The sequence below is a fragment of the Coffea arabica genome, chromosome 11e, assembly GCF_036785885.1.
Source record: "Coffea arabica cultivar ET-39 chromosome 11e, Coffea Arabica ET-39 HiFi, whole genome shotgun sequence".
NCBI lineage: Eukaryota > Viridiplantae > Streptophyta > Magnoliopsida > Gentianales > Rubiaceae > Coffea > Coffea arabica.
The window spans coordinates 56,708,580-56,768,381 of NC_092331.1; the positions used below are offsets into that span (position 1 = coordinate 56,708,580).

At 35.6% G+C, this 59,802-nt stretch overlaps 5 protein-coding genes across 7 annotated transcripts; 4 read left to right on the forward strand and 1 right to left on the reverse strand.

Moving 5' to 3' along the window:
* The first annotated feature begins 13,486 nt into the window (after positions 1 to 13,486).
* Positions 13,487 to 18,925, forward strand: LOC113719129 (ubiquitin receptor RAD23c-like). The gene is made up of 11 exons (XM_027244197.2): positions 13,487 to 13,876; positions 14,505 to 14,666; positions 15,174 to 15,227; positions 15,863 to 15,999; positions 16,392 to 16,569; positions 17,375 to 17,527; positions 17,603 to 17,671; positions 17,746 to 17,793; positions 17,876 to 17,985; positions 18,109 to 18,187; positions 18,533 to 18,925. The coding sequence occupies exons 1-11, from the start codon at positions 13,811 to 13,813 to the stop codon at positions 18,647 to 18,649; spliced, it is 1,173 nt and encodes a 390-aa protein (XP_027099998.2). The 5' UTR covers positions 13,487 to 13,810; the 3' UTR covers positions 18,650 to 18,925.
* A 6,801-nt stretch (positions 18,926 to 25,726) lies between these two features.
* LOC113719281 (protein NRT1/ PTR FAMILY 3.1-like) lies at positions 25,727 to 30,887 on the forward strand. The gene is made up of 5 exons (XM_027244480.2): positions 25,727 to 25,802; positions 26,180 to 26,308; positions 26,429 to 26,646; positions 27,060 to 27,622; positions 29,831 to 30,887. Exons 1-5 carry the CDS (start codon positions 25,742 to 25,744, stop codon positions 30,714 to 30,716), a joined length of 1,857 nt encoding a protein of 618 aa, XP_027100281.2. The 5' UTR covers positions 25,727 to 25,741; the 3' UTR covers positions 30,717 to 30,887.
* Positions 30,888 to 32,251: 1,364 nt separating this feature from the next.
* LOC113718924 (ACD11 homolog protein-like) lies at positions 32,252 to 36,044 on the forward strand. The gene is made up of 5 exons (XM_027243858.2): positions 32,252 to 32,518; positions 32,699 to 32,975; positions 34,164 to 34,336; positions 34,827 to 34,972; positions 35,561 to 36,044. The coding sequence occupies exons 1-5, from the start codon at positions 32,463 to 32,465 to the stop codon at positions 35,665 to 35,667; spliced, it is 759 nt and encodes a 252-aa protein (XP_027099659.1). The 5' UTR covers positions 32,252 to 32,462; the 3' UTR covers positions 35,668 to 36,044.
* Positions 36,045 to 36,692: 648 nt separating this feature from the next.
* Positions 36,693 to 40,529, reverse strand: LOC113717795 (dihydrolipoyllysine-residue acetyltransferase component 4 of pyruvate dehydrogenase complex, chloroplastic-like). Its single transcript, XM_027242607.2, has 6 exons — positions 39,467 to 40,529; positions 39,138 to 39,329; positions 38,926 to 39,013; positions 38,773 to 38,843; positions 38,597 to 38,680; positions 36,693 to 37,015 (listed from the first exon to the last, which is right to left on the reverse strand). Exons 1-6 carry the CDS (start codon positions 40,325 to 40,327, stop codon positions 36,911 to 36,913), a joined length of 1,401 nt encoding a protein of 466 aa, XP_027098408.1. The 5' UTR covers positions 40,328 to 40,529; the 3' UTR covers positions 36,693 to 36,910.
* A 12,980-nt stretch (positions 40,530 to 53,509) lies between these two features.
* LOC113718966 (uncharacterized) lies at positions 53,510 to 59,094 on the forward strand. Of its 3 annotated transcripts, XM_027243912.2 has the most exons (7): positions 53,895 to 53,972; positions 55,973 to 56,036; positions 56,365 to 56,450; positions 56,576 to 56,683; positions 56,813 to 57,610; positions 57,788 to 58,004; positions 58,134 to 59,094. In XM_027243912.2, the coding sequence occupies exons 3-7, from the start codon at positions 56,406 to 56,408 to the stop codon at positions 58,646 to 58,648; spliced, it is 1,683 nt and encodes a 560-aa protein (XP_027099713.2). In that variant the 5' UTR covers positions 53,895 to 53,972; positions 55,973 to 56,036; positions 56,365 to 56,405; the 3' UTR covers positions 58,649 to 59,094. The 3 variants fall into 3 exon arrangements, with proteins under 3 accessions (XP_027099711.2, XP_027099713.2, XP_027099712.2); XM_027243910.2 differs by lacking the exon at positions 55,973 to 56,036 and having other exon boundaries at positions 53,510 to 53,972; XM_027243911.2 differs by lacking the exon at positions 53,895 to 53,972 and having other exon boundaries at positions 55,909 to 56,036.
* The last annotated feature ends 708 nt before the right edge of the window (positions 59,095 to 59,802 follow it).

A 59,802-nucleotide genomic window follows, 5' to 3' on the forward strand; every position in this document is an offset into this window, starting at 1 on the left:
CCCATCCCAGCCCAAGCACGATATGTGCGCGGAGGAATCCAGCAGAGTAGAAACTCGAACTTGGGATCTCTCGGTCACCGGTGGGAGGTGCTACCGCTGGACCATTCAAATCACTGCATGCCATTGAATTTTCTTACTTTATGTCCTTTTGTGTGCATTTGAATTTGTTAATTAGCCAATGGAAGATTAATCAAGTAAGAGATTATTACTAAAATTGAGATTTTAGGATTTAGAAATCTTGAGTTCAAACTTTCGTGTTCCCTCTCTGCTTCGTCAATCCTGTCGCTCCCTATTGAAAAAAAAAATTAAAAGGTAAGAAATTATTTATCAAGTAGTAGATTAGCAATATCTTTTTTTTTTTTTTTATTGAATGTGGTAGGAGCAAATTAACAATCACTAAAGATATTGTATTTTAAAAAAAATTAACTTGGGAACATTTTTATGCTTTAGCTTTGGGAAGATAGGGATAGCATTGGCAACTTTAAAAAACCAACATAATTGCCAGAATAATTATTGTTTTTTGATCTTTCTGAAAAAACCAATAATCTTTTCACCTATTCAGTTGTCGGTGAGTGAAATATGTTCAAAAGTGTGTCTAAAGAGGAATCAATGGTCGCTAGAATATATAAATAACCCTGAAAGTCTTCTTTGTCATTTTTGTACATACTTAGAGTGAGGATATGGGACAGGCTAAAAATTTGTTTTATTCTAGAACTTCTGATCCAAAGCAAATCAGGCAATGTAGACTGCAGATTTACCCATTTTCACCAAGGTTGTTAGAAGATCAAGGATCTCAATAGGAGATATAACCAAAAGATCCTTTTCATCACAATCACCAAAGATGCCAAAACGCCACTATTAATTAGAAAATTTGTTAGTTGAAATCAATTCATTACAGGATAGGCGGGCCATATTATGGTACAAAAATTTTATTAATTTTGCCTGATTTTGGCACTTAAACCGTGAACCTAACTTCAATAAGACACAGGAAAGATTACGAAGGCCAAATTCATTGTAGACTACAAATTTTGCGTAAACAAAGAGATAGAATTACTAGTAAGTAATTACTGTACTAAAGGACAACATATTCACACACGCCCCGATTCTGTTCTGGCCTCCAAGGACGGTCGATGCTCCAAAAATTTTGCCTAATATAGTATAATATTAGTCTCATAGTTTAATCAGATCGCAATATAGATATATATGAACAAACGGTAGAAGTTAGGTTTTGTTTGGATTGCAATTTTCTAGAGTTTTTGTAGAAATATGTTCTGTAATGATTTAATATATGTGAGGTAAAAAGGTGATTGAAAAATGTATCTACGGCAAAGCGTAACCATTTTTTGTTGGAAAATTGCTTTCCAATTCATAAAATATTTTGTTGTAGGCCAAATGCTATCAGTTTACTTCATTATTAACCTCAAAAGTTACACAGAAACAACTAAGAACTTGCATACGTTTGTTTGGATAGTTCATTATTTGTATAAATTTATCTGCTTACATCATAAGCACATTGTTCAATCACTTTTTTATTTCAGATATATCATATCAAGAAAATATTATAATATTTTTTTTTAAAAATCCCAAATAATCTCCTGTCCAAACACAGTTTAAGGACAAAAACAATTGGTCAACTATTAACACTTGTATAAATCGTTAATGATAAAAGAAGATCCCGTGCAGTGGTGTCAACCATGCTGTATGCCGCATGTGTTTTTTGTTCAAGGTTTGTGATTTTTTCTGCCTAAAATAAATCTTATATCTTGACTGGCTTATTAAAATTCCCAACTAATTACAATTGAAGGAAAAAAAAAAAAAGTAGTGAAGCCACAAGATATGTAGAATAAAATATAAAAGTCATGTAGAGCAATTGAAAATTTGTACAATGTTTGCTCTAATTGTGTTATACATGCTAATGTGGAAAAAAGTCATAATAAACAAGGGTTTGTTTGGATTGAGATAATTTCAAATAAAATAATTTGCTTCATAAATTCAAATCACCTTTTTATCTCACATATATCACATCATAAAAAGTGCTACAGTAATTATTTCAAATAAATCACCCAAACAAACCCTTGTTTATAAGAATTTAACTGGCAAAATTGATAGGACATCAAATTAATTCTCTATTTTACACCTAATTAATCTCTCCTCTTGCTTACACTACACTCAACTAAATTTTGAATTCCCCAAACCTATGGCTGCCTTGTTTTTAATTACTCTTCCTAGACTTCTCTCTCTTCACTATTCCCTTGCATCCTGCCCTATCTACATGACCTAATCCAAATTATTCCCCCTCTAAGAAATAAAAGGATTTAATTGATAAGGATTTAAAAATTTGTGGCACAAAGTTTAAAATTCAAGTTTCTATGCACAACCCTTTACTTAAGGCTCTATTTGGATTAGCCTATTTTTCAAATAACTAGTTTTTCAAAAACTAATTTTTCAAATACAATACTATAATAATACACAAATAAAAGCAATTTAAAAAACACTTCATCCATATAAAATATTAAAAACAACTCACAAATATACAAAAATTTAAAAAAATAAATTCTACAACAACTTCTACCCAGCACTGCCACCACCCCCTTCTTCCTTCCCTTCTCCTTCTGCCCCCTCTTTCTCCTCCCTCTCCTTCCCTTTTCCGCCTCTCTCTCCTTCCCCCTCCCCTCTCCTCCTTCCCTTCCTAAATATATTCTAAAGGTCCCTCTCTGAACACCACCAAAAAAAAAAACTACAGTAAAAGTTTTATATACACATTTATAGTATACTATTTCATAAACACCCAAAACAGTTGATCATAATCTAGTCATGCTCTTATGAAGTACCACCTGGCCCCAGTCAAGACGATAATACTAGTCTGCTTCGTATGCGCATTTTTCTCGAGACCTTGCGAATTGTACCCACATAAACGTCGTAATTTATTAATGGCCCACGTGAAATGCACACCGATTGCATAATGCTATTCAGTGGAGTAGAACATGTCGACAAAAACGACCTCCCCTCAATCACATACCAAGACTCGGTAACAACCTTATTTTAATGTTGTTGGACGCTTGCCGCATACGGCTGAGGAAATCTAGTAGTAGTACCGTTCGGACCCATCAAACAAGCCGGTCCACGTTCCACCTTCGTGTTTTCTTCGCAACAAACAGTAAAATAGTAGTCCAGCAAATTTTTATTACTAGAAGCCAACCGTATTAGACCAGTCGATGCTTTCGTTCCACAAGGAAAATTCACGACTTCCATATGTCATTTCCCTTCTGCCACTGGCAATTTGATCCAGTGGTCATCCCTTTCTTTGGGATGCTGGAGGTCAAGGGTTCAACCCCTGTCTCCCACAACTTGTCACCTTACGTGGCTGGTCTTTACCCCTACGGGGTAGTTCGAACGGTCCGCTCCCCCTACTCAGGGTATGGCGATCTTCCTGACTTGTTCAGAGTTCGAGTCCCGCTGTTAACGTGTTCGGTGTGGAGTGGGGCCTCCTCTCCCAGACCGCAGGGGATTAGTCGGGCCCCGTAAGGATTGACCCGGACACCCCTGTGTCGACAAAAAATCTCCCATTTCCTTTCTGTGTTTTTCTTTTCTCCCACGCCAACTGGTTTTCCATATGTCACAAATGAACCTAACATGTCTAGACGTCTGTTCTTTTAAAGATAGTAAGGGAAAAGGATCATAAGGAGGAAAAATCATATTCAAGAACTCCTATTTACAAAAAAAAAAAATTTACATCTTTCGTGAATATATTTTTATTTCATATACATTAAATTGGTAATTTTATTTTTCTACAAAAATTTCACAAAATAACAATCCAAATGAGCTAGGCAAATAATGCATTAAGAAACCTCGAAAACCCAGATTTTTTCTTGAAGGTTTGGTGTTACATTTTTTTTTGCAAAAGTGTAAGCAATTTAAGGGATGGTTGATAAATTTGTATTTTTTTAAAAATGTGGATCCACTCCCTTTTCTTTCTTCTTTTTTTTTTGGGAGGGGGGTGTGCTTGTCTTATTCCTTCAAGGTGTAGAATATAGAAAAATTTAAAATTTGTTAGCAAATTTAAAATATGTAATTGTGAATGATTTATTACAAGTGAAAGTACGGAAATTGAAATGAGCTAGATGTAAATATTCCGTTTTGGTGCTATTACGAACGTTCAAACTTGAGAAAATTTTTAAATTAAATTTTTATAGAATTTTGATTTTCATTTCGTCCTAACTTCAAAAGAAGAAAAGCAGCCCAAACGTCAGCCTCTTGATCATTTCAATGAATTTCTGCTTATGGATACATTCCATGAAGAAGATGTTGGTCTTTCTTTAGATTCAAAAGTTGCTTAATTAATCCAACTCCAACCCCCTACGCAACCAAAACTGGCTTCAATTGATCCATTCTTCCTTCCTTAATGGCCTAGTCTTGGTTTCCCTCTCACATCTCAACCGTAAACGCAAATCAGCCAACAACGAATCACATAGAATCCACGTCATGGCAAAAGACTACATTTTCCATCATTGCCCGCACCGACGCCCGCCACTAGACCTCCTGCCTCCTCATGCCATCGTATGGACGACTAAAGTAAAATCCACTCAGTGCACGATTCCTTTTCAATCTTTCTAAAAACGATCCACTAGCAAAGCAAGTTCTGATAACATTTAAGTTGAAACATCTAAGCGAGTAGTGTTTACACTGGCAAAGCAAGTTGAAACATCCAAGTAACGTTTACAGTACACTTGAAGCAAGTAGTTTTTACAGTACACTTTAAAATTTCTTCCTCTCTATTATTGGAAAGAAACAAGAGTCATGGAGAGTGGTAATAGCTAGCGTCAATCTGAGAGTTTCCCTCTCCCCTTTCTTCCACATCGGTCCAGTGAGGGTTGAGTGATGAGAGTTTAAGTCCCTTAGTCTAACTTGAAAGTCAGCAATTGTCATTTGAATTGGATTGAAGATTAAGTTTAAAATTTCTTCCTCTCTATTGTTGGAAAAAAAAAAAAAGTTTTTTCAGTACACTCGGCAGGCCAACTAGAAGAATACAAGGAGGTTAACAAAAATGGCAACTGAAAAGCCAAATTTAGATATTGAAAGAACTCGTCTAATCAACTCTTATATATTACATACTTCAGATTTCATGAAGCACTAGCCACTGTCATTAGGAGTGACGTTTCATGATTCTTTGCCGAATATATTGATGACCATTCTTCTGTAGAACCAAGTTCTTTCACTATTTTGGTTTGGTTTGGTTTAGGCCCGCAAACGAATTGAGTCCGAGTTAAATTTTGAGTCGAGTTTTGATTTAAATTTACCAAATTTGAGATTGAACTCGAACTCGAACTCGAGTTCAATGATCTTTCAATGTAAAGTTTGAAATCGAGTTCGAGCTTAAATAATAAAAAAATGATTATTTTATTTTTTAAAAAATAAATAAAATAATAATTTTTCTTAACAAATAATAAAATATTAGGATCATATATGTAATTTTATTTTTAAAATAAAAATAAAAATATATAAATATAATCGACCCGACTCGAGGATTAATGAATTGAATATTTTTGAATTCGAGTTCGATTTCGATTGGGTCAGCTCGAGTTCGATTCAAACTCGATTAATATCGAGATCAAATCTAGTTTTGACTCGACCAACTTGCGAGCGGCTTAACTCGCACGCAACTTATTTTCATCCAATTTTGCACCCAAGAAACAAGAATCTGGAATCTCCGCTGGTCGAGGTGAGAAAATAATAAAGAAGTTGGAAATGGTAGACGTCTATTTCGTGGGCGTCCACCGAACTTTACATCTACTATCCCACCCTTTATTTAATTAGCCTTCGTGTGAATCATGCCGAATAAACAAGAATAGCCCCTTTACGTACAATTTGTAGACCATTTGGGCACTACTTTTTGTCTATGGTAGAACCAACTAGAAGTACGCAAGCTAAACACATATAGTACAAAATTATACACGTTTAAAGAAATGTCAAAAGCCATAAGGCAGGTTTAACAACCAAAATTGATTAGAATTTGAAAGTTGTGTAACAACTAAGAAGTGTAAAGCCGGCAGCTAAGAATCTACTGCCCATTGTGGATGGACATCCCCACATGTAAATTCGGCTAAGAGAGTGAACTTACTTGATGGCCAGTTTTCCTACTTTTGTTCCAAACTTGGACTGCTGGATTTATTCCACGATAAGGCTCTTGTCCCCAAACGTCCCCAAGGCCTAAACTACAAAGAATGGGATGTTCTTAGGATCCCAAGAAGATCACCTTGACTTATACCTCCTTTTTCGGTTCCAAATCGTTCAGTAGAGGAATTTGTCTTATGCTATGATCCTGTCATAAAATTACGAACTACATAAGAATGTACGTATTTGTACTTGGAAAAATATCAAGCATATTTTGCCTCGCTTAATTAGAGCATATGGAGTCGTTAATATTTCAGAGCAGGGCTAAGAATAAGAAAAATTCTTATTGTATACGTGTTTACGAAGCAATTGGCAAGAGGTAAACATCATGATGTGGTGTTTTGTTTTCAGATTATTGAAAATTCTTAGATCAAATGTGAACCATTTAGGAGTAGTGAAAGCTAGCTGTCCAAATCCTTATTCGTCTAATTATTTCTATATTGGACAGAAAGTTTTTGATGAGATGAGACGTGCATGGCAGGCCTCGAGGACCACTCACGTTATCCTTCCTTTATCCTCTTTGTTTGTATTCCCAATTCATTACTCAAGTCAATAGCTAATATTAGCATCTAATCAATTTGGGTTTTAAGTACTAAGCGCTCAGTTGGGTAGGACAAAAGGCAAATAATCAAGGGAATCTTTATTTAATTGTTTCAAAAAAAAAAGAAAAAAAAATGCTATTACTAAAATATTTACCAATTGTAAGTGCATCATAAATATTTCATTTTGTATATTTATTTCCTTTTCAATTTGTTCTTGATAAACAACGAGATAAAAAGCACCAACTTAAGCGCGTAATGGTCTTGGGATGCAGACCCATTTTCTTTTCAATCTATTCTTGATTTTAAAGTACCCCTTTTAGACCATCAAGTAAGGAACCGTTTTTCCTCCATATACCAACCGACACGTTATGGCAATGACGAAGACGTGGGGATAAAATTCCACTTAAAACTATTGTTCATATATGATGTTGTTCGTGGAAGTATTCCAAATTCCTTATTCCGAGGGAGAAGTAGGGGCTTCTCTCATCTTATGTCCGTCATTTTCTTCTTTACAAAGAATGGTAGGAATTTTGTTTCATTTCCTTTTCCGTAGTCTTAGTTGGGAATTTTGTGGATCAATATGATGGCTTCAACTCTCAAACATTGACTATTCCATGAGAAACAATAATATGTATTCACATATTCATGGGATTCACATCCTATTACTTCTATGTATTCACATTTATCCATCATCACCAGACTATGCTTTCTTATCAAGAAATTCGAATCACAGATCTACGTGTTTGGATATATATATATATACTCCCTCCCTTTTTTTATAACTGACGTTTAAGGTTTTGCACACCAATTAAGAAAAGTTTTTCATTGCTTAAATCTGTACACTACTTTCCTTTTGTACCCTTATTAATTGTCCAATTCACCCATGTTTTCTCTCACTAGAGTACTAAATGGTGCTGTTTTACTAGGCCAGAAGCAATGCAATTACTAGGGTTGTTACAAAGAGAGAAGCAATAATTACTAGGAGTAGTAATTAAGAACCCTGTATTGGAAAAGAGAGATAAAAGGGTAAAATTGTGAAAAAATAATTAATACTATATGGGGATAATAAAACGACAGATAAAAGTACACTAGAGCAAATTTCTTAAACGTCAGTTATAAAAAAAGGGAGGGAGTATATATACAGCACTAGATACTAGTACATTCATTTTTTTTTAGGGCAACAGTTATTTACATTCCTATAACGTTATTTACACTCCCACCACGTCATTTTTATTTGGATGGGACTATATTATCCCTATCTTAATTTTTTCTCCTACACTAATTGGATGACCAAATCTAATATAATTAGCTCATAAGGAAGGATAAGAAATTACGATAGGAATAATATGGTTTCATCGAAATGACACTACCCTTTCTTTAACTGGTGCCTAGAGAAAACCTATAAAGGTATCTTATCAAGAATAAATTATATTTTTCCAAAAAAAGTATTCCGCAATGCCTATTAAGGTATCTTAAATGAGTGCACCCCACGCAGTTGCTTAACAAATCAACATTTTAACTGCAAAAATGACTTTTTGTGGACGTTTTCGAACTTGATGTTACACACAGAAGGATCATAGACTTTGTGTCAGAAAGAAGCGGAGAAATTATAGAGTAGTGGGGTACTGTGTAATGATAATTTGCCTCTCAGACACAAAACTATTTTATAGATGCAATTGAAACATTTTTTAGTCATTGAACATTACAGAGAGAATTTCCCAAAAATATCATCAGAAATCCAGATGCAGCCACGCAAATTGAAAATGACAATTTGGTGGGCCAATTGCTGCCTCCTCACACGTCGCATTCTTCTTTTTTTTTTTTTTTTATATATATAATCACATAATTTGATGGAAAGCATCACAAAATTTCCTACCTCTTGCCTTCTTTTTCCGCATTGTCAATAATACTACTCTTCGATCCCTTTCATGAGCAGTAATCACAAACAAACTTTATCCAAGCAATACTTGACTCTCACGAGCGAAATATTAAACAATATTTATCACTTTGATTGGGAGTCAAAATTTCCTCCCACAAGCACAATACAGCAGACAAGCATCAAAAGCTAAATAATTACCACCACAACTATCAAGTAACTGGATTCCACACGCAAAGGTTAATTTACAGAAAAAGTAAACCTCAGTGCTAATTCAGATTGGCATACTATTTTGGGTAATTATACAAGGAGTCTTATTATTCTATTTGAGAATAGAGTTGAGAGATGAACCAAACTATTTGATATTTAAATCGAGTTTAATCCGATAAAAGTTTGTTCGAACTTGATTCCCCAACTAATCAAGCTAAACTTGAATAGCATTTTATGTTCGATAATATTCAAACTCAATAAAAACTTGTTCAAACTCGATTTAATGAATAATCATGTCAAATTTGAATAAAATTTCAAATTTGTTAAAAAAATTAAACAACTTTGAACATTGTGGTGTTCAGTTTGATAAGAATCGTTTACGCCCCTATTTGATGAAGAGTTTATTTTGATTGTGAACTCTAGATACTCCACTTCTTAAGTGACATACGATTCATCACTCCTTTTCTCTTGAAAAAACTCTGTAACTAAAATTCCCTTCAACTTTCCCATGGTAGAAAAATTAGATTTTTCTGATTTTTTCCCATGAGATGAGCTCTCTCTATAATTTTTTTTCATTTGTGTGAATGAAATCTCTCCTAAAATTTTCTAATGAGAGTTTTTTCTCTCCTTAGGGTTGTCTAGTGAGAGTTTTTTTCTCCTAAATTTTTTTAGCGAGAATTTTATTATCTCTTAGGGATTTCTAGTGAGAGTTTTTGATAATTTTTTCATTTTTCTTTTATTAGATTTGAGTTTTTAAGGTTTTGATTATCAGATTTGGAATTTTTGAATCTATTCGGTAGATCTCACCAAAATATTTGGACTTGAAACAGTTAATCAGCAGATCTGATGACTGTTGAAGAGATGTCCGTGGAGTTACAATTATTTTATCCATTTTTTTAAATTTGGAGTTTTATAATGTAATTTTTATTGTTCTTCAAATCTAGAGTATCCTTTCTTTAGATCTGTTTTTTGATATATGTATATGTTTGATGATGTAATTTCTGCCATTAATACAGATTTTAATGAAATTATGATATTTTATCAAAAAAAAAAAAAAAATTCTCTCTGTGACCATTAGGGATTGTGGCTAAATTGGGCCGGGTGTTGATAGAGCAAACTAGACCCATTTGGAAAAGATCAATGACTGCAGAGTTTGCTTAGCAAATAAGTACAATAATTATGCATACTGTTTCTTGTCAACTATTAGGAGGGGTCTTCTAGAACAGTTGCTTTTGGTGATTATACACCAAATTATATTAGTGGCCTATTTTACCATGCAATTTGTTTAGACTTTCATGGGGGAGTTCTTGACAGTCTCAAAATCTTGCGGGCTTCTCCTTCCTGGGCTCAGTTCCATGCCAATCAGAAATTTATAATGACTGACGAGGGATGTGACCAAAACCATAAAAATGTCAAATTGTCAACCTTAGAATAGCATGTTCTTTTCTCCCACTTACATTTGACTTCTTCTTGTTCTTCTTCTAAATAGAGGAACTCCACTACCGTTTCTATACGTTAGTCATCAATTGTGGTCTAACAAGGAATTCATCTGATTGAATATGAAAATTCTAACAATCAATTCTCATCAAATTGGACTTTAAAGATGCAGTCAGCGTGATATCTCTAGAACAGGCTGACTTGAACGTGACTCCTACCAATTACGGAATCCAAGCGTATGAGTTTTAAGTACAATTATTGATAATAAAGTCATCACTCTTCTGCTATTTAAAAGGGAAAAGAAAAAAATCGTCCCTCTTCTGTACTATATACAACTAACACTAAGTTTTTTTTGGAAAATAAGTGCATATTTTGGTGTTTATTAACCTCTAAAAGAAAAATAGATTCACGTATGATTTTTTAACAGCTTATGAGCTGAGCACGAACATAGAATTATTACCACAACAATGTCCCTCTTTTTTGTGAAGATATTAATATAGCAATTTGTTATAAAAAAAAAAAAAAAAAAGAACATGCTTAAAGTTAAGGATAGCTTGCCACTTAACAATTTTATAACTTGTGCTGAAAGTTATAAATTGGTAGTCTATTAATTTTGAGCTTAAAAATTTTCTCGTTTGTTTCTTTTAGGAGGTTAAACCTACCCATTTGTTGCAATTATCTTATGATTATTATCCCTCTCGCTTTGTTCAGAAAATCGAAAAAGTAAATGAAATAACTGCTAATAACTTTTCAAAGTAATATATATATATATATATATATATATATATACACACTAGCAGGAACTATCACTGTGCAAGCAAGACTGTATGAACCCAATGGAGGATTCGGCCGAAGGCCCAAGGATCATTAGGCACTAAATACTGATGATAACTGGTGGTACTGGCCCAAAGGGATTGAGCATTAGTATCTCGTTGGACCTTGTTAATCCTCTTATAATTGGGTTAAGACGGGGCCCTTCATCTGTTATTGGATAGAACAAGCTAGTGATAACGCCCAATGGGGTCTTAATTAGGCCTTTTAGCAGGCTAAGATTACTTAATACTATGAATCTTTCCATCCGTTGTGAAACGGGGCCCATAACTGAGACCCATACTTTTCGTATTCAGGTTTTTTTTTTTTGGGGTACGAATAGGTGTCCAAGATACCGGCATCATTTGCTTCATGTCGTTTCGGGGATAGATAAAAGAAAATTGAATCAATGCACAATTAAGTTAGGAAAAAAGAATTGTACAAAAATTGCCAAATAATTGCATAATCCATTTTAATGTCTCCATTGTTTAAACTCCTCTTCTTTTTCTTTTCTGGCTCTCTGTCTCTTTGTACCATCCAATTTACTATTTTTCATGCGTATATCATAATATTCGTCTTAATCACCTCCGCATGCTGATATTTGCTGCTATGTACAAATCAGAACTGTATGATTGAGAAATTATTGATACCACATGAGAACATTGAAATGTGAATTAACAGACAAAAAAAAAAATGAAGAGTGTATCGGACCATTGGTTACTTCACAGATTAAGAGTTAGTTTTATGTTTTCCCTTCACCTACCAACAATATGGATTCTGTTGTTTATAAATCCAGCCACCTGACACGTTAAAACCATCAAATTGTCTAAGAGCTTGAAAATTAGCTTTTAGTCTTCATAATTATTTCAAATAAAGTAGTAGTATCAAATAATTGATTCGTTCAATTGGTGCTCCAATGGTATTCATTAATACGAGTTCAAGTGTTTAAATGGTGAAGTAAATCTAATCTACTGGGGTTAGCCCAGTGGTTATAAGAGGATTTTTATAATCTTCTTCACTCTCATATTCGAGATTCGAATTCTGTGCCCAACAGTTGGGGGTGGAAATAATTTGAGGAGGGATGGGATAGTAAGAAAAAAAAGTGAAATAAATCTACAGAGTAACTGAAAATAAAAAGAACAATCGATGCTCTAGGGAAAAAAGATAGATATATGAAACACCAAAAAGAAAAGGTTTATGCGTTATTTACCTAAGTAATCAAATTTTTATTAGATATCATTATTGTAGTCCAAAATTTTTTGTTCTTTTTATAATAGAGATTTTGCTATTTGAAAAGGCGATTTCAAAATTGCTATTTCACATGGCGACTTTAAAGTCGCCATTTGAGAGGACGATTTTAATTTATTTATATTTAGTCACCGCTTGTTTTTAACTCGCTTACCATCAAATCATTTAAAAGTTGTCATCTCAAATGGTCTCTACCTTAGAAAGAATTAAAAATTTTGGACTAATTTTGAAATTCTAATGGTAAAAGCCCTCAAACGATTAATTATAATAGTAATAGACCCCATAACAAATAAGAAAATTATGCACCAAGCCTCTAATGTTTCAAAATATTATTTAAGCATCTGGTAAATGACTAATATTTTGAATGAATTCGTGTAAAATGTTTTTGTACAAGTATACATACTTAGAGAAAATTAGAAAACAAAAAAAAAGAAGAAAAAGAAAAAGAAAAAGCAAGCAAACAATGGCCCCTCGCATATGACTTAAAAATAGCAGCAATAATAATGAAAACCTTAAAGGAAAATGTAGTGTTCAAGGGCTATTTTGTAATTATCTCTTTCACATATTCTTTTACATTTTTTGGTCCTACTTTCGTGTACTCTTAACCATCATGAATTACTTCCTATCTTTTTTGTAGGCTAATTATAAGTTGCCAAAAGAAGATGTTTTTTTTAATGAGTACCAACTCGTTAACACACCTAAATTCTATTCAATTTATAATCTATATACACATATTAATAATTATTATCCTTTTTTATATTTATAAAGTTTATAACATCTAAAATACATCATAAAAAAAGCAAGCAAAATAAAAAAAGTTAAATCTAACCCACCAAAATTTTGGGGAAATAAAAAATGGGGAACCTAGCCTCACAATCCAGTTTGTACTTATTTTTTTCAAACACGATAAATTATATTCTATATTCACTTTTACTCTACAATGAGGAGAAGGACACTTACTCCTACTCTACACTTCATCGGATTAGACAGGTGCAAAGGCACCTACTCTTAGACAAAAATGCAGATCAAGAGATTTTTTTGACCTGCATCTAAGGATAGTTTTTTTTTTAGTGGTCAACTACTCTAGGAGTAGGTTAATCCGGCTTGTACTTTTTTATTTAATTCAGCTTGTACTTACTGGGCAGTAAATCTATATCAGAAGATAAACATGACAATATCAACAGAGCTTGTCAGACACAAAAATCTAGCTCGGCTTTGATCCCCTCTTAACCCAATCCCCACTCGTCTCTCCATTAACTCCCTACCACGCGCCATTCCCTTTTGGGTTCTTTCTTTAGCGCGTCTATTGCAGCATTTAAAGAACGCGTGGTTTCTGTTAACTTAACGTCGGCGCGTGTGTAAATTCTTACTTGAGCCCTGGGACTCCTATTTCTACAATCTTCCTTTCTCCCCTATTCTGTCCCGGTGTGTGTTGTGCGTTTTTTTTTTAAACAAATAAATAAATCGGTGGTGATCGGAATTTTCCCACAAATTTATTTGGAGAAATTAGAGCAGGATGAAGGTTTTCGTGAAGACTCTCAAGGGCACGCACTTCGAAATTGAAGTTAAACCTGAAGACTCGGTAATTTGATCACACACACGCACTAGTGCTAGTTTTAATGTTTTAATTTTTGTTTTGGTAATTGAGCTTATTAATATTAGGGTTTATGGAGTTAATCGAGTTAATTGATTTGTTTTCATGTGGGATTTGAGTGGGAATATTAGTTATTTTTTCAGGTTTAATTACGATGAATTTGTCGATTAGTTTTTGTAGATTGATTTGATTAGTTTTTGTAAATTGATTTTAAACAGAAGTAATTATTCGACTGCAGTGAGTTTATGTCTGGTTTATGCGTGAATTGATTGTTTTTTATTGGAAATTAGGGTTTTCTTGACGCCATTTTTGCGGGGTGAGGAATTTGCTACTTTAATCGTGTAATTATTTTAGTTTCTATTGAATTTTCGAAGCTGAGATAGCTGAGATTGAAGTGTTTAAGTGAAGTTGTTTGGAACTTGTTCTGTGCAAATTTCGTGAGATTAATTAAGCAATGTTGTTTAATTTTCTAATGTCGGTTCGTTTTCTGTGTACTAGTTTCATACGACAACTAAAATGTATCACTCGTCTTTTCTCTTTGCGAGAATATAATTATGTGTTAGAGATAGTTTACTGGTTTAGGATTCACCTGTGTGGAATGGAATTTGTTTTTCAGGTTACTGATGTGAAGAAAAGCATAGAAACTGCTCAGGGGGCAGAAGTTTATCCTGCTTCCCAGCAAATGCTTATCCATCAGGGGAAAGTTCTCAAGGATGGGACCACATTGGAAGAAAACAAAGTTGTTGAAAATAGTTTTATTGTCATCATGTTATCTAAGGTAAACTTTAGCCGTTGGCAATTTGGTGTGATGAAGTGGATTTGTTCTGGTAGTATGTTTAGAGATGTGCTTCAGCTGTAATTGGTGCCATGTGTTCCTTACACCATCACTCCTTCCAGGTTTCCTGCTTGAAATAATTTTACCTTTATAATGAGAAATGCTGGTTCTTGTGTATGTTGTGTGTGTGCCTTTAATGCTCAACTTATCCAGACGAGTAGCTGCTACCTATTGATCCTTTTCTTACTATTTTCTGCTTCATTAATGTTTATCTCAGTTAATTGTGATCTAAGTGTAATCTTAGCTGTGGCCTTGGGCTTCTCTGAACCTATTTTTTGTTTGTTGTTTTTTGACTGAGGGGCAAAGAAGTGAAGATACAGATATTGTTTTGGCATTTGTCTTTCATCTGTTTTGCTACTTGAGATTCTGTTGATCATTGAATGGCTTCTGATTCTTTTATTATTGACTATGTGCTATTGCCTTCTTCCTTTATCTCCATGAAATATCTAGAGTAAGAGCTCACCGGGTGAAGGTTCGACAGCTTCAACTGCGGCCACAGCCAAGGTAGTGTTACATATATTTTGTTTTATTTTGTTGGTATCATACCACCTAGGAAAGCTGGTTTTTAGGAGCTTTTCTTCCTTCTGAATCGGAAATGTATTCATTAGATACCTTATTTTGGAATTCACATGATTAACTTGGTTCCCGACTTGTCCCCACTATGCCATGCCCTTTTATTGATATACAATGATCATTAAAATCTAATGGAACACATTTCTAATTCAATTTGAATGCATTTTTGGACATCTTTTACTTCGTCGGTCAGTTTGGAGATTTCGCTTTCTTTGGATGTAGTCAGAAGCAAAAGTTAATTAACAAAAATATTGTTTTGTGTTGAGAGTTTATAAAAAATGTGAGTTGTAGATGGCATTTATTTGTCTTAACCATCTCTCTTGGTAAGCTTTACTTATGTATTGTGCTTCTTATTGAGCATATATATTTGTTAATGTGCTTTACTGCTCAAGATATGTATGTAAACTTGCAGCTAATTTGTTTATGATTAACGAATCTGATTAGTTTGGAAGCCATGGCATAATTGATTTTATCTTCATGGTTCCCCTCTTCTTTTGTTTGCATATACATAGATGAGTACATCCCTTCTTTGGTTCCAGTGTTGCTATAGTTTATAATTTTGGTAGGTAGCACAATCAAGTGCCCCACCTGTTGCAGCTGAGGCTGCATCAAACCCTCAACCTGCTGTAGCTCAGACAGCATCAAGTCCTCAACCTCCAGCTGTAACTCCAGCACCATCAACAACTCAACCTCCTGCTGCAGTGTAAGTTTTTCTTCTCTTGTTAGTTGATTGAAAATTTTCCTACATTCCTCAAGGGTAGCAGTGGGTGTCTTGGTGTATACCTTTTTTTTTTAAGGGGGAGCAGGTTTGGATTTGGAATTTTTTTTCTCCATGGTCTAAATTTGCAATCCCTCTTCTATAGTTTTTTTTTTTTTTGGTAATTGGACTCGTTGTTTAGTAGAACTCCACAAGGGGCAGAGTTGGGAATGATTGGAAGAGTTATGTTAAACTTGGTTTTGTTTGTGGTCTACTCTGGATTATGAAACCTGGATTTTTGTTTTGCCCCCTATACTATGTGGTTCTGCTTGCTGTTTATTTTCTTCTCTTTAAGAATCTTGCCTCGTTATTTAGCAAAAGTTCATCGGTTTAACCAGATCTGATGCTGATGTCTATGGGCAAGCTGCATCTACTTTAGTTGCTGGTAACAACCTTGAGGGAGCTATTCAGCAGATTCTTGATATGGGTGGAGGAACATGGGATAGGGATACCGTTGTTCGAGCCCTTCGCGCTGCTTATAACAACCCAGAGAGAGCTGTTGAGTATCTATATTCTGTAAGTACACATCCTTTTTGAGATGTTATTTGTATTGCAACTCCTAAGCATTCCCATATGCATGACATGCCTGTATAATGGCACACTTTGTTGCACAAATATCTTTCCAATCCAGTTTGCTATCATTTTCTTTCCTAAATTCTTGTCAATTAGCAATTATCATAGAATAGTTCCCATGATAATTTCGGTGTCTCATCAATTTACTAATAATTCTGTGTTTTGTTGTTATTGCTGTATAAACTTGACATCAAAATTCTTATTGTTTGTGGGACCGGGGATAAATATGAAAAGATATGTTTGACATGATTCGAAAGTGTAGATGTTCTATTCCCTAGAATATGCTTTAAAAGGTTGATCTTTCAATATAAGATGCAATAGGAGTTGGAATTGGTATGATCTATGTAATTGTGGCGACATGTTTCATGTTTCATTTCTATGGTCCTCATGCAAACTTGCTTATAAGGAAGCCAGTGGCCAGGATGTAGTATTGTGACCTCATGTGTCCACTTTGGGCATCCTATTTCTACCTGTGTTACACGTTGAATTGGACCAATTTAAGGACTAACCTCTGTTTTTTCTTTTCCCACTCACTTAACGGTGTTCTCTTTGAATTGTGATATTTCTTGTATCAATAAAATAGTATTTTCTTCTGCTGTGGCATTTCTAGATTAATGAGTAGAGTGCAGGAGCATGTTGAATAGGTTTCTCCTCCTTTCCTTCTTGTTCTTGCTTTTCTGCAGTAACTCGTGTAATGTGGTCATGCGATGTCTCTTATCCTGTTCTTACTATCTCCTTTATGCATCAGGGCATCCCGGAATCGGCTGAGGCTCCACCTGTGAGTGGAACTCCACCGAGTGGGCAGACCACTAGTCCACCAGCTCAGCTTCCCCCATCCACGCAACCTGCTGCTGTTCCATCAAGTGGACCAAATGCTAATCCGTTAGATCTCTTTCCCCAGGTACAGGCAGCGTATATCATCAACTGAGCTGAGGGCGATTTTCAAATTAGTAGACTTGACATTTTCTTGTTGCAGGGTCTTCCAAACTTGGGTTCAAACCCTGCTGGTGCAAACACTTTAGAATTTCTGCGCAACAGTCAGCAGGTATCACCTGTTTCCCATTTGCCCTTCCCTTTGTCCTACTGCCACAAGATTTATTAACATTCAACTTTTTTCAGTTCCAAGCATTGCGAGCAATGGTGCAGGCAAACCCTCAAATTTTGCAGGTATTATATGGCTTTATCTTTAAGGTTTTTATTTTGTCTCTTCAGTTCCGAGACTACCTCACATTCTTGTCTTAATTTTCAGCCAATGCTCCAAGAGCTAGGGAAGCAAAATCCTCATTTGATGCGACTTATTCAGGAGCATCAGGCGGATTTCCTTCGTCTGATTAATGAACCTATTGAAGGAGGAGAAGGGTAACTTTCATGTTTCTTTTTCTTTTTTTTTTTAAATTACTGCAATGCCTTACTGAGCTTTCATGGTGGCTATTAGAAGGTCAATGAATCCATCTTCACGTGCTAATCCTTCCTTACAATCAGGAACATACTTGGTCAGCTTGCTGGAGCAATGCCACAAACTATACAAGTGACAGCTGAAGAGCGCGAAGCTATCAGACGTGTGAGTGTCTTTCATTCCAAGTCTTAAATTAGTTTGAATGTTTTTGACAAAATTAGATTTCTGAATCTGGTCATAGACTTAATTTGCTTACCATCAGCTGAGAGGATCTTGAATCCTATCTCAGCGGTGTGATGGGTTGTGCTATTTTTGGAAATTAAAAAGCCAATCGTTTATGGAATTTGTATACCAGAGTCAAGATCTTGGTTGGTTCTAAACTTTCGATTTGCAGTTGTGCCTTTGATGAATAGTTAATTTGTAATTCCCTCAGCTTTAAAACATATAAAAATGCACCAGTGTTCCATAGTAAGTGGTATTAATGTTGCCTTTAAAATTTTGCTTTTCCAGCTGGAAGAAATGGGGTTTGATCGCGCAACTGTGCTGGAAGTGTTCTTTGCTTGCAACAAGAATGAGGAGCTGGCTGCTAACTATCTCTTAGATCATATGCATGAGTTTGAGGAGTGAAATTAACTCTTAAGGCTGTATTCTCTCTCTCTCTCTCTCTCGACTCTCTTTTCTTTATTTTTTTTTCTTTTTTAATTGATACGCTTTGAATGAGTACATATCGTATTCCTTTGTTCTGGTGTCTTTATGCTTCTTCTCGAGTGCTGGAGAAGGCAGCAAACTTCAAAGTGTAACTATCCTGTCATATGTATGCTCCAGTGTCTTCTCTAGAAAACTTCTTCAGTAGTGTCTCTACAATTGGTTCATAAATACATAGCAGTTCTACTTCCTTGCCAACCTCCGTCATTGCATTGGCCTCAAAATTTGATCTCGTAAAAAACTAACCTGTTTTATGAGGTCAATATTTTGTTTGACAAAATACAATGCTACTGTTTCAAAACATGTGCAGTGGGCATCCTATATCAGCAGAAGTTACTACTATTTGAGTGATTATAGATTTTAGCTTTTTTATCATTAAAAAATTTATAATTAGAATATAAAATCAATCAAAATATCATAAAAATTAATTATTCAAAATTAAAATTTATAATTAGTTAAAATAATCGATCGAGAACAAGTCCAAGATGATTAGCAATGGCTTTGGACTGTTAACCTTGAAAATTCGGCAAAATTATGTGGACGTTCGTACAGGAGCTTCCAATCGATGGTTTAGTTACTGGTTTTAAATGTCTTTGGGGAACCTTCAGGAGCTTTGGCTCCAAATGGCACCTAATATGATACAGACCTATTGAATTTCTGCATGTTTGTTGCCGGAGTACTTTCAATTCCAAGCGATGCAGATATCTTCAAAGAAACCTGAGGTTCTCGACCTCAGAAGGCACAAAAACATGTTACCATCTCTACTTGTATGGAGAACTCAAGATTTTCGCAAAAAACATCAATCCCCAGAGACTTGGATTTTACCAGCAAATGCAACCCAGCTCATGCATGAAGCAGTTCAGTATGCTAACTAATTTAGGTACATTGTCGGCGCACAAATGAGAGGCTTTTCTAAAGTAAATATTGGGGGGCCGGCGGCCTCAACCGATCACCACCTCTGAACGCCAATGTCAGTAAGATAACTCATTTAAAAGGTGCGAAAAATAACGTTGGCCAATATGGTTGGAAATTATGTAGTATGTATTTGTCCATATATTGGTTTTATAAGAGTATTTATTTTAAAAGAAAAGAAAATCAAAGTTCTTTTCTGTCCTTGAGGTCGTCAACAGCTAAAAGGTATTATTATACTTGTCCTAAAAACTTCTGAAAGTTCCAGCAGTAAAATGAAAGATATAAAACTTTGATGAGCAATCAGGCTGGTTACCTAGGATATTGCATTTACCATCTAGTCCTCCTACTCTTTGATCCCAAGCATTTGAACTAATGATCAAGGTGTAAGGTGATTTGAGCGTCATTTTGTCAATGGATTTGGTTCGATTACTATCACATGTCAGAGTACGCTCCCGAAATTATAAGTCACTTATAGGAGTTCTTATAGATCACCCACCAGCACACCTCTTACACCTACAGTGAAATTCGAATACACGACGTTTTATAAGAAAATTATCTGTACTTATCAATTAAACCAACTTATGTTGGTGTCATTTTGTCATCAATGACATACAACATAACTAAAAGCTTGTTCAAAGATTGATTGCAGAATATCCATGTGATGAAGTAGGCACTTCTTGTGTCTCTGTGCATATAGGTAAAAGTAGTCGATCAAAATAAAAGGTGTGGGGACTAACGGACTGAATAGACTAAGTGGTCCAATTGCAAGGACTAGCTTCAGCAAGCGATGTCGAGTGGCATGGTGGCAGCAGAAATTTGAGGTTGGCAAAGTTTGGATGTGATGAACCTTTATTTTCTTTTGAGCGGGATGTGATAGATGAACTTGAAAGAGGACAGTTCTTCTGGGGACCCCAACAAAAGCAGGCCTAAGTGGAATGAGGGCTTAAGGAATTGAAATGTGTCTTAGTACAGACAACATTTTGGTGAGTTGTGTGATTGTATGATAACCCTTTACGTACTAAACTTTTCCCCAGAAAAATCGATGATCAATAGACAAACTTGGGACATGGTCCAGCATTTACTGTGGAGCGTGCAAGAAATATAACTTGCTTGATGTTCTGATGTGCATCGAATCATCTAAAGATAAAGACAGATGCTAGAATATAACAATAGCATTATCATGTAGTGTTCCAAACTTTTTTCTTGCGTATCTTAACTGCTTTCAAATTACTCTTCTTTTTCTTTGTTTTTAGTTTTTTGTTGGCCAATTCATTTTGTGTGTCCAAGATCCCTTTTTTACACTCTCAGCTCTGGAAGGAGAGCTAAAACTCTTCTAGCTTTATTCATTTGCATACCCACAAAATCTTGAACGAAATAAAGGAATAGTGCTTTCAGGAAAAATTCAAGGTGGAAGTCATTATCCTGCTATCTTGCCAACTTATGTAGATCACTTTATTTGTATGTTTGTCAACGCTAAAGTGATATAATTTTCAAAAACAGAAGCGAGATCCCATAGTATTTTTAGTTGTTACAAAATCCTAATAATTTGGATATGGGATACTTCTACACTTGTAATATATATATATATATATATATATATATATATTGCTACACTTGCTATTTTAAATTTTGATACCTGCAACAGTAGGAACGTACCAATAAAACGATAAGATTATCTTTTGCTCACGATTCTACAAATCTAGCTTTTGCTCTCAAAAATAACTAGATAGTTTGATTTTTTTTTTTGGTGTTAGGAGCTGCATTTGCACTTGGATATTAATCCGCAACATTTAGAGGGGTGGATTAACAACCACAAGGGTAATCCCAGAGGCTGTTTGGACACTAGGATCTAGAAGGAAGAGAATGAAAATCCATGAAAAAGTAGTAGCATATTACTTTGCATTGCACACAACTCCACATTCATGCATACATTTGCGACCAATCGTGCTAAAAGACACAAGTCGGTGGCAAAGATGAGGGAACGAAGAATGAGAAACACAAAAGCCGCTGACAGTCAAAAAGATAAGAATTTACATGATTTGTATGTACATATAAGACAATTACAAAAGGAGAAGCTTTCTTCAAAGGATAATAATCAATCCAGCTGAAAGACAATGAGTGTCTGTGTGCACTCATTTTCTGCGAGCAACCTGTCAAGGCAATGGTCAAGGCTATTTAATGACAGTGAAAATGAAAATACTGTTACACTAATCAATGCTTCGACAATGATCTTGATTCAAATCCAACCTTTCTTGTTTCAATATACTAATGACGTGTTATGCTCAATCATGAATTTTCAAAGCCCTTGCGGGACAAAATAAAGAAGCAACTTAAAGTCGTTGATACGAATTGATCTGGTTATAGTAAGCAATAATTGAACGATAAAAAAATCTGCTTAAGGAAGTATTCCACATCAAAACGTTTAAATGAGTTGAGGAATCCCAAAAATTGCGAATCTTCGCTTAATAAGTTACTTTCATTTTTCTTAATCTTCTAGACGTAACACAGCCAAAAAAAAAAAAATTTTTTTTTTGGACGACAAAAAGGTCATCTCTCATGCCACAAAGCCCACATGCATGTACAACAGTTCAGGGAAATCCACGTATCTGTATCATTGATGGAGAAGAAGCCGGCATTGCTGCATGTGTTAGCAGAAAATCCAATGTTATTGACCGGTCATGTAGTGGAAGAACAGATGGTTGATATAGGAAGGGTGATGCTTCAAGGAACCATTTGATTTTTTTGTGCAGTGGAAAAGTTATGTAGGCAGCTGGGATATGCAGACAAACATATTTTGGATGGGCTGTGGTGCTTTGGGTTCAGTTATGTCATCTCTAACGCCATCTCTAACGTCATCTCTAACGTCATATCTAACAGGTTTAGACCACATATTGAGTTTTTGGGTGCAAATTTTTGTACATGACAGGCTTCAAAATCTAGCATGCAAAAGAAAGGCAGCAATGGTGTCACGATCTCATCTGTGGTTCACTTTCTTTTCATCCTTATCTAATCAAGTATAATGCGGGAGTTGTATCGAGAGAGTACTAGGTACTAATTTGTGTGTGTGCTTATCATGACCTGATTGACTAAGTTCTTCAGTGCATCGATTGATTTCTTTCTCTCTTTTTTTTTTTGATGTAAAATTTCGTACATGAGTGAGGAACGTTACTCCTAGATTTTATCAAGAAAAAAATAACATAACATCCAAAAGTACAGAAAAAAATAAAAAACAATTAAAGAAAGAGTATTACTCCCTTGTATCAAGACCTAACTTTTCTAAAGATGGAAACCTATTCTGTCAATGCGCAATTCCCCTTTAGCTCCTGCGTGTCAGTTCAGTAGTTCGACTCCTGGCCTGGCAGGTTTGGTGCAATCTTTGCTCATCACATCCCACATTACTAACTTGTATCAGTTCATCTTGCAAATACTCCTTCCCAACTTACGTATCCAAGTTGATATAACCCAATGCATATGATTGTATTGTTGTCAAATTTGACTTGAAGAATAATTGAAGGGATTTGCTCTTAACTCCTTTTAATAATTGATGACAAGGTAGCCAATTGGGGTTTTGAAAATTTCGTTGGAAAAAGAGTAGGATGTCAAATCATTTCTTGATCATGAAGATCAATTATTAAGCATATAATCCTTACATTGTTGGTCATTCTTATTTATTCATTAATCATCTTTATATTGACCCTAGCAAAATAAGTTAAATCGTCTATAGGGAAAAAAAATTATTGGCCTTTTGGCTTATCTACATAATTAGCACACAGTACACAAAAATAGTCCTCGTTAGTGACTCCAGCTAGGGGGAGCTTAGTTGGGTAGCAAGACATGACACCATCTATAGCAACGAACTAATTCCTACGACTTTAAATAGCAGTTATAATAAAACCTTAACTTTTTTTTATCTTTTTTTCAAAAATAAGCTAGAATGAACCTTACGAGTTTTCCTTCTTTTTGTAGACATCTCAGGTCTATTACCAAAATAAAATGGTAGAAAGAAGCAAAACCAGTCTACGTTTTGGACACTCAATTAACTAATCTGACTCTTTTTTTTTCCAGCAAAAATACATTGTATAACATACTCTATCCTAATCTAGGGGAGGGGGAGCCTAAGGAGGCGTGTGTGTTAAGGGCTAGTAGGTATACAGACCCAATTAAACCAAGAAAGTGCTATGACACTACCCTTAAATTTTTTTTGCTGCAGGTGAGGTTTCAAGGAGGGACTTCAGTCCCTCCTGGTGGTCACTGAGCTAAGCTTAGTGGTTAATTAACTAATCTGACTAAAACTTGTCTTTCTCTAGGTTCAATTAAATTCTGGCTTTTGCTACTTTATTTGCACTGACAGATATGACACTCTTAAGAGGGGCTTAGCCTCTATATATATTTTTTTAATACTAGTCAAGCACAATTTGGCTTCTCTTCCACTAGTCCCACTTCATAATTTCTTTCAACTAAAAGCGGAAAAACAACTTAGCAATGTAATTCCGAATTTAGCTGCCTTAAAAAGTTATTCCAAGGTATAATAATTTCAGTCCACTGAGCCATTTAAAGATTGTGTACTGGTGCTAGTTTAGAAGCAAGATATAAGAACAAGAGAGATTTGTAGAGCCCTAAATATAGTAAAGCTGCAATTCTCGTTCTAATTTAATTTTTACTGGAATGACAAAGGAATGATAAATGTGCAATTAGTTAAAAGTAGCATAATTTGTCTCAAAAAGTTCAAGCAAACTGGTCGCCTTAACATGATAGTATGCTGGTATAAGAAGTTGTAGACCATTGCTTTCTTGGCGCTGCTCTGATTTTGGACCATATTATTGTTCGTTCTTCCAAGCTGTACTAGTACGAACTGCAATGGTTAAAAGTTGTTTTACCCTGATAAATTCAGAGAAACCAGGCCCTTGCCAGATTCAGCATAGGAAAATAACAAAATGAAATGGAAGCCCCACTACCACAAAACTTTAAACAGAAAAGAGAAAGGATGAAGTGGTAGATTGTTTGAACAGCTGAAAGATAGCATGTACAGATTTTTGGTGCGTGAGTTTTGAACCAAATACGCTCTGGTTAATGAAGATGTATCCTATTACTCGAACTTGCCTCTAACTAGTTCAGCTAATACGATGCATATTATGCTAGTAAGTATTGCAATTGATTGCGAGTAGAAATTGGATTAAGGGTCTTTTCGAAAAAAGAAATTGGATTAAAGGTTTTGTTTTGCACTAGTAATTCAACTATAATTGCCTATAATCAGGCCTGGAGACATTTTTAACATATTTGTAAACGTTACCTAGTTCCCATAGCAAGTCTAAGGCCTCTCCAAAGCTCTCCCCTCTATTTTAATTTTCTTTTGTAGCTAAATGACAAGAATTTTAGTAAGCCATTATTGTTTTCAGTAGTAAGTTAAACGGCAATAACATGTAATATGCTTTTTTGGTCAAAACAATAACATGTAATATGCGATTGACAGTCTTTCTTATCCTTATTGTTGCCAATATTTTTTTGTCATTTGAGAATCTTTATTTATCAGCTACATTTAGGAAATTTAGGGCATTTGTCAAAGATCACATTTTCCAGAATTTTAAGACGTTTCAAGAATATGGCATACATGCTGATGCAATCATCTATGGGATTGTCTGTTCATGGACAAAATGCAACCAATGGAGTCATAGGCTGATGAACATAGAATTATTGATGTGGGGAACATAGAGAATATGGCGAATTTAATTGTCAATTTGGCAATAGGTACACTAACCTTCTATGGGACTCAATTTTCATTAATTTGAGAGAGCACCCAAAATAAATAAATAAAAGATGAAGGACAAACAAATTTTTTATTTCTCCTTTCTTTCTTTGAAAAATGCCTAACTAGAATGGAAATTAAAAAGGGAGAAGAGAAGAGCATAATGGACAAGGGGACAAAAGAAGTAAAAGAGATTTTTTTTTGGGTGGGGGGGGGGTGAAGGGGGTTAGCCAAAATTTAGTCCTTCTATATTAGCAATGAGGTGAGTAAACTTTCCCCATGAGCTAAAGCCAGGTAGTAGAAAATAATATGTATGTCGTGGCTTTATTTGTCTCATTAAATGCTGCACGATTCTCCTGATGAAGAGAAGTATCCACGGAATTTTCTTTTTCCTGTGTTTTGTGCTGAAGGATCTGTCAAGTTATGATAATAAAGTCCATCCTTTTTCCCTTGAATATCTCTTAGTTGATCTATTATGATGCAATAATTTAGATAAAATGGATAGTCCAATTTTCTGTGGACTGAGAAAAATGAGGAAATAAAAGATTTCATATAGCTAATATGAATATTGGCACAAACTGACTCGATAAACTGATTTTCCTTAATTTGGTTGGACTCGCATCAATGCTAGCTGGTCCCATCAATCCTCAAGTTCTGCTTCCAGTTTCCAACTTATAAGAACCATGTATTCTAAGTTACTATGCTGTCAAATCCTTGAGGCCATGTATTTGCACAGGAAAAATGTCATAAAAGGCAGATTTTTGTGGTAAAAGTACAACAGTAACATTTTCATGCAGGCTATAAATATTGGAACTTGAAGGTCATGAAGACCACCACAATAATGAACAAGATGGCAACAGTAGAGGAGAAAGGTCGCCCAGTTGAAAAGATCAAGGGAGGAATGGTGACTATGCCTTTCATTTTTGGTAAGCTCTCTTCTTGCTGTTTAAGTTCTTTTCTGATCATTAAACTTTCAAGTCTGAACAATACTAAAGCTTTTGTTACTTTGATTACATTAATGATTTTGTTCTTGCTTTTTCTTGCAGCAAATGAAGTATGTGAGAAGTTGGCTGTGGTTGGAGTTGGAAGTAACATGCAAAGCTACTTAACAAAGCAGCTGCATATGTCTTTAACCAAGGCTGCTAATACTACTACCAACTTCTCTGGAACCGCCAGTCTGACACCATTGATTGGTGCATTCATTGCTGATTCATTTGCGGGAAGGTTTTGGACCATTACTGTTGCTTCAATCTTCTACCAAATAGTAAAGTCTCTCTCCCTCCCTCCCTCCCTCCCTCCCTCCCTCTCTCTCTCTCTCTCTCTCTCTCTCTCTCTCTCTGTCACAAACACACACACACACACACACACAGGTTTTTGAATGCTTTGCTGTGCATGATATAATATGTATTCTTGTATTGTATTATTACTGAAGTTTCATGCAATGATAGGTTTGTCTTATCATATCAACTCAACTTAGTCAAAAGGTTTGTTAATTTGTCAAATGTCACAAGAAGTTTCTTAGCACTCTATGACTTTCCATGTACTCAATTTGAATCTAGGATTGGAGAAATCCTAAAATTCCTGATTTCTGAATTGTTATTTAACAGTCAATTTGTATGTAACTTGTTCTCATGATTTGGTTCATTAACTAAGTTTCAACTTTACACATGGTATCAGGGAATGGTTAGCTTGACAACATCAGCAATATTACCAAAACTGAGGCCTCCCCCATGCAAAGTTAATGAATCAGTGTGCCAAGAAGCCAATTCTGGCCAACTTGCCATACTCTACATATCTCTCTTGCTAGCTGCAATAGGAGCAGGAGGCGTCAGACCTTGTGTGGTATCATTTGGTGCAGATCAATTTGATGAGACTGATCCAGAGCAAAAAACCAAGACATGGAAGTTCTTCAATTGGTACTATTTCTGCATGGGGGCATCTATGCTTGTTGCAGTAACAGTAGTTGTTTACATCCAAGATTATATTAGCTGGGGATGGGGCCTCGGAATACCGACAGTTGCAATGGCCCTCTCAATTATTGCCTTCATATTTGGCTACCCTTTGTACAGAAACTTGGACCCAGCCGGTAGCCCTTTCACAAGACTAGTACAAGTCTGTGTGGCTGCCTACAGGAAAAGAAATCTTTCTATGCCCTCTGATCCCACATTGCTATATGAAAATCAAGATCTTGATGCTGGAATATCTCTTGGTGGAAGGCTTATGCATACTAAACACATGAAGTAAGTCCCCTTAATTTAGTTCCTCTGTCTTTTATGTGATTGAAATTTCGGTTATTTAGCCATAATTTTTAGGGAAAGCATCAATTAATGAAAATACAAGGGGCTAGACAGGTTGTTTGGTGTTTGAACCCTTATTTTTTTTTGGCGATGCCTATCTTCTTCGACAGTAATTGATGGAAGTGCACACTTCAAACAGAAACATGTGGCAATTCAATACTGCAGACACAAACATGTGAATAGTATTTTAATTTGATGCATCATTATTGTACCAACAAACCATTTTTATTTGCACTTCTCTATATTTGTTTTTCATTGATTACACGGATGTTTAACTCTAAGGGAACCCATGAAAGAGAGATACCTAGGAGCGGTATTTTTCTTTTCATTAAAAGCATATTAGGTAGAGACAGTTTGTTCAAGGGTCATTTTCTTGCTTATACTGTATCATCATAAGCATAACTAGACAGAAATTCAATGAGCTAGCAGAGAAGGGTCAAAATAGTATATTCCCATTCCAAATTATGGAATAGCAAATCCTCATGATGGTCCCATAGTTTCATTCCTTCCATAGAGTCTATATATGGTGCTTGCAAGAATTATAGCTAGGACCCTAATGATCATTGGTTCGCTTGCAGGATCTCCTAATGGTAAAAATTAATTAATTTTGCTTACAGTGGAATAATTTCTCCCATGGGCCAAACACTTCCTCTCCAGCTGCACACAAATACGCACAATAGGTCAAAGTTTCGTTGGGACGTTTGAAATATGTTCTTTTGCTTGCTTACACTAGATGAGAACAAAAAGATGATTACAGCAATATGATGCAGACCTCATGTCTTAGTGTTTATTGTCGTTTTTGGTACAAGAAGTTGCGTATAGGCCTACTAATTAAAGATTGTGGTTGCGACTTATCTTTATCGCTATCAACATGACACTATTGGGTTCACATAAATCAATCATTGATTTGTTCCACATGAAAGCTTAATGGCTTTTAAGCAATCTACAGCCAAGATACTCTAGGATGCAAAATAGATGCTTTCTTCAAGAACAGGTTCTAGTTACTACCCACATAACTTTGCCCAACATCAACAAAATTGTTTATCTTTTATGCTATCAAACAAATTGATTGTGACCTCTTCTTCTTCATTAGGATTATGTTAATGCCCATCAAAACCTGCAATAGAAAGCGTGTCATTTGATCAGCCATTTCTGAAAATTTTTGTATGTTATTCGGTGCATTGTTTCGTCAATTTGTTCTTCAGCCTGAATCATCTGTCGGTTGCCGTTTGCCAATGAACTCAGCCGAAGCCAGAAATTTATTAGTAGATAACAACTGTTCCACATGTGCCCTCTTTGTTATTTTATTTTATCTTTTGGTTCAATCCGCAATGTATTATACATCACATAATAGACTAATAGTTATACATGCTCGGCAACTGCCCTCATAACCTTTCGGCCGCGATTTGCTGCCAAAGGGGAAGAACATCTTTCCACCTACTGTCATTTTTTATGGCGAACTTTGCAAATGGCCTTTTCCATCCACATGACGTCCATTTGGTATTGACAGCTCTAAGCTTGATAATCATATAATGGAGGTGATTTCTCTAAAGAATATTTTCATCCCTAACTGGTAAATTATGATACAGTCTATTTTCATCCCCTGTTGTTGTTGATGTGAGGATTGTATTGGTGAGCAATCTGTAAGAATTCCTATGAGTACTTATGGTTTTGAGAGCATGCCCTCACTTGTGATGATGATTAGAGTCGAATCTATCCAAATTTTCTTTTATAAAAAAAAAATGTGTATTTTCAAAGTTAAACAAAAAAGAAAAAGAAAAAGAAATTAAAAGATAAGCTGAAATAGGTTCATCAATTTTAGACTTCCATCTTTTTAAAAAGAATAAAAAAATTATTAAGTAGGGTCATCTTTGAAGATAAACTTTACTAAAGGACATGGTAAAGACAAACCTTTGCTAAGGAAACTAACCACTGCCCCAATAATTCAAGATTTTATAGCGTTACTCATTTAGTGAAGCTATATTCTCAACATGTGTCTATAGAGTGTCTACTAATTCCTATCATGCATGCTTTCAGCTTCTTCTTTTTTTTAATTATTTTTCAGTTTTTTGCAATTGTAGAAAAATGCTAGCATTTCTGAATCTTAAGATGTAGAATTCACAGAAACATTTTCTTTTCTTTGGTGATCAGGTTTTTTAGCAAGGCAGCAATTGTGACAGAAGAAGACGATCCCAAAGCACCAAATTGGTGGAGGCTGAACACAGTTCACCGTGTAGAGGAGCTAAAATCAGTGATCCGAATGGGACCAATATGGGCATCTGGAATCCTTCTCATCACTGCAGCTGCTCAGCAACACACATTTTCATTATCACAAGCAAAAACCATGAATCGTCACCTAACAAAAACCTTCCAAATCCCTGCAGCATCCATGAGTGTCTTCACCTTAGCATGTATGCTCCTCACAATTGGTGTATACGATCGCATTTTTGTCCCAGTAATTCGTCGCTTCACCGGGCTAGAACGTGGCATAACATACCTCACCAGAATGGGAATTGGATTTGCCATTGCAATACTAGCCACATTCGTTGCTGGATTTGTTGAAGTCAAGCGAAGACGGACAGCTTTCGCGTACGGACTAGAAGACAAACCTCAAGAAATGATCCCGATTTCAGTGTTTTGGCTAGTTCCACAGTATTGCCTTCATGGGATGGCTGAAGCATTTATGTCAATCGGTCACCTTGAGTTCTTGTATGATCAAGCTCCAGAGAGCATGAGGAGCACCGCTACTGCATTTTTCTGGTTGGCAATCTCAATGGGGAGTTATACAAGTACCTTTTTGGTGTCAATTATTCACAAGTTCAGTGCAGGCCCTGATGGATCAAATTGGCTTCCGGATAACAATTTGAACAGGGGAAAATTGGAGTACCTTTATTGGCTGATAACATTGCTGCAAGTTGCAAACTTGGTGTACTACTTGGTATGTGCAAAATTCTACACTTTCAAGCCAATTCAGGTGCATGCCCAGGAGGTTGATTGCTCAGAAGAAGATGGGATCGAGCTGAGGAATCGTGTTTAGATACTATAATCTGATTTCAATACAATATTACATGCCTATGTCTTTTTAGTTGTTGTAGGCTTAGTAGTATTTATGGAGGAGTGCTATGAATTCCATATAGTTGTAGCTGACATGAGAACATGCAAGTGTCCTCCTCTGTTCAAGTAAAGTTCTTTCTTTTTCTCCATAGAAGTTTCAATTTTTTATTTTTTATTTTTTTTAAAGAAAGAAAGAAAGAAAAGTTTGCACATGTTTGGGCCTTTGACAATATGCGATAGAGGCTTAAACTTTTAGAAAAAGAAAAGGTCCAAAAAAAAAAAATTTGCCAATGGCAATATGGAGGGCCCAGAAAATAGAAGATCTGCTGGTGGGCTTATTCTATTTTTCAATTTTCTTTCAACAATGTGGGCTTAGATTTTGCAAAATTTAAGCAGAAGGCAAAAGCAATTCAGGGGAAAGCTGGCCTTTCCTTTTTATCTTAAATACCTAAGCGTTATCATTGAATAGCCCTACTTGTCTTCTGAATCAATTGGGAAGTAATTCTTGCACCACGACATCCTCTAGGCCTTCAAGTATCAACAAATATGGCAATCGCATGGAAAAAAAAAATGATATACATGGAATGAGTGGCACTTTGTGTGAGTCACAATGCTTAAATAGGTTTTAGAAGCGATTGGGCTTCACACGTTAGAATTAATGATATGTTGGACCGTGTTTTGATTACGGGTTCCTCATATTTGGATTCATCCTGGCCTGCATGAGATGAACACCTTTCCTTATAGGAGGGTTTAGAGTGTGGATTCCCCACACGTAACGTAAAATTAGCCCCCCCCCCCCCCCCATCATCATATGATGTCACATTTACATTAACTATTTTGGTTTGACTAGACTAACTTAAGGTGGACTTATAAAAGTAATTAATCCAATTTCATTAGTTCTCCTCAAATTACCTCTTCTTTTTAAATCTCAAAGAAAAAATGCAATAGAGAATTAGCAGCATGGGCAATTTAATTTTTGATATAATTTATTTTGTCTTCATCAGGTTTAGAGTTCATTTAGAGTTCAAATTCTATGTCCGATAAAAGATACTCCATATGAGGATGTAGGGAGAAGTGAGAAGATAACACACAAAAAATAAAAGGGTAAAAATTATTTTTTACCTTACGAGTGTTTTGATTGGATTATTTTAACGTCTTGACGAGAAGATAACGCAAAAAAAAAAAAAAGGGTAAAAATTATTTTTCACCTTACCGAGTATTTTGATTGGATTAGTTTAACGTTTTGGCACTTTATTCCAAAAGGAATATATATAGAATATGACAAGGAATGCATACTGTTAAAAAAAGTTTAGCACAATAGGAATAAAAAAAACGTGTACGATTATGGATTTTCAGCTTTGTTCTCCATCTCACGTCAATTAATCCAACACATACTTCCCTAATTATAACTAGTTTTGCCCACAAAAAAAAAGAAAAAAAAAAAGGAGTATACACGCAATCAATCGGAAAGCTCCATTGTCAATCGTCACACTTTAAATTGTGGAGGAAACAGATTCTCTGTTATTTGGTATGTACCTAACAGTCAATACGCGCAACCTTTCTCAAAGGTTCGGTTAAGGTTATAACGACCCATGGCGCGCCAAATTTAGAATAGTGAAAACTCTCTTGGCTTCGTATTAACTACCTTCAAATTTCTGAAGAAACAACTGCATAGATTTGTAGAGTTTCTTGTAAGACAGAGCGCAATCTTAGCAGACTCCAAGAAACGATGGCCCCCCGCTTCCCTTCGTTCCTTAACACAATACAACGAAACTACAGACAAAAGTAAGCCAAACTCTTAATTATGATCACCAGTTTCTTGCTTTATACTCCACCCCACAACTTTTTCTTGATATTGATTTTGTTTAGGTATTTTTAGTTTATAAACAAAGGAAAGTGCTGATGGTTAATTGGATCTTATAATTAAGTTTGAAACATGTGGGATTTTTTTTCTTGTTTTTGAAGGACTAAGGAAAGAACAGGTTCAAGCAGTGCAACAACGAGAAGGAACAGTGTAATGGAAGATGATGATGCTTTTGAGGATGCTGTTTCGGATTCAGAGGGAACTCCTTTATCTGCCATTGCAGATGCTTTTGAGGAACTTTCTCGTTTATTGAAGTCAAGGGGTCCTAATTTTGATCTTGATTTGAAGCCCTTTTGTGATGCATGTTCTCTTGTTTCCGTCCTCTTTGGTTCTTTGGGAATTGCCTTCAAATTTGCGGAGATGGAGTACGTGTCCAAGGTTAGCACTGTTTATTTGTTTTTATTTCTTTTTTATTTTTAGAATGGGAAGAGTAGGAAATACGAAGTAGGGAATAGAGACGGTAAGAATTGAACACTCATTCTAAAACCAGGGACAAAGACCCTTTACCATTGGGCCTGATTCTCTAAAATTATATACTTTTTGAGCATCTTTTATGCATGGATTTTTGGCTTGGAGGGATAACATTTGTATGTCTGAAATCTTTAATGCCTTATATATGTATGTCATCCAAGCACAGGTATGTCTCTTGCCAGTATGATTTCTTACATAGGCAGAGATTTAGGATTAAGAGGGGCAAATTAGTTTAATTTGGTCAACAGAAGGAACAGAAAAAAATTGCTGGATCAGTTTCGTGTATGTAACAAATGAACAAGGTCTTGTTTTGACGCTTCCATCCCAGAATAAAATTGTATAAGCAATTACTGCAGAATGGTATTTGCTCTATTTTCTTCTTTTCTCCTCGAAAAAGTATACATTTAGGACTAAGAAATGAAAGAGCCACCTGCTATAGTTTTCAATGGGGTGAACTTGCGTTCGGGCTTCATGATCAATGCCAAAGATTTGAATAGGAGAATTTACAGATAATATGCTTTAAGCGCGGAATCTCATGGTTGCTTGGGTTGTCACCTATTTGAGAGTAACTCTTCTTATACCAAGGGAAGCTTCCCTCATAGGAGGTACGACTGATTCTAGAAGATGGCAGGGCTTATGGTTTTTGGATGATTGCCAAGCACAAAAATCACAGCTTTTTTCTGAACTTTTAATAGCAAAGACTCCTTTTAGCCCCTAATTGCAGTGACTTCTATTCTTCTATGGTGGGTGGAAACTAGTAAACAGTAATAATAACGAAATCAAATTGATCAAGTTGTTGATGTGCAAAAGATGGAGGGCAACGTGTAGCCTCTTCACTAATACTGCTAGGGAAGAACTTTTGTGCATCTTTTTTTACCTCACCTAGCTCCATTCAGTTTCTTTATCATTAGCTCTGTACCTCAGAACTTTAACGCCTGAAATCTCCCCTCCTTTACCTGTTGCCTCATCCGCCAGGAGATGAAATGTTCTTTCAGAAAAGCACGTATCATGTATAGTCCTAATGATGACACCTTCATTCTGTTTTCAGTAGTTCTTTTTCACCTCTCAGTGGATGTATTGCTGTCATTGCTCCAGGTACAGGATCTAGAGGATGCATCAGAGGACTATGGCACATTGAATAACATACTTGATTATGACGTTGAAATGGACACTGTAAAATCAGCTGGGAGCCTCTCACGTAACTTACGCAGGGTTAGGCAGGGCCTGGATCTCATTAGAGCTTTATTTCAAAACTTTTTGTCGGCCGAGTATGTTTCTTTCCTCCTTGTACATATTCATAAGCAAGAAGTTGACCCTATAACTAAATGGTGTTCATAGCCAATTCAGATGTAGTGTTGATGTTGATGTTCCTCATCATTGTACTGTTTCATTCATCTGTGTTTCAAAGTTACAGCAAAGAATAGGATATGGTATTGCATGTTACTATAAAGCATCTATTTCTTGGCTGTGTTTATTTGCTTAGTGGCGGGCAAAAGAGATATAACTGTTCCTTAATTCATAAGTTACTATACATTCCGTTGTTTGTTATGAACACCAACAAGGCTCATTGGAAAATCTGGTTGATTTTCTTTGAAGTTCAGCATTGCGTTCATATTCTGATTAGCAGTAGGATTTTCCTGCCCCTATCTTTCTCAGCCACCATTTTGATGCTTCTAGTCATAACTGCTGCAACTAACCTGGCATTTGTGTTCCTCGTTGCCTCCTAAATTGATGGCCAACTTTACTTTTTAACTCCAGTGAACGTTCTCTGAAAGAAGCTGCTCAAACAGCTTATACAAAAGTTTGTGCACCATACCACACATGGGCAATCAGGACTGCTGTTTCAGCTGGTATGTGTGCCCTGCCGACGAGGGAGCAACTTCTGGAGAGGCTAAATGAAACTGGTGAGACATTTTGTGGCTTTTCTAGTACATTTCTAACACCTTTCTGGCATCCAAAAAAGCAGACATTAACTGTATTTATCAAGTTGGATCAGAGGCATTATGAATTTGCATTACATACAATCTATTCAAGTATAGGAGTCAAAACCAACGAATACAGCGAGTCAATGTAAACACTCGTAGCCATTTCTTACCTACATGGTTTTACCCATCTACTTATAATGGTTAAGATGTCCTTGGTTCTGTCAATAGTTGATATGGCTCGACTCGGCTGAATTACACAAAGTGCAGAAGGGATATAGTTGTAGAAAGAAATCATATCCCCATTGTGAGGAAATTAATCCATGATTAGTTCTTCTCGACAGCTTGCATAAGAAGTATGCAAGGAGTAGTCTTTGATAGTGGCTTGGTCAGGCATCTGAACTCCTGCTTTTTCTCTTTTTCACTATGCACCGTCCAAAGACATCAACTTGTCCAAGTAAAACGATTTTTAAGTCCACTCTGCGCCAGATTCAAAAACTGCTACTATAAGCTTTAGTAAGTAGAAATCAAATTTTAATGAACAATGTTTTCTTAATGTTGAATTTGCAGAAGAATCAGCGGAGAGGGAAATGAGGAGATACATCAATGGCTCACATCCAGTTATAGAATACATTGACAAGTTGTACATCTCGAGAAACATCAGCTTGGATTGGTAAGCTTTGATTCTTTTCCCGGGGAACCAGACCACTCATTTGAGGAGCAGCAAGAAGATTAACATATAGTTATGCAGTGTCAAGCAAGAGAACTTGATTCTTACAGTGAAGTTTCGAGTATTAAAGATCTATATACTTCCCCACCTTCTTCAAAAGCTGAAAGGAATCAGTTCCTACCGTCTGTAAAGCCGAAAGAATCCAAACAGTGAATAGCAGGAGCAGAAATATCTTGCATGTTCAAACTTTAAATTTTGAGACCGACATTTTTTTTTCTAATTTTGACATATATTGTTACTGTTATTGTAACAACATTGATTTTGTAGATATCTAGGCAAATGTACATGGTAATTATGACTTTAACAAAGAAGAAATTAGCCAAATCATTGAATCCTACTTTTCAAGGGGTCAAGCCCAGTTGTCTCAGCACAGGATGATCCCAGTGATGACAGTTCATGTGGTATCTCTAATGATAAGGGCAAGGTTGAAGGACCATTTTGCAGAGCTGATGAACTTCATCTGAGGTCCCATTATTTTTTTTTCCTGCCGCCTTTTTGAGGTCTTGGTGAATGCCCTCACAAATGCCAATTTCTGATACTACTCCTCCCTGACTGGTAAATTCATTAAGCTCGGCGCACTACAGAAACTAAAGCAAGACTGCAGGAATGCAAAAATGTCTTTGCGAGAAGCTGCAAGGAAATCCACAGAACGAAAACATGCTTCTACAGTCCATAATGCCCCAATTCCATACGCACGGTTCACTGGCCTGGGTTGGTAAAGATGTGTAGTAACATTAATGCAATAAAGTTAAATATCACTAATTTAAAGCGCCAGCAACCGCGCACCCAAATCTCTGCACAAACCACCACTCCTCACAGGAGGGATTTCTTGTAAACTTATCATCGTGCATCCGACTAAACGTTTAATACCATAATTAAGCAGTAATTCAACTGATCGTCATCATACATGCAAATTTTCTTGCATTAGGGTTGCCATATGATCCTCCATAATAGATGCGAAGAGTCAAGAAGGACAGGGGGAAAAAATAGTAACACTAAATGTTATTATACCAACGAGTCTCAACAAATTGTAACATAATTGCTTGTTTTCAAAAAATTGTCCTATTGGATTCACCGGTCTCTCTTGCCAAAATAGAAACAAATGAACAACAACATGCAAAAATGTCGCCAGAAACTATCGAGACTCCAAAGCAGCATCCTTCAGCTACCCTCATAAACATGTCGTTAATCTACAGTGTCAAGCTATCAGGGTTCTCAATAATCTTTGAGAAGGTCTGAAGAAAAGCAGCCAAATCAGCACCATAGATGATTCGATGATCAGCTGTAACATTGACCTGGAAAATGTTTGGAAACCATTCCAGTCAACAGGCACTCACGGAAATTCTTTCAGAAAGTGAGATGCTATTTATTCAGCTAGGTTCCATCGTTGTAACAGGAAGAGAAAAAGAATTTTAAAATAATTGAGTATAACTAGCAAATTAGGTCCATAGCTAAGGACCGTAGAAGATCACTCTGCAGCTTTCCAACCCAAGATGGTCAACCAAATTTTAAAAGCATAAAGATTCGACACAAACCAAATGATGAATGTGCAAAGCAGTTAAAGAAATGTATCAGGTAATGATCTTTGTAAAGTCTCCCAGCAGCTGTGTTCTCAGTCAACTCTCCCTAGACTTTTCACTTATTTGAGCAGCTAGCTGCTCCTATACATCAGCGGAGCTTTACAAGCTCAGTTCAAGGCTTGAGCACATGAAGAAAGAAAATAGACATTTAGCCCAAAAGACAAGTTTTAGGTCATGCAGTCAGTATGGCAGCTGTTCTGATACCCACTAATTTGTCGTCACCCAACTCAACAATGCACAATAGAAGCATAATACTATTTCTAATCTCCATGAAAATTTTTTTTTTCTGGCCGAACCATAAGATTTACCTTATCTTGCCAAAGCCTATCAATGTATTACACTACAAGAGATAATTGAATTGCACTAGAAGTGTTGCTATTGAAAAAGTGATGCCTCCCTTTAGAATCCTGCTATAAGGATTTCAAATTTCCTAGCACCTTGACAAAGCTAGTTACTACCAACCTTAGGGAACACAAAATGTCAAGACATTTAGCTGGTCTGATTTACTGCTAAGTTGGGAAGCTGCTAAATTTTGCTGGTTTAATATTTGCATCATCAACAAAGAATGACCTGCACCTCTAATGGGTGTGAAACTTGCTTTATCTCTACAAAGTCAATATACTGAGAGAACTGGACTGCAAAGAGAATTGACTGAAGACCATTGAACGTGAAACTCCAAAATAATGGTTATCTCTATCTAGGTAGGCAATGAATATTCTGCAAATGATACCATAACCAGAGGTGCACTTTCTTTGACATATAATAGATATCACAGTATCTACGAGAAGAGGAAATGGTAATTGGCAATTTCATCTGGATTCCAAATTTTGGTTGTCTGCTTGATATTATACAAAGTTTGCAAAAAGTTGGAAATGAATCCCATATGAGATTTAATAGAAAACTGAAGGCTGAATAAACATGGACTTGAAAGGCATCAAACAAGTCTCATTTAGCCAGACCAATATCCTTATTGTTAGCTTCTTGTCTAAAGCTTGTTAAACACACAAACAGCATTTAAAGTTTCATCTCAAGTAAAACAGATCCCTACTGCAACATAGCAACTATATGTAACACAGAAATCCGTGAATCCTAAAGGACCACGTGAACCTAATAGAAATGGACATATTGCCAACTCTGGGAGAAACTTCAACGAACAAAAGCAATAGTGTCACAAGGACTCAAATTAGTAGACCCTCTGTCAAAAGATATCAAATCTATAGCAGCACATATACATGCTAGCAACTCCATAAATAAAGAACAAAATAGAAGTAACAAAGAACAATCAATCAAACTCACTTGCATCTTATTTTTGACACTGAAGAATCCATCTGCATCAGCTACAACAGTAGGCTTTGATGCACCAACAGCCATAATAGCACCCTAAACATTTACAAACAAGGGTAATGGTAATAGGTTTTGCATTATACAAATAACGTTAGACGAGAACAAAACGGCTAGATTTGATAGCTAACCTGTCCTGGAGGAAGAATAGCATCAAATCGATCCACTCCAAACATGCCCAAATTCGACAGTGTGAAAGTCCCTATACTCAAAAGCAATCAACCCAATTTATCAGAATCCCCAATAGAGCATTTGAAAAACCACAACACTGAAGTTAAAAATACCTGAATTATATTCTTGTGGCTGAAGCTGCTTAGCTCTAGCCTTCTCTACCAATTCCTTCCACTTTTGTGATAACAAGTAAAGATCCAACTACATCATCACAGCTAAATCATTTTAACTAGCAGCTTCATGAATTATTCAACATTTCTTCCAGCTGAATGCTTATAACTAATCAGAACAACGATAGCATTGGTAACCGTCTTATTATCAGTACCTTGTCAGCATCTTGCAGAACAGGGGTGATCAATCCACCATTAATTGCAACAGCAACTGCGATGTTTATATTACTATTGTATGTAAAACTCTTCCCGTCTTTACAAGTAGAATTCACAACCGGATGCTGGACCAATGCCATTGCCGCAGCTTTAGCCAGCAATGCAGTCATAGTAACGCCCTTTTTCTTAACCTGATATTAATAAAATTTAAATCTTTCTCAAATCCCAGAATTCTAATTACCACAAACCCAACAAGCTCTTGAGTTTCACCACAATTTACTGAAAAATAACAAAAACCAATTCAAAATAAGAAAATCCCGTAATGTACCTTCTCATATAGGGCATCAAGAGCATCCGTATTGATAGGATATCCAACCCGGAAAGTTGGCACCGTGAGACTCTCCACCATATTCTTTGAGACGGCAGCCTGCATTGTCGTAAACGGCACCACCGTTGCCCCAGGAATCTCTGACAAGGTCGCTGGAGACGCAGAAGGTGCTTTCACTGGAGCTGCTGCCGCAGCAGCAGCCACTGGAGCCGCAACTGGTGTGGGACTCTTGGCCGGTGCAATTCCAGCAGCTTTCTCCACATCCTCTGGCGTAATCCGCCCATACGGTCCCGTCCCAATTACCTTTTCAATATCCACCTTATGCTGCTTCGCCAACTTCTTCGCAAAAGGCGTCGCCACAGTCTTCCTCGGCCCATCCGCCGGAGGAGGAGGAGGAGGAGGAGCTGGAGTTTCAGCTTTTGATGCTGACGAAGCAGGAGGGGCAGCTGAGGATGGAGATTTTGACTGGGCTTTAGCTTTAGCTTCAGCAATCTCTTCCTCCGTCTCGGCCAAGAGACCAATCGGGGCACCCACGGGAGCCGTTTCGCCTTCATTAACAACAATGGCGGCCAAGATCCCATCATAAAAAGTTTCGACGTCCATGTCGGCTTTATCAGATTCGACTACCACGACGGACTCGCCTTTGGACAAGACATCTCCCTCGGATTTAACCCAGGAAACAATTTTTCCCTCAGTCATGGTGGAGCTGAGAGCCGGCATGAAGATCTCCCGGATCTTGGATTGAATGGCCGGGACTACTGACTTTTGAAGCTTGCCCTGCTGCGGCTTTAATGGCAGAGACGAGAGACGTTGGATTTGGGAAGTTGTGGACAGTGATGAGGAGAATGAGAGGGATGCCATTTTCTCGATGAATTCTCAGAAATGGGACGTTCGATTTTGTGATTCAGGGAATGAAGGCGATGTATTTGTGAAAATGTCTGAGTAGATTTAGCAAAAAGAAAATGAGTGAAATTGGTGATGGGAAAGAAGGAGGACGCGACGGAGAAGACGAGGAAGAGTTAGTTGATGTTAGCTTCGGATAGTCCGACGGGGAGTTTGAGTGTAAAACATGGGGCCCCGCCAAAAATGCTGCGGATGTCACTATGCTCACTAACTACCAAGTCCGGCTCGTTGGGCTGATTTGGCAAAAGAATTCTCCAGTTCAAGCGCAGTTTAGTTTAGGACAGCAGTCGATCAAATTCAAATATCCAGTAATCGATTTCCTGGATTGAATTTTGCACCGAAGTCATTGAATGAAACGGCTTGGTTTTAATTTTTAGGGTAAAGAAACTTCGGAAGCTCTAAACTATTGTTGTTGGCTATTTTTGGCCCATCATCTAAATTTTATTTTCGATTGACCCTTAAACAATTAAAACAGCATACTTTAAGGACTTTCGATAATTTTACACATAAATTTGGTCAGATTTAAAGGACATTTTTGTCCATTAACAACTGAAGCATCGAGGTTGACATCGAAAATCCTAAAAAAAGTCAATCCTTTAATTTCTTAATCACATCATTAGATTTTCTTTACAAATACTTTGAAAATTGAGTTTTACCCACGAGAAAAAAGCTTTGCACCATGCCTCGAATATGGTGTTTTTTCCGATCATTTAAAAACTTCACTGTCAAAATCTTTTGGGTAAAACTCAATTTTGAAAGGATTTGTAAAGAAAAATCTAATAGTGTGCTTACGAAGTCGAAGGGTTATCCCTTTTTAGGATTTTTTATGTTGGTCCCGAGACTTCAATTACGAATTGATAAAAATGCCCTTTAAATCCAGCCAAATTTATGCCTAACGTCACTGGAAGTCCTTAAAGTATGCAATTTTAATTGTTCAAGGGTCAATCGGAAACAAAATTTGGATTAGGGACCAAAAATAAACAACGGCAATAATATAAAGGCTCCCTAGGTTTTTTATTCTAATTTTTATAGTAGACCAACTCCTGTTTGCATTTCTAAACTTCTATCACTTTTTCACTGTGCATCCCAAATTTTAATTTTAGACGCTTGATACTTCAAATTCTCAATTTTAGACATTTTGTACCCTAAATCCTCAAGCTAGTCCTATTAAATCCAATAAGTGACAAGGTTAGCATAATCAACGAAATAAAAGACGGTGCATATTAATAAAAATGTACCATTTTATTCTAACTGCAATCCCTTCACTCATTCTAACAATTTTCAGCACGTTGACTTCCATTGATTTGTGCAGCACAAATTAATGACAATGCATTGCATTGTTTTATTCTAACTGCGATCTCTTGGCTTCTTTTGACCACTTTTAACGCATTGTCATTGATTTGTAGGATCTTGTATATGGTTGATTTTGCTACGTTACCATTGATTGGAGTTAAATGGGACAATTTTGAGAGCTGAGAACACAAACTATCTAAAATTGAGAATTTATGGTGCATTAAAAAAATAGAATTTAAGGTGCAAAATGAGAAACTGATACAAGTTCGAGGGTATAAAATGGAGTTAATCATTTTATAATTTGAAAAAATTAAGAATTTTTTTTTTTTTTTAGAATTGCTTGCTAGAGCTAAAATATGAATCGAGGTGCTTGATATTCCGATTAACTTGATTTACCAAAAGTTTGTTGAAAAAGTGCCAAATTGGTTTGGTTTATTTCTCATACGTATTTCAGATGTGGAGTTGGATAAAACTTCATACGATTCGATAAATAGAATCCAAATAGATACGATTCGATAAAATTTTTAAAAAAAAAAAAAATGCTCGGGACATGAAAATGAGGGAATAGCTACAAAACCTAAAAATTTACTCATCGACCTGAAGGCTTTGTTGGTTTACTCATCAGGCTTGACGGAAGTCAAGTCAATAAGTAAATGAATAAGCTAGTAAATATGTTAGCCTAATTTTAAATTCATTAAAATGAACAAAACAAGTTTCAACATCAAACCATTAGTAGATAAAGCAATTGTATGCTGTCCGTTTCATCTCATCTCCTTAAACCATTTCCATTACTTCCCCAGTCCCCTAATCTTGATCTCAAATTTCTTCGCTAAACAGGTGAATTAATTGAAGCCTCGTCCCCAAAGGCCATTTTGTTCGACGATATATTCTATTGGTTCTACGTTAGTCCGTGACCAGGTTTCATGAATCTACCAACAAATTGAGAGGATAAAAATTATTACTGCATATATAGTTCCATGAATTAATCAAGCAACAAATTAAGGATAAAAAAATTATATATATATATATATATATATATATAGTATATGAAATCATAAACTGACCAGTCGTCCAATCAATGCGAGACACGTATGTAATAACGAGTAGACTGAAATCCATGATCACTGATCAGACCACAGCATCATGATCTCCTTGATTTCTATATTACAGACAGACTGACTCCAGACGTTAAATCGATACTTACTTGCTATATATACATTGAAATTGGTATATCCGTTCAGGCATATCAGAGTAGATGCAGATATGAAACTTGAGCAATGGCAGATAACGCCAGATAGGGCCATGCAACAAGAGCCAGAGTGGATGAGCAGCCGCTGCTATCACCACCAGCCGCTAGTCCAGGTGTTCCTCTAAAGTTTGTCCCAGGACCTTCTGCACCACCACCACCACCCCGGCTTCCCCCACCACTGCCACCTCCTCCTCCTTCGCCTCCTTCCCCACCTCCTCCTCCTCCTTTCCCGCCTCCTCCTCCTTCGCCTCCTTCCCCACCTCCTCCTCCTCCTTCCCCGCCTCCTCCTCCTCCTTCCCCGCCTCCTCCTCCTTCGCCACCGCCTCCACCGTCACCTGCTGCCCCTACTAATGATAGGAGGAGGCAAATGAGGGTAAGGACCAGTATCATTTTGACTAGCCGCTCCATTTTTTCTTCAGAGAGAGGGATTTGATCAACCCCACTTGATTCTTTGTTCTATTTATAGTACAGCAGACTGAATTTACCTCATTACTATATATAAAAAAAAAATTAGCATGTCACACTCACACCTTAATTCTTCAAAATTACTACGTAAACACATGTCAGCCACTTGAATTGTTTGTGCTTTTGAGTCGCGGTCAATTATCAATTTTTTTTTTTCTTGGCGGCCAATTATCAATTTTAGTATTATGTAGTTTGAACTTTGAACGCGGAGCAAACTGAGATTAAGACTCTTAGGCCATGTTCGGTTCCAAGAAAACGGTGCGGAAAATGAAATGGAATTTAAGGAAATAAAAGAGCAAATTCCTTGAAAATGCATGCTTTCCTTGCGGCATTTATGATTCTACAACAATTAAAACTTCTATAAGACCATAAGAAGAGATAAGAAATATAACATCTTTTCATACTTTCTTATTAATTTAAATAAGTAAGATTATTTACACTCCATTTTTGTTATTCACACTTCAATAATCAATTTGGTATATAATTTTCATTAATTATACTATATGATAAAACAAATAGCCGAATTGCAAATAATAAAAAATGGAGTGCAAATAATATTTTCTTAAGTAAGAAGTAGCTTCCATGCCTTTCTAATTTAAAAAAGTAGTGACTCCACTTATATAAGAATTTGGTTTGAAGTTTATTAGTTGGAGGGTAAATAAAAAGAAAGCATTGCCAAACTTAGTAAAAGTAAAAAAGTAAATGACAATATTTTATCTTTTAATTTAGTAATCCTAAGTAAAAGGGCAAAATTAAATAAAAAAATATTCATGAAATAATGTCGTGGTTTTAAAAAGTCAAGAATGGTACCATTCGTGAAATCCAAATTATGAAATCACTAAATAAAAAACAAAGTACTACTAGCCTTTTAACGTGGAATTTTTTTTTAAAATATTCATTTTTGATAAAAAAAAAAATAATGATAATAACAACACCAATTCTACCAAAAATTTTTAAAAAAGTAACATTATAGTTTAAGAGAAAGATATAGAACATTCAATCCTAAAATACTACTTAATTTGTGTATATCTGGCCCAAATTTGACATTAGATTTGAATAAGAGTGCAAAATCCAAACACTAAGGATAACTTTTGGTATCATTAATTATTTATGTATTCTTGTTGCTGTCTTCGTATGCAACTATGTATTTGCTATGTTAAATATATATATATATATATATATATATATATTGATTGTAGTACTTGAGGATATTATAGATATTATTAGTTTTTCATTCCCATTTTTAGATACTAATAATTGCAACCATTGTAATCAATTTTTAATTTTATATTTTCATTATGATAGGTAAAGTTAAATATATTGGGTTGCAGGGATATGAATTTAGAGGCTAGGTATAGGGGGAGGAGGGAGGGAAAAAAATGGTAAGAAGTTGAAAAGTGGCAGGAAAGGTTGAAAAAGAAATATGGGTTACAAGGATTGGCAGAGAAGGGAGAGAAGAAGAAAATGAATTGCAGGGATATGACAAAGATGATAAAAAAATAATAATATAGAAAGTGGTACCATGATAGAAGATATGAAAGTCGTAGGAGGCATCTGATGACTAGGCGTCGGATAAGAGAAGAGGGAAATGATAGTGATTTTTAATAATTTTGAGAATTCTAAAAACAACTATTACGGAGATTTTTTTTTAAAATATACGTTAAAGTTTATGAAAAATGCTAATCTAAATGCATTCAACAATTATAGGGGCTCAAGATAGGAGAAAGATTTTTTTTCTAAAAATGAAAGAAAATAAATTGGTTATAATTTTTTTTTATATTATAAGTATTGATATATGAGTATAACATAATATGTTTTGTCGGATATTGATAGATTGACTTTTTTTAAGAAAACTCTTCTCACCTTACCACCCAACCTAACTCTCTCCTTAAATGCGTTAACAATTCTTTTATCATGTAAATCATTATAGATTAATTTTTTTTTCAAAATATTAAGCATCACTTCTTTAAATTTTTTAGTATATATATATATTTATTTATTATTCTGTACCATAATATATAAATATATACAATATTATTTTGATTTGAAATATAATCCCGTGCATAGCACGGGTCAAAACACTAGTAATTCAAGTGGCTGACATGTGTATATGGTTACCTAGTAATTTTGAAGAATTAAGGTGTGACGTGCAATTTTTTTTTTTTTTTAGTAATGAGGTAAATTCACTCTGTTGTACCATAAATAGAACAAAGAATCAAGTGGGGTTGATCAAATCCCTCTTTCTCTGAAGAAAAAATGGAGCGGCTAGTCAAAATGATACTGGTCCTTACCCTCATTTGCCTCCTCCTACGTTTATTACCGGGAGCGAGTTGGCGTGGGCAAACCGCACGAGAGTCCGGGAACAGTATATGTAATCAGTTGTACGGTATTGGTAAGCCTTGTTAATCCGCCAGTGTTGGGCTAGCCTCGAGCTGTGGATGTAGTCCATAAATCTGTGAGAAAGCCTAACGTCAGGCCCGCTTTAAGATTGAAATTGGGTATTCAAATGTCCAAATCCTACTTTAAAAGGTTGTAAGCGCAAATGCTATTGCTACATTACAATGAAGATTTTGCTAAAGTGACAAAATCGCCTTTTTCTCAAGCTAATTTGTAATGGTAATGATTTAATTTGAGAAGTATAATTCTGATATTTTGTCAAAAACTATCGTGGCAATAAAAATTTTGAGTTTCAAAAATGATACCAACGGTAATCTAGTTGGGCTTGGTATTCGAATTCATCCATTTCTTTTTCTACTTTGAAAGGTGTAAATTAAACTCTATGTAAGATGGATTCTATAAACGAACTATTGTAATTTGTAAACAAAAATAAGTAAATACTCAATTCCTGTTTAACAATGCGTGATCTTCGAAAAGGGGCAAGAACACATTATGAACAAGTTATAGTTCATTATTAACTGCATGATATTCGACGGTGGTATGATATTCGATTACTATTCATGTGGGTTCTATACATAATAATTATGTTTCTGCTGTGAAATTATACAAGCTATTAATAAAAAGTTTCAAGTTATCCAAAATATGTTACACATACAATTGTTTCTACCCTTTTCTTTCTATGGATATAAATGAATCTCATCAAACTAAGCACCGTAGTGCTTAATCTTGTTTGATTATTTTAACGCGCTTGAAATTATATTTAAATTTGATTTGTTATTTATCAAATCAACTTTAAATGAGCTTTTATAGACCCGAATTTAATTAGCTTGATATTTTAACCTGTAAATTTTAATTTTATGCTAATTGAACGAAACTTATATCGATTTAAAAATTTTATCAAATACAAAATATTGTTCAAGTTTGATTTAATTAGTTGACAAATCAAACCAAACTTAAACAAATTCTTATCTAGCTGATTTTCTCGTAATCCTAAAAATCAAGAACTCGGTAAGTCAACAATCCTTTTGAGTATCATTACATGCCACTCTCAAAAGTACTCTTTTAGCAAAAAAAAAAAAAAAAATTGTTATCCCCAAATCCTCAATCATAGCCTTGCACACATCAAACTACTACATACCTAAACCCCAAAAAAAAAAAAAAAAAAAAACTACGTGCACAATAAATCAGCCATAATTGAGACAGAGACCCTCATAAAAAAACACTGCCAAAAGGGACCGATGTTCTGCAACTTGCACAAGCCATGTGCATAGCTTGCCCATCCTCAATTAGTCAATTGTCATTTTGATTGCAAAACGATTCCTCTGACTCAATTTCTTATCCTCCGGCCTTTGCTTGATGCAGCCCAAAAGTCTTCGACAAATAGACATCCAACACAAACAAAGCCAAACGTGGCTCCCGCTCCATAACTTGCACGCACGTCATTAATGCGGTGCAGTGTAACACCACGGACATACCTGTAGTGGATCATAACTGTTTGATCATTCGAGCACAAAAAGATAAGCATGTGATGGTGATTGTCAAGTGCTGACTGAGTCCGATAGCCACGTCATCCTGTCTGTCTACCTCTACCGGGAAATACAGGTAAATTTTGAGTATGCTTGTTTCCACTGAAGTGACAGACCCACCACCGAGCTGCCGGTCAATTTTAAAGAGTTTTGAAAAGTCTGCCCGCGCCCGCCTTCTCCACCGGGGGGCCCAAAGCCGTGGGGTCGAGATTAGCTGTCAGTTGCTGGCGGCGCGAGACTGTGGCAGATCTTTCCTACGAATGACGCCAACTTTTCTGTTGGCGTTATCCAGTTCTGGATCCTTCTATTTTACCTCCACTCCCGCAAGTTTAATCACGGTAAGTGCAATTGATTACTAGTGATTGACATGCCATTAACGTCAACTCCCCACTTCCAAAGTTATTAATCAATCCCGGGTCGAATTCCAAAAAAAAAGGATTTGGATAGAGGTCTAAAGAAGGAAATGCATTGAACTTCTATTATAGACCAAATAGTTAATGCCAAGAGTCCATTTGCATTGCATTTTGAGGAGTTTTTTTTTGAAAAAAAAAAACACAGGTAATATTTTTTTAATATGCGATGTATGTGAGATAAAAATGTGATTAGAAAATATCTCGAAAGAATAATCACACAAAATGAAAAAAAAAAAGTTCCAGAAAATAGCAATTTAGATAGGGCATGATACTTTACTTATAAAAGTCCATTTGGGAGTACATTACTTTTGCTACAAAAAATAATATTGTCTAGGTGATAAAAGTGCTTTTGAAGCATTTCTTGAATTTCATTCCAAAAATTTAGGAATAGAAATTTCAATGTTGAACGCACCTTCATGTACGCTCAAAGTTGATACTTTTAAAATAACTTTTGTGCTTTAAAACAAAAACATAAAATTTTATCATTTGTTATTGTATTATAAACTCAGTAAAGAAATAAATACAATTAAAAATTTTAAAATGACATATTATCCACATAGACAAAAATTATGATTGAGTGGGCCCCTTCACCTAGATGAATGTTCTCACCTAGACAAAAACGTTTGAATGTTAATAATAAATTCCTCTTTCTCACTTCCTTGGGCAAAAATGGTGGAGAAGGCAGGCAAACCTAATAGCTATCTTGGGAGATGAAATTTGAGTAAAAAAGAAAAGAAGGGAAGAGAAATAGAAAACAAAAGAAACTGACTGATTTGGGAGGAGGTAGAGGGCACATATAGTTAAAAAAAAAAAAAATCTTTTATCTAAAACAGGCTGAAAATAAAGGAAAGTTGTAGAAAGCCTACAAACAAATTTTAAATTGCTTATTCTATCCTTGAAAAGCTATTGAATGAAAATTTATTGACTTATGTGTCCAAAAATAATCATCTTTCTTTCATAAACTCCAAAACAACATTAAAATCTATTATCTTCTTTTCTCTCATAACTTAACCTTTCTCTTATTTTCTTTTCTATCCTCAACTTCCAAACTAGCCATAAGAGAGAAGGTTGCCATTAGGGAGTACACCACATTGAAACACCCACATCAAAAGTTCCAAAGATTTTTGTTTTTTGGAGAGCGAAGCAAAGTCAATGAGAGATACAATAATCATGATGAGGCCCAAAGGAGTAATCACAAATTGAGCTTGAAGTATAATAGAGCAAATCAGAATAATAAGTGGAGTCGAGTTGAAAGAATTGTCTCGCCATGGCCATCGAGTCTGAAACCGTGATTCGAATCTTCATTGTTGGCTGGGCTTTCTGAGTAAGAAGAAAATAATTTTGTAGAAAGAAAGTTGGGAAAATGGGAAAAAAATGGTAGAAGGAAAGCTTGCCATATGAGTTGAAGAACAAAAGAAAAAAAAAATATAGAGATGGTTTTCCTCAATTTCCTCAAAATTAGGAGGAATGTTTATCATATTGAATTTTTCTCTTTCTTAGATTGGCTGTATAAAAGGTTTCCTTTTCTCTTGTTATTGGACTTTGCTTCTTATTTGTTATCTTCATCTTTGCTTCCTCCTTATTCTTCATTTTTCTCTATCCCCAAAAAAGGCACAGGGTTTAACTCAAGTTGTTAATTTGAGTGAGAATCGCATGAGTTGGAACATTTTATTTTTTTAAAAATTTCTTTAATATATTAAATAGCAAAAGAACCAAGATACTTTTATGGCTAATGACACGACTTGCGATGGAGATATAGGTCTGCCAACTGTTTTTAGATATTTTTGTCCTAATAAAACTATCCATTTTGGTGAGCCCATGTAAACGGATAGTTTACTAGTAGAAATTGACAAAATAATTTGGATGGCTCATTTTTTTCCAATTGAGTGACTTTTTGGCAACAAAAAAAGTCGAGTCCTCAAACGATACCATTTTGGATAGTTTAGTGATCATTTTGATCATTCACTCTTTTAATAAACTATCTCAACCCTAACGAGTCACTGTAACCCCAAATAGGTACTATGGGTTGAAGAGAAATCCAGACTGCTTGATAAGGGAGTTTTTGCATTGCTTTTAATAGATAAAATTTTATTAAAAATTTAATTGCAATAATATGTTAAAATACCTAAGTTTTATAAAAATACATCTTATAAAAAAAGAAAAATACACATCTCTTTTCTTTTCCACCACCATCCTCCCTAGCATTTTGTACTTTTACTATTGTAGTGCTGCCTCCTTCTACTATCGCCCCTACCATCGTAGTTGTCCCCTATCACCACACTCCTTCCCACTTCCCCTACCATTCTCTCTCATTTCTTTTTCCTCTTTTCCATTTATTATTCTTCCTTCTCAATTTTCTTCCTGTTTTTCATTGCAACCTGTCTCTTTCCTCTCTTTTCCTCCTCTCCTTACTCTTTCCCTAAGGAGGGATAGGGAAATGGTGATGAGAGTTGGCAAAAAAAGAGAAAAGGCAAGTGACGGAAGAAAATATGGAGAAGGAGCAGAAGGAGAGGGAATTAGATAAGAAGAGGGAAGAGAGGAAGAGAGAATAATGGAAGAAATAGGAAGGGGGTAACGTAATTTGGGAGAATAGTAGATCCTGTTCAAGAGGGAAGAGAGTAAGAGAAAAGTCCAAAAGAAAAAAAATAATTAGGAGAAGAAGGGAAGGATGACGAGTGGTGATGGGGAAGAAAGGTGGTGGTGGTTGCATCAAGTTTGAAGGGGGAAGAGAAGAGTGGGATAGAGGTGACAGATGGTGGCAAGGCGAAGAGAAAATGAGAGGCAATAGTAGCAGAAAGATTAAGAGAAAGGGGTGGGAAAGTGCAAAAGGGACTAGTTGTTATTTGGACTCGTATTTTTATTAATTTTATTCCCACTGTCATTTTATTAATGACATAATTTTCATTTATTAGATTATATGATAAACAAATAGTAGGACTGCAAATAACAAAAAAAATGGAGTACAAATAATATTTCCTCCAAATATTTCAAATACACAAAGGCTTTTATAAAAATTTTATAGTAAGTTATAGTAAAATTTTAGACAAATCATTTGAAAGATGAACCAAATTATTTGATACTCGAATTGAGCTTAGTTTGGTAAGAGTTCATTTGAATTTGATTTGCCAACTAATTAAACCAAGTTTGAACAACATTTTATGTTTAATAGTATTCAAACTTGATAAAAAAAAATTCATTCAAGTTCGGTTTAGCAAATAAATAAATTAAACTTGAACAAAATTTCAAATTCGTTATAATAATCAAACAAATTCGAACACCAAAGTATTCGGTTTGATTAAACTTATTTACACCCTAGACAAATTCACAAAAAAGGAACTATCAAACGGACGACTAATTACAACATGTTGACTAAAATAGTAAATGCATTAAGGTTATGGATAACAAAATAGGACAACATTTTCAATGTTTGGATTTTCTTTGTAGGCAGTTTTCAGGTGACAACATCATCTATTGGCTGGCTTTTTCATTCGTTGTTTCTTCTTTTGTTTCCATTGATGGCTTAAACACACCCAATATTTGCTTTTAGGTTTTTACAGGTAAAAAAGGGACCACCCAGAAAGCGAAACAAAAAAGAAAAAATAATGGTGAACGAATGCCTGTTCTGCACCATCGATATAACGTTATCCATAAGTTGTTAGAAAATATTCTACATAAAGAATAAGAAAGTTGATAATGAAGTTGTCAAATAAATGCTTTTGATGAAAATAGATGGCAGTGGTTTCTCTGGTGATTAAATGATATCGTGCAAGAGTAGCTCAAATGGGCAGATGATTTGTGCAAGAGGAGGAAAATATTCAATGATTTCAATCCTCTATTTGCGTTTGGCCCCCCCAAAAAAAAAAACTCTAGATTTCCTAGCTTCCTTTCTTATTTTAATTGTGAAGCTATCCAAATATACCGAATAAAATATTTGTCTCTGTCTTTACTATAGTAGAAACACCGGCAAGAAGATAATTTATCTAACAATTGGAGTCCATAGGGTTAATAATTGTCTTAAAATGTGTAATTATCAGAGTAAAGTGCTATAAAAACACCGTGCATTATTTTACTTGGAATATGTGGTTATATCCAAAGAATGCTTAAAGATGTTGATAAATTGACTCAACATTTTTTTAAGTGCACCTTAGAAAGAAATGCATTATACGGTAATACATTATCAGACTTATCACTCCTTTTACAGCATTGAAATGTTGCATGTTAATTCAATAATTTGGCTCTGTTTGGATTGGTCATTTTTTGAAAAACAAGTTTTTCAATTACAATGCTATAGTAATACACAAACAAAAACAATCTCAAAAACACAAAAAACAACTTCAAAACACAAAAAAAGCAACCTCAAAAATATTAAAAATAATTTCAAAAACACAAAAAATAAAAAAAAATAACCTTAAAAAACACAAAAAATACTAAAAAATAACCTCATCTATAGTAAAAGTTTTTCAACTACATTGCTACAGTAAAATATTTCAAAAACACCTCAAAAAACAGCTAATCCAAATGAAAAATGTTTTCAATTAAGGTTATTCTTTAATAAGATGAAGTATTAATAAATAACTCACCAAAAAAGATTCCATATTTTAACATGGAATTATTTATTTTAGTATTTAATTCAATGGATGGGCAAATGGATTTGATGTGAAAGAGCCAATTAAAAGAAAATAAAAAGAGAACCAAAAAAAAAAGTTTCTATTTCCATTATTTTGTTCCTTCAAAAAAAAAATTTTACTTACTAAAGGCGAATTTGCAAAGCAGGAGCGGGTCTCCTCGCAATAGATCCCAAAACCCGCCAAATGCGCGTACTCTTTTCTCCCACTTGACTCGTCCTGGGCTTCGATCTTCCGTACTCTGTCCCCCATTTTATCCATAAATAAACGACACCAATCTTCTTATAATTCTACAACTTCCTAGGATATTTACGGTAATCAAATTATTGTCCTTCCCATTCATTTCCTATTTCCTTCACTTATTTTTTCATGAAAAGCTCCTAGAATTGATTGATATTACTTGAATGATAGTTGATATTAGTAATTGAAGCCCTATAAGTTATATATAACTTCATCTTTCATCCTTCAAAGTCTAATTAAGTAGCAGCTAAGTCGGTCTTCATGAATCATGATTGATTTTCTGATATTTTTTTAAACCAAATATTCATTAAAAGTTTAATCAGTCAGTGAATGAAACCACAACCAAATGAAATGACAGATATACTAGTTCTTATTTTCAATACAATTAAGAATGTCATTTGATTATATGGTAAAATTTTTAAGAAAATATTTACTTGCTAATTAAGGTGATCCAAGTTCTTCACGTAAAATCACATGAATGAGAAAAGATTTCATGTGTATATACTACATAGAATTACAAATCTCAGATGCAAGCTATGTAAACATAGTATTAAATCAATATAACATTGTAAATAGTTGTTAATTTTGTTTAAATTTTAAAGAAAAATGATAACTCATGCAAACTTCATTATCAAAAATTGGTATTTAGAAAATAGAGTTAAAGAACCTTGAAAAAAGTTATCTCTGGTAAAATCAAAATCAAGTGGAATTTAAAAAAAACTTGCCATACCCACAATATAAGATTCTTATATTTTGCATTTAAATTTAAAAATTTTTTAGTCTTTAGGGACTTCCATTGCAAAATCTCCAAAATAAATGTTCAAAGTTTCAACCGAGCAATTTCCCACACCCTTCCTCCATCCATTCCCCTTAAACTCAATCCCAGCCGTCCATCACAGCCCCCAAACCCTACAACCCCACCTATAAATTGCCCTTTTCAAAATCACGCATAAAAGGAATTCTCTAAAAATCAAACAAAGACATTTCCTTTCCTTTCCTTTCCTTCCCTTGCCCAATTTCCTCATTATCATCCTCCTCCTCTACCTCAACTTCTCAATCAGCAATTCATTCTCAAACAAACCGGTGTCGTGTAGGATTTGTGCATGGAAGCCCACAGAACCGGCAGTCAAACGACGACGTTGGCGGCATCCTCCGTGTACGAGAGATGGGAGGAGGTGTACGTTTCCAGCGATAAGGGGAAGAGAGAAGTGCACTATTTTCTGAAAAGAAGGAACGGCGATGGAGGATTAGATCTGGCGGTGGTGGGAAAAGAGAAAACGCTGAGGCATATGTCGTATCATTACGCTTTTAAAGATAGAGAACAACGTTTTTTGCTTCCTAAGCTCCGGTCAAGGCGCGAGGTCATTGATTGGTTAAATTCTGTTGTCAATCCAGGTACTTAAGCTTTGGGTTGTTTTTTTTTTTTTTGAATTGGTTTGGGATGGGATGTGTGTTACGGTGAATAAAAATTCTCTCTTTACTCTCTTATAGATCTTTGCTTTTTAGGGGAGAAGAGCTAATGAGGATAGTGTTGATATGGGTACTGCAAAGAATTTGAAGGAGAAAAGACATTTTGATATGGTTGAAATTTGGGTTTTCCTTTAGGGTTTGTTTTTGGTAAAGTGGATTTTTGGATTTTATTGAAATTCCGGAGATTGATAAGGAAAACCGGATTAACAATTCTGTTGAAATTTTGGTTTTTTAATTGGGATAAATGGGCGCCCTCACGTGATAATTAGGTAGGTTATCCCATTTCTGATAAATTTTTGGTATTGGGCTGTCAGATATCTAATTTTGCGAAGCTGGATGGTCTGAGCACCATTCAGTTAATTAAAAGAATAGAAGATTGTGTGATTAATAAAGGACATGCGGACCTGGTGGATGGAAGTTTTGCTTTAAATAAAAAAATTCCTAAAGAAGTTTAGAATAAATTCTGTAGAATGTTTGGTGAAAGATTGAACTTTTTTTTTTTTTTTAAAAAAAAAAGAAAGATTGAACTTTTAGATATGGTTTAGTCTTTGGAGTGTGGATTAATTTTGTAAGCCCAAAAAAAATTGTTGGGAAAATTTTGGTAAGCCTTCAATTAAAGTTTCTGACCAAGAGTGTGATAGGTATTTTCCTTTCATTGCAATGTTTTCTAGAGTTGCTCTGGGCAAGAGTATATATATATTTTTTGTAATTTCTTGCATAGTTTCGATATCTTCGAGTGTATGTCTGTGTGTTTGGTTTGTTTTGATCTATGTAGATCTGCAATTTGTTTTGTTTTTAGGGAGCTAGTTTTACCCAAATAGCCCTGTTGATAAATCGTTTCCCCACTCTTTTGTGGTAAAATTCTGTCCCTATCGTCTGCTGTGTGGTTTGAAGACTATGGTTACAAAAGCTTTTATTTGGATAGAGGAAAAAATTTACTGGTCTGCAGAATTTTTAAAGTTATTGAGAATTTTGTTAAATGTTCCCTCCCTCAAAGTTTTTGTATTTGACGTATGAATGGTGGCAAGTGGCGGCTTCCTTTATGATTTGAAACTGATTTTTATAGCCTGATCAGATGCTGCTCTGCAATTTGTTGTTTTTTTTTGAGCTAGTTTTGTGCAAATAGCCCTGTTGATAAATCGTTCCCTCACTCTTTTGCGGTAAAATTCTGTCCCCATTGCCTGCTGTGTGGTTTGAAGACTATGAGTTACAAAAGCTTTTATTTGGATGGTGGAGGAAAAAATTTACTGGTCGGCGGAAGTTTTAAATTAATTGAGAATTTTGTTAAATGTTCCCTCAAAATTTTTGTATCTGACATATGAACAGTGGCAAGTGGCGCCTTTATGATTTGAAAATAAAAACTGATTTTTATATCCAGATCAGATGTTGGTCTGTTTTTCTTGCATCTTTCCTTTATTTCTTACAAGGAAAAGAGAGTTTTTTTTTTTAATTTCATTTAGTATGAGATTGCGTGTTCATGTCTAAATGTTCTGGGCCAGCAGGTGGTAATGTTGTTCAGTAGTGAGGACTGCATTTACATTACAATGCTTCTCAGAACAATTCCATTATTGTCTTTCTAGTTTTGTGACCTTCAGAAAAAATTAAAATTGTTCATGTCTTGTTTTTGCTATATTGTTCAGTGGTAGTTGGCATTTTTAAGTACTAAATGAACCCTTTACTGACTTTTTCCGGACCAGGATGTGGTTTTTCTTTTTAACTTTTCTGTAAATATCATTGGCGCTTCCAGAGTTGTTTTGAGAATGGCTTGATGGTTGTAGCTGGCATTAGCATCTCTTATGGATTGCAAAACAAGTTCACGTCTTTTAGAGATTTATTTTTGTCCTTGCATTCCTTGCACCAGTCAGGGTCAATTATCTCAATATGGTGCTCATGCTTTGGAGGACTGACCATGATTTGGTCTGCAGGGATGCAAAAGCCAATATCTAAGAGCTGCTTGAGCAACTTGTGGCTCCCTTGCCCTTATTCTAGGTTGACTTCTAAATTATTTTCTCATGGCCAATATTACTTCTCCTCTGTTAAAATGTGTTCTGTGGTGATTTTGTAATAATTTCTTACTTGGTGATGATATTTATATGCAGAATCACTTTTAGTAATCTCTGTCTTCTGTGCTTAGATTTGATGTCTTGCATATTCAGCTTTTGTTTAATTTTATAGTTGCAAATATCAATATGTGCAACTTCATGTACTGTGTGTGTATGCTCCCCTCGGTGATATATTAATTTTATTGCTGGTTGTGACGAGTGATCGTACAATGTTATTTTGCTAAGTTTTCAACTGTCTTCATTTTTGATTTCAGAGTTACAACCACATCAGTCAGTTAAATCTGTTGGCACTTACATGGCAAGCAGAGAAGCCAACAATCAGGATTCACATGTGGTAAAGGTTAGATTCATTTTATTGCCTTTTTCTCCCATTCTGGTTTTTATTGTTCTATGGATGCACTGGTAAGATGGATTTTGGTGTATTGAATTCTTTTTGAATGGATCTTGTTTGATGTTTAAGTGCAGAATCTGAAGCAGTGCTCTAAAGAGGTTATGTGGTTAGGTTCACCCTGGACATGCAGGAAAAGGCGGAGACATTACCAGTCATTTTGTCGAAATGGAGTTGAAATTGCGGTAAGTCCTTTTCCAGCATTTTGCTTTATGAGTTGATATTTTGCAACTTTTAGTACACAAATTTGACATCTACATCCAAAAAAAGATGAATTTACATTACGCAAATTTGTCCCTTTGTCCTTCTTTCAGGTTCATGATTTTGTCTATGTCTTGGCTGAAGAAGACGAACGACTTGTTGCTCATTTAGATGATATGTATGAAGATACCAAGGGCAACAAGATGGTTGTGGTACGATGGTTTCACAAAATTGATGAGGTTGGTGTTGTTTTGCCTCAATCCTACCGTGACAGGGAGATTTTCTTTTCTCTTTGTCTTCAAGATCTCAGTATTGAATGCATAGACGGACTGGCAACTGTTCTTAGTCCTCAGCATTATGAACAATTTCTGAATGGGGCAAAACATACTCAGTTGGAGCCATTCGTATGCCACAGGCAGTTTGACAATGATGAAATCAAGGCATTTGACGTAACTCAACTTAAAGGTTACTGGAAACAGGATCTATTGAGATACACTTGTCCTGTTGATGATGGTCTAGAGGTGGAAAGAAATCCTAGTGATGCTGCTGCGAATAGACCCAAGAAGAGGCTCCGATGGTCCGAAGAGTGTGACACGAACTTGCAATCTGCCAGCCAAAAAGTCGACGTTAATGCTACTTTACAAAGTTGCAATGGCAGTCTAACCAGCTCTAAAGTTGTAATGGGGTTGTGCCGTCTGAAAGAATTGTCTGCTGCTTCATTTGGTAACATTAAACTGGAGAAAAAAAATTCGCAGCATCTAAGCATTGGTTCTCAAGTTGAAGTGCTCTCTCAAGATAGTGGTATTAGAGGCTGCTGGTTCAGAGCATTCATTGTGAAGAAGCACAAAGAAAAGGTGAAAGTACGGTATCAGGATATCATGGATGCCACTGATGAAGCCCAAAATCTGGAGGTGAAGACACTGATTTTTCGTCATTTTATCTTTTATATTTTTCAACTGACTTGGGAAAATGAAAGTTTCATTTACTTGTATGGTTGCCTTAAATAGCAAATGCAGCTTACTGTTCTGTGACTAGAATTAGGCATTTTGTAGTTATACTTCTGATAAATATTTATACTTGTCTTGTAGGAGTGGATTTTGGCGTCCAGGTTGGCTGCACCTGATGAGTTGGGTGTTCGAATCTGTGGGAGGAGTATTGTCAGACCTGTACCATGGACCAACAAGGGTAAAGTTTCATGGGTATTTAATGTTGGAACCCTCGTTGATGTGTGGCGGCATGATGGGTGGTGGGAAGGCATAGTTGTTAAGAAAGAATCTGAAGATCGTCTACATGTTTATTTTCCAGGTTTGAAATACTTTTGCTGTTTATATGGATATGCATAGGTGCATGCCATATGTTGCACGCCTATGCCTTTCAGTGTCTGCCTTTATTGTGAATAGACACTGAGCGCTTCTATTTTATATGTATTTTCAGGAGAAAGGCAGGAACTGATCTTTGGTTGTGGTGATTTGAGGCATTCACAGGAATGGTTGGAAGATGGATGGAAGCAGCTAAAGGAAAAGTCAGATCTTGTATCCGTGTTATCTGGACTTGAAATAAAGCAAGATATTGCTAACTGCGGCAATGTTAAACCAGAGAAAGCTGTCTTGTGTTATGATAGAGATCTTGTTGACAATTCTGTGGTGGATATGGGAGACGAGAAGTTGAATGAATTGAAAGTCATCCGAGATCTCTCAAAAGATGATTTGCTCTCACAATTGAGATGGAAATCATCAGGGAGAAGACGACGTAGTAGGAGCCCCGTTCACAAGTTGCAGTTTGCTGTTCATGACAATAATAAGCGAGTTGAGGATTCACATAAGCAAACCTATCGGAAATATTTTGGTCTGCCCTTGAAGGTGGATCCCGACAACTGCAAGTATAGGGGTGATTCTTCTTTTGGTTCTTCAATCGTCTCTCCATTGTCAAACTTGGTGATGACTCGATGACGGTTCTTCTCGGGCTTTCAAGTTCTTACAGGGTTGGTTGAAGATCTAGACACATTCGTGGAATTGTTTTACATGTATATAGTCTCCTGGATTTTGGCTTTTGGATAAAGGCACCATGACTCAATCTTTTCGTTGATGCGGGAAATGTGTATATGAAGTTGCTGAGGTATCTGACTCAATGACCTTTTGTATGAACAAGTAGCAGTAGCCTGAGGCAGTACAGAATGCGAAGCCACAGGTAACGTTGTTGATGTTGTAGAATGACCACTTTAGGCTAATTTAATACCTCATAACACTTCAGCAAATTGACGCGCCTTGTTACCAGCTGAGAATACTTCTTGTAATCTCTCTTTATATTCTTGGGCTCTTTAGAAGTTCTTATCGTCTGGTATCAAACGCTTATTTGTTTTGGAATTGCAATTGATAATCTGATTATATTTCCTCTCCGAAGCTGTCCGTTCGCGATTTTGTTAGTGTTTTATTACATTATTATCTCTTCTCTATGGGTCAACTACGTTTTGCCTGTTGGAGGGAGCGTGCCAGCCTGGCACTCACTGACTTGGCGGAAGTCGAAATGAAAAGAGTAAACCGAATTCCCATTGCTTCTGGTTAGGGATTGAGTGCAACAACTTATGTGTTGCTGAGCTGATGCATGCATTTGGAAGCTCAAACGCTTTTGTTACTACTACCTAGTACGTGTGTGTACGGTCACAAACACAATGAATTGGTCGTGGAAATTCAAGTGAATGATCAATTAGTTTCAAGTTCGTTTCTCCCAGGCGGGAAGGGAGGTCATTTTCTTCCCTTGTTAGAAAACAGGGTGGGAGATGGAAGAGTATACTGTCGCCCCATTTCTCGTTTCGTCACCCGCTTAAATGTGCACGCACACCCATTTATCTTTGGAAGTTTTAGTTTTTTTTTTTAAAAGAAATTTTAAAAATCTGATATGGATAGGGTGCTGGGGGAACTCTTGCTTACTCAGTTCGTTATATGGTGAAATAAAGTACACGGACATTTTCAGGTTATGATTTTCCTTGACATTTTTCCAAATTCATCCACTGTTTGGAATTGGATTTTGCCTGTAAAAATGAAGTTGCTACAGTAACTGAAGAGAGGTTTTGCTTAAGGGTCTCCAAACCCAAAGAACCTGTAAT

What these genes read in the sequence shown, in the direction of transcription:
- LOC113719129 (XM_027244197.2), top strand. Translation starts at nt 13,811, where the DNA reads ATGAAGGTTTTCGTGAAGACTCTCAAGGGCACGCACTTCGAAATTGAA. An exon ending in TTGTCATCATGTTATCTAAG is followed by an intron (nt 14,667 to 15,173) that starts GTAAACTTTAGC and finishes TGAAATATCTAG; the next exon opens with AGTAAGAGCTCACCGGGTGA. An exon ending in CTGTTGAGTATCTATATTCT is followed by an intron (nt 16,570 to 17,374) that starts GTAAGTACACAT and finishes TTTATGCATCAG; the next exon opens with GGCATCCCGGAATCGGCTGA.
- LOC113719281 (XM_027244480.2), top strand. Translation starts at nt 25,742, where the DNA reads ATGAAGAGAAGTATCCACGGAATTTTCTTTTTCCTGTGTTTTGTGCTG. An exon ending in TGTGCTGAAGGATCTGTCAA is followed by an intron (nt 25,803 to 26,179) that starts GTTATGATAATA and finishes ATTTTCATGCAG; the next exon opens with GCTATAAATATTGGAACTTG. An exon ending in GACTATGCCTTTCATTTTTG is followed by an intron (nt 26,309 to 26,428) that starts GTAAGCTCTCTT and finishes TTTTTCTTGCAG; the next exon opens with CAAATGAAGTATGTGAGAAG.
- LOC113718924 (XM_027243858.2), top strand. Translation starts at nt 32,463, where the DNA reads ATGGCCCCCCGCTTCCCTTCGTTCCTTAACACAATACAACGAAACTAC. An exon ending in CAACGAAACTACAGACAAAA is followed by an intron (nt 32,519 to 32,698) that starts GTAAGCCAAACT and finishes TTGTTTTTGAAG; the next exon opens with GACTAAGGAAAGAACAGGTT. An exon ending in GGAGAGGCTAAATGAAACTG is followed by an intron (nt 34,973 to 35,560) that starts GTGAGACATTTT and finishes TTGAATTTGCAG; the next exon opens with AAGAATCAGCGGAGAGGGAA.
- LOC113717795 (XM_027242607.2), bottom strand. Translation starts at nt 40,327, where the DNA reads ATGGCATCCCTCTCATTCTCCTCATCACTGTCCACAACTTCCCAAATC. An exon ending in TTGATGCCCTATATGAGAAG is followed by an intron (nt 39,330 to 39,466) that starts GTACATTACGGG and finishes TATTAATATCAG; the next exon opens with GTTAAGAAAAAGGGCGTTAC. An exon ending in GCCACAAGAATATAATTCAG is followed by an intron (nt 38,844 to 38,925) that starts GTATTTTTAACT and finishes TTTTGAGTATAG; the next exon opens with GGACTTTCACACTGTCGAAT.
- LOC113718966 (XM_027243910.2), top strand. Translation starts at nt 53,681, where the DNA reads ATGGAAGCCCACAGAACCGGCAGTCAAACGACGACGTTGGCGGCATCC. An exon ending in AGGATTCACATGTGGTAAAG is followed by an intron (nt 56,451 to 56,575) that starts GTTAGATTCATT and finishes GTTTAAGTGCAG; the next exon opens with AATCTGAAGCAGTGCTCTAA. An exon ending in TCTACATGTTTATTTTCCAG is followed by an intron (nt 58,005 to 58,133) that starts GTTTGAAATACT and finishes ATGTATTTTCAG; the next exon opens with GAGAAAGGCAGGAACTGATC.